We start from the raw sequence: 70142 nt of genomic DNA, 5'->3' as shown, positions 1-70142 counted from the left end.
AGTTTAAACCTCGGCCCCCCCAAGAGCTCTAGCAAACCTCCCCCCAAGGATACTGGTGCCCCTCAGGTTCAGGTGTAGACCATCCTGTTTATAGAGGTCCCACCTTCCCCAGAAAGAACCCCAGTTATCCAGATACCGGAATCCCTCCCTCCTGCATCATCCCTGTAGCCATGCATTTAACTGTTCTCTCTCCCTATTCCTCGACTCTCTATCACGTAGCACGGGTAACAAACCAGAGACAACAACTCTGTTTGTTCTAACTCTGAGCTTCCAACCTAGCTCCCTGAAAGCCTGCCTAACATCCTCAGCCCTCTTCCTACCTATGGCGTTGGCGCGCTTTTATAGAAAAAAAACATACCCAGTTAAGCTTGCACTACACCAGCTTCTGGGTCCTGGCTGCCCCTCTGGTCATCGTCACTTCCCCCTGCTGCTCCTGCTCTTTCTGTGAAGAGAAAAAAAACACCGCTGCCCGCTACCGGTAAATAATTTTAAAACAAACTGTCTTACCTTAGCTGTAGCCTTCCGGGTTCATTCAAACTCAGCTGCTGCTCGCACTCAAGGTTGGTTAGCTGTGGGAAATGCTGATTACAAGGATAGAATAGGGTAGGGAGTGTGGGTGGGATGCTGTTCAGAGGGTCAGTGTGGAATCAATGGGCTGAATAGTCTGCGTCCACACTGTGGGGGTTCCATGATTCTATGGCCTAAAAACTTGGAGAGATTCAATTTTGTCCTCCACCTAAGGCATTAATATATATTGTGAATATCTGGATCCAAGCACTGATTCCTACAGGACCCCAATGATCACTGGCTGACACATTCAATACTGGCCTGTTTATTCCTACTTTTTTTTCCCTTCTGTTCTTTATCCATGTCAGGACATTACCCCAATCCTATGCACGTTACTTTTGAAACTAATCTCTTTTATAGGACTTTATCGAAAACCTTCAGAGTAAACCATGTCCACTTGCTTCCCCTTATCACTTTATATCCTTGAAAAATTAGATTGGTCAAACACCATTTCCCTTTTGTACGTCCATGCTGACACTGTCCAATCCTGTCACTGCCACATGTTCTCCTATTCAATCATTTATAATGGACTCCCACTTTCTCCCTACTTCCAATTTCATGCGAACTGGTCTTTCATTCCATGTTTTCTCTTGATGATCTTTTTTAAAACGTGGTGCCATATCCAGTAACTCTGCAGAACCAGTCAGTTATATGTATCACAATCCTTTGATTTTCCAGCAAGGTTCCATATCAAGAGTCTTAGGCTGTTTTTGTTGGTGTTTAATGCTGCAAACATACAAACTGAAAATTGTGATTGTGGCAGAAAGAGAGAATGTCATGGCAGATGCTTTATCAAGAGCAAATATGGAGGAAACCAGATATCATGATCAAAATGAACTTGTTTTCACAGGTCAATAACTGGAGATGCATATTTGAAGTGAAAGGCATGAGATTTAGAGGGAATTTGAAGAAACCTTTTCATCCAGAGGCTGACAGGCTCTGGGAGGGTGGCTGTGACTGCCTGGGAGGGTGGTTAAGGCAAGGAACCTCACAACCATTCAATAGCCCTTGGATGAGCACTCAAAGCTATGGCCTAGTACAAGGAAGTAGAACTGGAGTAGGTAGTAACATGTTTGGTGGTACAGACGTGATGGGCTGAAGGGCATCTCTTAACTGTATGGTTCTATGAAAAGTCCTTATGCCTTCGAAGTAAATACGTTGTTACTGTCAAAGTAAAATCTGTATAAATTAAGTAAAAATAGGAACAATAGGAAATTATGATAGAAAATGAAAATGCCTCTTAGATATGTCTTTTCTTGTTTTGGAGGGAGGTGTTACGAAGGTTGATCATAAATTCTTGTTATTTGTGTAACTGCATTCTGAAATGGAAGTAACATGGATTTTACTTTTCAGTTCTGTCAAGATCTATGCTTTTCTTTTTAAGTGAGAAAGTAACTTTGCACATGCTAGAGCAAAGGTGTTATCAAACCGGAAAGGGTGCAAAAAGAATTTACAAGGATGTTACTGAGATTGGAAGGTGTGAGCTATAATGAGAGACTGGATAGGCTGGGACATTTTTCCCTGGAGCATAGGAAGCTGATGTTATAGGGTTTCATAAAATCATGAGGGGCATAGGTAAGGTGAACAGCCAAGGTCTTTTCCCAGGGTGGGGGGGGGAGTCCAAAACTTGAGGTATAGGTTTAAGGTGAGAAGGGAAAGATTTAAAAGAATTCCGAGGAGCAACGTTTTCACACGTGTTTATATAGAAAAGGCTGCCAAAGGAAGTGGTAGAGGCAGATTCAATTGCAACATTTAAAAGACCTTTGGACAGGTACATGATAGGAAAGGTTTCAACAGATATGGGTCAAACACAGGCAAACGGGACTAGTTAGTTTGAGGAAATCTGATCGGCACAGATAACTTGGAACAAAAGGGTCTGTTTCCATACGATACGTCTCTATAACTCTATTAAGTTCAAAACAGCATTTACAGGAAATCATATCATTTTAGCAAAATGATGAACATGCCAATGGGGAGATAATTGCTACAGTGTTTACTGACTTAACTTTTACAATCATTAGAGAGACAGCGAGAGAGAGATGCAGAGGAGTCAGGAGTAAGTTCATGCAGGGTGGGGAGACACATAATTGATGTGGTGATGTTATGAACAGTATCCGAGCAATCAGAGCTGGTGAGAAATCTAGGGCTGTTTATAAAGCAGTGAAATGAAAACTGACTAAGTAGAAGATTAGAAGGGTGCCAGAGAGGAAGACTTTTGTGAGGCTGTCAGAGATTTGAGTTTAAGGAAACCAATTAATGGAGTAGTGAGCTAGTTAGAGGTTTATTTGAAATGCCCTGGAGAGAGACATTAACTAAAGAATATAGCAAGTGGTGTTTGTATAAAGGAAGCTATTTATAGTCATAGGAGCAGAACAAGAAGCTTTAAGGTGGAGGTGGAGATGATTCATCACTGAGGTTTGAGTGGCTGTAGAGGGATTAGTTCTCACAGAATTCATACTATTTATAGGCTATTTGGCCCTACAAGTCCACACTGACACTCCAAAGACTATCCTACCCAGAACCATTCCCCTACCCTATTACTCTACATTCCTAATGCACCTAACCTACACATCCCTGAACACTATGGGCAATTTTAGCATGGCCAATTCACCTCACCTGCACATCTTTGGATTGTGGGAAGAAACCCACACAGATACAGGGAGAATGTACAAACTCCACACAGCCAGCCTTCTCACCTTAAACCTATACCTCAAGTTTTGGACTCCGCCACCCTGGGGAAAAGACCTTGGCTGTTCTCCTTATCTGTGCCCCTCAAGATTTTATGAAACTCTGTAAGGTCAGGCAGTCGCCCAAGGGTGGTATTGAACCCGGGTCCCTGCCACTAGGATGTGGCAGTGCTAAGGCCTGAGCCACCATATCACCCTATATTGCTGGAGGATAAAATGGATGTATCTTTTTTGCTGGTGTTTGTAATGAGACTTTTAGATTTTTTTAATGTCTCTTCTGATATTGGTTTGTGCTTTTCTTTTGAATAATGACTTATTACAACCTTCTTCTGGTAACAGTATTTTGAAAAAGAGTTAGCATTCTCCTCTCAAATAGTATAAATCCTGTTTTCACTTTATATTGATATTTCTTGTGAATTCTCCAAATGAGTGCAAGATGAAAAGTTTCAACATAAGGCCGTTGTTTTCAGCAATACTCACGTTTTGTATTACTAAACAACAATTAGTCTGTATAGATATTTTCTAATCAAGGTATTCAGAGATGTTGTTGCCTGTCTAGAGCGGATGTTACCTGAGGTTGACCTCCTAGCTCAGAGATAGGGACATTACTAGCTCAGAGAATATCATTGTTATTGATATTGATTTTATATATATAAATATATATATATATGTATATTCAGTGACTGGCCTCAGCAGTAAACAGAAAAACGTCTACCATGTTTCACTCTGAGATATGACTGGTCAGTATTTCCACCAGCTAATATGAAAAGTATTTAATAAACATTTTTTGAAAAATCTATACACAAACATTAACCACGCATTAACCCTCTCTTGACCCCATCAAAGGGCTCAATCAAGTTAATAAAACAAGGTTTGCTTTCAATACATCTGTGCTGGTGTTAATTTATTAACTCATATTTTTGCAAGATAGCATATGGGAATAGATTAGCAAATGATATTTTTACAAACTTATTTTGTAAATATATAAATACAATTAGAAGGCTGTTGTAGTACAGTAGTAATGTCCCTATCTCTGAACTAGGAGGTCAACCTCAGGTACCATCTGCTCGAGACATGCAACAACATCCCTGAATACCTTGATTAGAAAACATCTATACATACTAATAGTTGTTGAGTAATACAAAACTTGAGTATTGCTGAAAACAAAGGCCTTATGTTGAAACCTTTGCACTCATTTGGACAATTCACAAGAAATATCAATATATAAGTGAAAACAAGATTTATAGTATATGGGAAGAGTGCTGATTCTTTTACAGGTGGATTCTGATTGGTACAAGCACCATCTAATGGTAACTGAGTTAACTGGCTAGCTTTGTTTAAATTCTAAACCAGACAGATTGTCTCTGATTTATCGAGGAAGTACACCGAGAAATGAACTAGAGAATGGCTACCATCTCTTTTGTTGAGGTGAAACAGGCAAGTGTGTACAAGTTCCTGCAGTCTTCAAAGAGCCATGGATGTTAATCCATATAGTTTCCAGTACATTCAAGTGTGCCACACTGCAATCCAGACCTGATGATCCTAAATTAGTTAACAGCATAATTCTTTGCACACTCAGGGTTTGTAAGTGTGATTTTTGCCAATTCAAAACCTGAAGAGAGTTACTGTTGGACCATATTCTAGTTTGGGTACACTTATCTTTTTAGATAACTTTTATGTTTTATCTTTTGACATGCTGCTATTTGACCCAATCAGCCTCTGTGATTGTGGATTGACCTGGAAGAGGAGGAAGGTGGGTACACCTGTAGGAATGTCATGTGTTTATTTCACTTGAAGTGGATCAAGAATTCCTGCTGATAAACTGAATGGCTGTTTTAACATTGAGTTGATAAGCTTATCTTCAGATTAGATTAGTGTGTTGCTTATAGATAATTATGGCTTTTTTGCCATACTTCTGCAACAGTAAAATCATCACTCTTTTTATTCACTCGGTAATATCTATGGAGACAAATCTTTTTGTAATTAATTTCCATGTTATTGTAGTAATGTGATGTGAGGGAATGCTGCTTCTGGCATCATTTGTTCAATGTTCAATGTGCTCAGCCCATGACTAAAGATTCTGTATCAAGGTACATAACTACCAGGTAAGTTGTACATTGCATCATGGAACTGTTATTGCCAAAAATAACCAGAGTAACATTTTCACTATGGAAAAGAAACTGGTCTTTGCCATATAATTTGAAATCATCTTTACTGACAAAAAATTAATTATCTAGTGATCTGAATTCAGTGATTACTGAATAAAGTGAAAACTTAATACGGACTAATTCAGGATAACAGGTAAGCATTTTCTTTTTGAAGATCATGCTTGGTCCCCATAGTTTGCATTTCGGAACATAGGAACATAGCAATAGGAGTAGGCCATTCAGCCCCTCAAGTCGTGTCTGCCATTCTAATTATGGCTGATCATCGAGCTCAACTCTATATTCTCATACTGTTCTCATTTCTCTTGCTGTCATTAGTAACTAAAAGTCTTTCAATCTCTGAATTGACCTGACTTAATGTTACTTTTTTAAACTTTTTGTTAAGCAAAGCTATTAAGGGATATGAACGAACAGCAGGTATATGGAGTTAGGACATGGTCTCACTGAATAGTGGAACAGTCTCAAGGGGCTGAATTGCCTACTCTTGTTCCTATGTTCTTGAATCAGTCACTGAGCTTCAACTGCCCACTGGATTAATGAATTCAAAGCTTCACCACTCTGAGTGAGGAAGCTCCTCTACACCTCAGTCCTAAATGGCTAGTCTTTTATTCAAAGACTGTTTCCCTTGCTTCAAGAGCAGACAATGAGGGTAAATTTTTTTTGTGTCTACTCTGTCTAACTTGGTAAGAATTTTCTAAGTTTCCATGAGATCATCATTCATTCTTCTGAACTCGAGAGAATGCAGGCCCAGTCTCTCCTCACAGGACAATCTCACTATCCCAGGAATCAGTCTCATGAATCTCTGTGACTCGCCCTTTGTAGCAAATATGTATTTTCTTAGCCAAGGGGACTAGAACTGCATACAATACTCCAGGCTCAATCTCACCAGTGTTATTTATAGCTGAAACAAGACTTTCCTCATGCATTCATAAACCTCTTCTGATAAAACAAACATAACATTTACTTTCTTAATTAATTGCTAAGCCTGCATGCTAGCTTTCAGTGATTTATGGATAAGAACCCTGTGCACTTTCCAATCTCTTGTCATTTAAGAAATACTCTGCAACTTCATTCCTCTACAAAAATGGATAACCTCACAATAACGCACATTATATTCCATCTGACATCACTTGCCCAATCACCCAGCCTGTCTGAATCCCCTTCCAAGTTTCTTTGTATCCTCCTCACAGCTCACCTTCCTCCCAGGTTTTGTACTATATGCAAACTTGGAAATATTTCAAATGATCCCCGCTTTCAAATCATTGATATACACTGTGAACAGCTAAGGGCCAAGTACTAATCCTTGCAGAACCCCACTGGTCACAGCCTGTCAACCTGAGACCAAAACTCAACCCATGCTTGTATGGAATCCAGGGAGATAGTGAGGATAGTAATCAATCTGACACTGGTACAGTTGGGAAAATGAGTAAATCAAATAAACAGCGCAGGCAAGAACAAAGTAGAGAACGAAATAGGACTGATAAATTAAACTACATTTATTACAATGCAAGAGGCCTAACAGGTAAGGAAGATGGTTAGTAACATAGGACTGGGATATCATAGAAATTACAGAAATGTGGCTCAGGGATGGACAGGACTGGCATGGTAGTGATGCTATAAGAAGGATCAAAAGGGGACAAGAGAGGAGGGGGAGTAATGTTTTTGATTAGGGATAGCATTACAGCTGTATTTGGGGAAATATTCCTGGGAATATGTCCAGGGAAGTTATTTGGGTTAAACTGAGAAATAAGAAAAGGATAATCGCCTTATAGATCCCCCTATAGTCAATGGAAAATTGAGAAACAAATTTGTAAGGAGATCTCAGTTATCTGTAAGAATAATATGGTGGTTATGGTAGGGGATTTTAACTTTCCAAATATAGACTGGGACTGCCATAGTGTTAACAGCTTGGATGGAGAGGAATTTGTTAAGTGTAAAAGACAATTTTCTGATTCAGTATTTGGATGTACCTACTACAGAAGGTGCAAAACTTGACCTACTCTCAGGAAATAAGGCAGGGGAAGTGTCAATGGGTGACAATGACTATAATTCTATAGTCTAAAAAGTTAAAGTTCAAAATTGGAGAAAGGCCAATTTTAATGGTATAAGGAGAAACTTACAAAAATTGATTGGGAGCGGAAACTTACAAGTAAATGGAAAGCCTTCAAAAACTGAAATAGCAAGAGTCCAGAGACAGTATGTTCCTTTTAGAGGGAAAGGCAAAGCTGGTAGGTGTAGGGAATACTGGATGACTGGAGAAATTGAGGTTTTGTTCAAGAATAAGAAGGAAGCATATGGCAAGTATAAACAGCAGGGACTGAGTAATTCCCGAGAAGGGTATAAAAGCAGTACAAGTATAATTAAGAGGGAAATCAGGAGGGCAAAAGGGTTAAGGAGAATTCAAAGGGATTCTGTAAATGCATTTAAGGACAAAAGGGTAACTAGGGAGAGAATAGGGCCCCTTTAGATCAGTAAGGCCACTTATGTGTGGAACTGCAGGAGATGGGGGAGTTATTAAATGAGTATTTTGTACCAATGTTTACCGGGGAGAGGGATATGGAAGATACAGAACCTGGGGAAATAAATAGCTACATCTTGCAAGATGTGAGGGAATGCTGCTTCTGGCATCATTTGTTCAATATTCAATGTGCTCAGCCCATGACTAAAGATTCTGTATCAAGGTACATAACTACCAGGTAAGTTGTACATTGCATCATGGAACTGTTACTGCCAAAAATAACCAGAGTAACATTTTCACTATGGAAAAAAACTGGTCTTTGCCATATAATTTGAAATCATCTTTACTGACAAAAAAATAATTATCTAGTGATCTGAGTTCAGTGATTACTGAATAAAGTGAAAACTAAATACGGACTAATTCAGGATAACAGATGGGCATTTTCCTTTTGAAAATCATGCTTGGTCCCCATAGTTTGCATTTCGGAACATAGGAACATAGCAGTAGGATTAGCCCATTCAGTCATATTACAGAGGTGGTGGTACTGGATGTCTTAAAACACATAAAGATGGATATTTCCTGGGACCTGATCAGATGTACCCTCAAACCCTGTGGGAAGCTAAGGACATGATTGCTGAGCCCCTTACTGAGATATTTGTATCATCAATAGTCACAAGTATGATGCCAGAAGACTGGAAGTTGGCTAATGTGGTGTCATTATTCAAGAAGGGTGGCAAGGAAAAGCCGGAGAACTATAGATCAGTGAACCCGACATTGGTGGTGGGCAAGTTGTTGGAGGGAATCCAGAGGGTTTACATGTTTTTCGGAAAGACAAGGACTGATTAGGGATAGTCAGTATAGTTTTGTACATAAAAAATCATGTCTCTCAAACTTCATTGAGTTTTTTGAAGCAGTAACAAAGAGGATTGATGAGGGCAGAGTGGTGAACATTTTCTGTATGGACATCAGCAAGACGTTTGGCAACGTTCCTCATTGTAGACTGGTTAGCAAGGTTAGATCACATGGAATACAGGGAGAACTATCCATTTGTGCACAGAATTGGCTCAAAGGTAGAAGGCAGAGGCTGGTGGTGGAGTCCACTGCTTTTCATCATTTATATAAATGATTTGGATGTGAACTTAGGAGGTATAGTTAGTAAATTTGCAGAAAACACCAAAATTAGAGGTGTAGTGGACAGTGAAGAAGGTTACCTCAGATTACAATGGGATCTTGATCAGATGAATGGCAAATTGTGCTTAATTTAGATAAATATGAGGTGCTGCATTTTGGAAAGGAAAATCAGGAAGGACTTCTACACTTAATGGTAAAGTCCTGGGAGTGTTGCTAAATAAAGAGTGCAGGTTCATAGTTCTTTGAAAGTGGAGTCACAGGTAGATAGGATAGTGAAGAAGGTATTTGGTATGCTTGCCTTTATTGGTCAGTGCATTGAGTATAGGAGTCGGGAGGTCATGTTGCAGCTGTACAGGACATTGGTAAGGCCATTGTTGGAATATTGCGTGTGATTCAGGTCTCCCTGCTATGGGAAGTTTGCTGTGAACCTTGAAAGGGTTCAGAACAGATTTACAAGGTTGTTGCCAGGGTTGGAGGATTTGAGCTACAAGGAGAGGCTGAACAGGCTGGGGCTGTTTTCCCTGGAGCTTCGGAGGCTGAGGAGTGACCTTATAGAGCTTTATAAATCACGAGGGGCATGGATAGGATAAGTAGACAAGGTCTTTTCCCCGAGGTGAGCGAGTCCAAAACTAGCAGGCATAGGTCTAAAGTGAGAGGAGAAAGATTTAATGGAACCGAAGGGACAGCTTTTTGATGCAGAGCACGGTGAATATGAAATGAGCTGTCAGAGAAAGTGGTGGAGGCTGGTACGATTACAAAATATAAAAGGCATCTGGATGGGTATATGATTAGGAAGGGTTTAGAGGGATATGGGCCAAATGCTGGCAAAGGGGGTTATACTTATTTTGGGCATGTGGTCAGCATGGATAAGTTGGACCAAAGGATATACTTTTTGTGCTGTATATCTCTATGATTCTATGATTAAGACCAACAAATGTCAGACAGATCAAAGAGTATTTTTCACAGAGATGATGATCCTCCAGGTGCAGTCCATGGTTTTCTTGGTGTGTGCCCTGGGGAACAGATCATAGAGTACAGTGTCTTGTGTTATGGAGCTGCTGGGAAGAACTTCGACAAAAACCACTGCATCTTCCTCCTATGTGTAACAGCTTCATCTTGGCCACGGTTGCTTCGAGGGGAGTGTGTGGTGCTCGAGAGAGTCCAGACATACATGAAGGATCTCATAGGTAGTGTCCTTCTCACCCCCAGCCAAGCAACATCTTGCTGCTTGTTGCAACGTTCTGGTAATGAGGTATTCTGTCAAATAACGTTGACAGTCTGCTGAGAGAACAGCCGACAGGATTAACCCTCTCCTTTCCCTGCAGGGTCTCGAGGATGCTACATGCTGATCGCTTCCTGATGGATGTGTGTGCAAAGCCATTTTCTTTCACAAATTACTCCACAAAGGACAGATGACATGGAACAGTCCAACTACTTGGAGTATTCTGCGGCAATGAAGTCAGACCTATCCTTTGTAACACTGGGTACAGGTAGAACCTCAGGACGTAGTGACACTGTGCGTACTGAGGGTCAATGCAAGCTTGATGCAGCTGCACATAAAGGTGGCCATCAGGATGAGGGCAACAGAATGGGTACATTCTTCCCCCTTTTATCTCGAGCTTTATACAGAGAGTCACTTTGGCTTGGTTGACTGCAGCAGCACAAACTCAGGAAACGGGCCAGACCTGTGGCACACACAACCTTCACCGAGTGTATCTCACACCTGATGGCCAGGTGTTTACTCGCAATGGAGGACCAGCTTTACCTGACTCCAGATCTGATCAGGAAGCTTTCTGATTCCAACCCATTTTTGAGACTGCACTAACGAAGTTGGTATAGAGCAGTCGGATTGAATGATGGATTCTCTCGCCAAAACCCATTTTGAACAGTAATCCGGCAAAACCAAGAAACTCATTATTGACTTTTGGCAGGATGTTACTCATGCCCCCCTGCACATCAACAGCACAGAAGTAGAACTAGTGGAAAGTGTTAAGCTCTGGGAGTGGTTATCCATAGCTTTCTTGGATTCTTCACATGGACCCACTGGCTACAAAAGCCCAACAATGTCTCTTCTTCCTCAGGCAGCTGAGAAACTTTGGCATGACAGTGAATAACCTTGGCAAAAACAATGACTGCAGCTGCTGGAAACCAGATTCTGGATTAGTGGTGCTGGAAGAGCACAGCAGTTCAGGCAGCATCCGAGGAGCAGTAAAATCGAGGCTTCAGGCAAAAGCCCTTCATCAGGAATACCCTTGCCAATTTGTGCAGCTGCTCCATCGAGAGCATTCTGTCTGGATGTATCACTATCTGGTATAGCAACTGTACCATTCAAGATTGGAGACAGTTACAGAGAGTGGTGAACTCGGCCCAGACAATCACAAAGGCCAACCTCCCATCTACAGAATCCATCTACCAGGCCCGCTGTCAAGGAAAGGCCGGCAACATTCTCAAAGATCCATCCCACCCTGGCAATGTTTTTCTACAACCTCTACCATCGGGGAGAAGGTACAGAAGCCTGAACACACGCACCAGTCGGTTTCAAAACAGTTTCTGCCCAACTGTTGTTAGAATACTTAATGGACTCACAAACTCTTAACATTTGCCTGTACCTGTGTCTTTGTTTTGTATGCTACTTAACTCTGTGATCTGCCTGTATTGCTCACAAGACAAAGCTTTTCACTGTGCCTTGGTACACATGACAATAAATTCAATTCATGTCCCACACAAAAGCATGGGAGTTTTTTTATTAATTCAGGGGATGACAGCATTGCTGCCCAAGCCAGCACTTGTTGCCTGTCCCTAATTGTCCAGAGGGCAGTTAAGAGTCAACCACTTTGATGTGGGTTTGGAGTCACACGTAGGCCAGACCAGGTAAGGATGGCAGTTTCCTTCCCTAAAGGAAGGATTCCCACCTCGGGTGACTGTGTGGAATTTGCACATTCTCCCTGTGTCTGCATTGGTTTCCTCCAGGTGCTCCGGTTTCCTCCCACAATCCAAAGACGTGCATGTTAGGTGAATTGGTCATGCTAAATTGCTCATAGGATTAGGTGCATTAGTAATTGTAGGGTTGGGGAATGGGTCTGGATGGGTTACTCTTTGGATGGTTGGTGTGGGTTTGTTGGGCCAAATGGTCTGTTTCCATACTGTGGGGAATCTAATCTAATACACTTCCACCATGACCTGGTCCACCAAGTCCTACAGAGCCGAATACAACACAGCTGGTAAGCCGCCATTTCAGGGAGTGTGCCTTGCTGCCTGAACTGCTGTGCTCTTCCAGCACCACTAATCCAGTATTTGGTTTTCAGCATCTGCATTCATTGTTTTTACCTTCATGTCTCCCCTTGTCTGCTTCTCTAGATCTGCAGGTCTTGATGTGTCCTCTCACCTGCTCCTCCAGGTGCTGGAGACTGTCTGTCCCTGGGGTCCTCTGCAACAACATGGTGACATCATCAGAAGCAGGAGTTTCCACATTTATGCTATGAAGTTGAAGTTTTGTATTGAGTTCAAATATGGTGGCTCAATCATGTGGGGTGTCACAGGATGAAGTTAAGAAATTATAATTCCAGTCAGAAAAAGGAAATTGAGAGGGAATTGTGAAAACATGGCAAAGGGCGAGATTGAGTGGAGGACGGAGACAAAGTAAAGTAAGGGAGAGTTACTTGTATTCATCAGTACAGTTTGAGATCCTTAATATTTTAAAGGAAGGAAAGAAGATTTGAGTTAAAGACTTAAATGAGACAAAGGATGAAATTTACACAGCAGATCAGAGATCACTTTGAGATAGTCTGGAGGACTGCAATAGTAACTGACACCAAGGCTCAATCTTCCTTTGCCTGTCATTTTGGAGGCTGAAGGTCCTCCAATGTGAGCACCCCCTCGCCTTGGAGGACTGTAATTGAAGCTGGCATTGCCGCAGCCCTCAGATATTGTCTGTTGGGGGTGGTTGGAAAACCTCCAGAGTGCCCGCCCTCTACAATGGAGGACTATGATCGCAGCTGACACCACAGCTCTGTTTCTCTGCCTGTCGCATTGCGATGAAAAAGCAACGCTTTGGAAGTTAGTGCTTCCAAATAAATCTGTTGGACTATAACCTGCTGTTGTGTGATTTTTTAAAAAAATTGTCCACCCCAGTCCAACATAGGCTCCTCCAAACCATGTGGTGTTGTGGTCCTCCAGAGTTACCGTCCCCTGCTTAGGAGGACTGTAATCACAGCCCAGATCATCACAGCTCGCTCTTCATTTCTCATTTCACTTCAGCTCTGAAGAAGTCATCTAGACTTGGTTAAAAATCACACACCAGGTTATAGTCCAATAGGTTTATTTGGAAGCACTGGCTTTCAGAGTGCTGCTCCTTCATCAGGTGGTTGTGGAGAATAAGATCGTAGGACACAGAATTTATAGCAAAAGTTTACCGTGTGATGTAACTGAAATTATGTATTGAAAAAGACCCTGGACTGTTTGTTAAGTTTCTCATCTTTTAGAATGGGCATGTTGGTTTCAGTTCTTTCAAATGTAAATTCCAGAATTTTTTTTAAAGTTGCATTCTCAAGTGAACTTTAACAATCGGTGCCATGTTGGCTCAGATAATGCACGTAAGGTGTGAGGTGCCCTGTGTGAGGCTGTCTGTGCCCCAATGTTCAGATTGCTTCTAATCCAAAACATCTAATCTAAAAATGTGAACTAAATACATTGATCAGGACTTTAGATCCAATCCTTCATAGTTCCCATGCGCCATCATCCCACGTACTTCTCACGTCGGCAGTTTCTACTGTCTTCTGAAGGTACACAAAACCAACACACCAGGACGTCCCATCACATCAAGCATTGGGACCTTGTGTGAGAACTTCTCTGGCTATGTCAAAGGCATCTTAAAACCCATTGTACAGGAGACCCCCAGCTTCTGTTGTGACACCATAGATTTCTTGCAGAAACTCAGCACCCATGGACCAGTCGAACCGGGAAGATTTCTCATCACAATGGACATTTCAGCACTCTACAACAGCATTCCCCATAATGTCGGAATCGCGGCAACAGCCTCAGCATCAACACCAACAACTGCCAGTCTCTGAGCACCGTCCTACAACTCATTCGTTTTATCCTCAATCATAACATTTTCATCTTTGGCAACCAGTTCTTCATCCAGACACAAGGAACAACCATGGGGACCAAATTTGCACCTCAATATGCCAACAGGTTTGAACAAGACTTCTTCTCTGCACAGGACTTCCAATTCTGTGGATTGCTATATTGACATTTTCTTTTTCAGGGCTCATGGCGAGGAGTCACTGAAACAACTACACAGTGATATCAACAAGTACCATTCCACCACCAAACTCACCATTGACTATTCTTTAGTATCTGTCTCATTCTTGGACACATGTATCTCCATCAAAGATGAGCACTTCAGCACCTCACTCTACCGCAAACCCACGATAACCTCACAATACTACACTTCTCCAGCTTCCACCCGAAACATATTAAAACAGTCATCCTCTATGGACAAGCCCTATGCATACACAGGCTCTGTTCAGGTGAGGAGGAACGTGACGGGCACTTGGAAGTACTCAAGAATGCCCTTGTAAGAATGGTACATTGGTGAGACTGAGCAGAGTCTATGGCAACGGTCGAATGGACAGCGCACAACAATCAACAGACAGGAGTGTTCCCTCCCAGTTGGAGAACACTTCAGCAGTCCGGGACGTTCTACCTTGGACCTTCGGGTGACCACCCTCTAAAGCAGCATCGGGACAGGCAACCACGCAAGGTGGGCGAGCAAAGGCTGATAGCCAAGTTCGGTACTCATGGGGCTGGGCCTCAACCGAGACCTTGGTTCATGTCACACTACAGTTGACCCCACTGCACTACACCCACAGACATTCACTCACACTGCTGTAGACCCATAACTCACGCAGGCGCTCCCTCAAACATGAGCTCTCTCATCACTCACACATTCACTCCCACACACACACCCTCTCATAAACACTTATACCCCTTTCCATTCACTCACACACAGACACACACTCATACCCTTCCCCCTGCCCCACATACACACATAAGTTTGTGGGGTGAATCTGTACTTGCCGAATTTAGATTCTAATTTTTAGATTAGAATCAGTCTGACCATTGGAACACAGACAGCCTCACACAGAGCATCTCACACCTTAACTGCATTATCTGGGCTGACATGAAACCAATTGTTAAAAGTTCATGTGAGAATGTAACTTTAAAAAAAGTTCTGGATTTACATATGAAAGAACTGAAACCAGCATGCTGATTCTAAAAGATGAGAGGCTTAAACAATCCAGGTCTTTTCAATATATAATTTCAGTTATATCACACTGCGAACTTTGCTATAAATTCTGTGTCTTATGATCTTATTCTCCACAACCACCTGATGAAGGAGCGTTGCTCCGAAAGCTAGTGCTTCCAAATAAACCTGTTGGACTATAACCTGGTGTTGTGTGATTTTTATCTTTGCACACCCCAATCCAACACTCCCATCCAAATCACATCTGAACTGGAAACATTAGCTTGCTCCAAGCTTTTAGCATTTTTTGTTTAGAATGGCTCTTCATGCTGGGGACCTCCAATTGTGCGCCCCCTGGTTTTGGAGGACCATTATGTCAACAGGCGCCGTCGCTTTCTCCCGCTGCCTGTCCGTGTTGGGGTCCTCCAGCATGTGCGCCCCCCCCCGACTAGGAGGACTATAATGGCAGCTGGCGCCGCCGTTTTCCACCTTCGCATGTCGTGTTGCGGTCCTCCGGGGTGTGCGCCCCCTCCTTCGGAGGACTGTAATCGCCGCTGGCCGTTCTCCCTCCCTCCCTGACTTCACTTGTCCTTCATGCCATGACGTCAGAGACCGGAAGGTCAGAGGCTGTGAGCGGAAGTGGGTGCTGGAGTGTTCCGCCATTGTATGTGTGAGAGAGAGAGAGAGGGAGAATCACTGTGTCCTGGAGAGGAAGCCGGAGCAGCACCTCAGCAAACACCGGGGAGGGCGAGAGAAGCACACGGCGGAGATTAAACACACCGCGGCGCCGTCCACCACCTGCAGCTGGGCGTTTTATTTGTTTGAGCCGGTGTTGCCTCAGGCTGGTGCTGGGAGCGCGGGTTGAAGAGGATTCGGCCGATCCCGGAGGCCGAGCCCCTGCCGCCTGCCACCCACCCGCCCGCCTGCTCTTTGATGAAGAATGTCTGCTACCAGCGTGGATCAGGTGAGTGCCAGGCGGAGAGAGAGAGAGAGAGGGCCCGAGTCTGGACCACCGCCTCACAGGCCGTGACTCCTCTACCTCTCACCATTTCCTGCCGTTTACAATCTCATAACAAGGTGTGTGTGCGTGTGCTGTTTTTATGTTTTAAAAAGAAATAGAGTTGTTAATATTTAATTCCGATTTTCCATAAGGTACTGACGGGTGTTTTCTTCTTTTTTGTGTGTTTTTTTTTGTTTCCTTTTCTTTTGTATTTTTTGCTTTCTATTAAACACGGTACTACATCAGAGACCGAAAGGCCAGGGAAGTAAAGGTGAGTTGGTCCGTTACTCAATCTGTTTGATTTCACAGACTGAGTGCTTTGACATTTTTGTATATTTTTGTTTGCTTTGCTAGAGCGCGCTTAACTTGATTTTCCTAACATCAGCACCTTTTTATTTCATTTCTGAATTCATTACATCAAACTTTGAAAACTTTTAAATGTTTTCTGCCCTTATACCAAACTTAAGAACTCTTTCAGTATTCATATCGCAAGACATGATTTCAAGCTTGCCCCTACAGGGAAAACGAGCTTTCCACCTTTTACTTAATTGAATCAAGTATTAATTTATCTTGATTTTCTATGTATGAATGTGGTTACACAGCTGTTCAGGCTAAAGTTCATGGTGCTTTATCATTTGTTTACACTTTTAAGTCTGTAATTCTTTTTTTTTGTTGCAGATTCTTAGTTGAGGTTATTAAATGTTGATTTTGCTTTTAAAATTGATTTATTATCTTTTGTGCAATAGCTTGAAGCCTTGAATTGTTTCTAAATGCAGTAAAATTGTTATTTCAGTTAAACGTACAAAATTGACTTTTGAGCACATTTTCCTTTAAGTGCTTAATACACCTGGACAGTTCTGTTACATCTTTGATGCACTCAGCCAAGATTGTGTGGGTGTGTGTGTGTGTGTGTTTGAATGTAAACAATGTATGATTGGCATGAATGAGTTGGACTGAAGCATCTGTTTCTGTGCTGTACATTTCTATGATTATGACATAGTAATTAAATTTTAGATATTCAAAGAAGTTATTCAATTTATAAATTATTTGATTGAAGAACTGTATCTGAAGACTAAAGAAACAACTTTTGTTTTCTGTTTCAACTCTTGTGCTCTGTTTCAACTCCTGTGCTTTACTTGTTAACTATGCCATATAGAGCTGTATATAATCTACAGTGGAGGGGGTGGGCTGGGTGTTGGTAGGTGATCTGCTTTCCCCCCCCCCCTCATTGAAGGGAAGTTTTTGTAGCAGGACATCCAATTGTATCTGATTGGTTATCCTTGGTTTTGCATGTGTAGATTTTTAATATTGAATTAAAATGCAAGTTCATAATGGTGAAGAAAGGGTGATGGCATTTGGGACTCTTTGGGAACTAGGACAAGAAATTGTGTCCTCATAACCAAACAGATTGAAGAATTGTGAAATGAATTGTCAATCATTGCGCGAAGCATCAATTGGTGACCAAATTCAGAGAAAAGAGAGATTAGATTGAAACAAATGAGAGACAGGAATTTTTTTCAAGTCTCCAGCCACAACTAAAGTCTAATGGGTTGAGAGACTACATTTATGATGGTGATTCTGCGGCAAGTTGGTTCATAAGTTACGTGCGCGGACACAATTTTATCATTTAATACTTTTCAGAGGTCAGAGTTGGCAAGATGTGCTTTCATAAAAATAAGGTAAAAACATTGACTGCAGATGCTGAAAACCAGATTCTAGATTAGAGTGGTGCTGGAAAAGCACAGCAGTTCAGGCAGCATCCGAGGAGCAACAAAAATAATAATGGTTTGGCATAACTCGTACATCAATTTTGAATAATCAAGTTTAGTTACTGACTTTTTTTGTCTTGAGTCCATGAGTCATTTGCACATAAATGATAGTGAGCACCATTAGCCTCTTATTTTGACAGAACAATCTGAGCCATTATATTTGAAGCTGAAAGTGAGTTGGCAGTTTAATTCTTGTAGCATTGTAAAATGTTTATAATTTCTTCAGGAGAATCCATTGCTTTGTTTGTGTGCCCAAATTGTGTCATAACACGCACCTAACACACTCAATGTGCTCGCATGGTGTGATAACATACACTCTGCATATTATGCAGTAATACATGTCCGGTGCACAGTTGGTGTGCCCACATGTGATAGTAGACACCCACAACTCTGGTGTGTCCAGATTGCCTAATAGCACACTCCCAGTGGTCTTTTGGTATGCCTACGTTGTGCGATGAATAATGTGTAAGAATGTACCCAATTGTCTTTCCTTTTGTGCATACTTGGTGCATCCAGCTGATTGTATTATGTATTGGTCACTATTGGTGTGAACTCAAGTGGTTAAACTGTTGTGGTTTGATGAAAAGTTTGATTTCCAGCTGTAGAGAGGCCTGTTTTAAAAGTTCTAAGATTTTCCACCGTATGAATGGTATGCAGAAGTAATTTGTTTGATCACTGGCTGGCACTGACTCACTGGCCAATTGATCTGATGGAATGGGGGCAAAATCTGAAGTTCAGACCATTTTCTAGCAGTGCATATGTCTTTTGAGAAAATTGTTGAATCTTGGAATACTAATAACTGAGCATTGGATTTCCAATCTTAAACTGCAGATTTGAACTTTGTAGTTAGGTTAATTGTTCACCCTCTCAGACCTTGGCTGCATTGATAGTTGATGTCTACACAAACTGTTTGACAAATTTATTCATTTATCCACAAAATGGAAGTCAGCTGTGTGCCCAGCAGTATAACATGGAAATAGCATGTCTTGTGCAGTGTAATCCAGTGTGAAATTGCTAACTAGGCACAGGTACATTTAACCACGTGCACTACTGCAAAATATCTTTTACTCAAACAATGCAGATTAATGTGATTTATGTACAACTATTTACTTCTGCCATTCTGTAACCAAGCAAGCACTCAATCAAACAACATACTTGCATAGTTCTTGTCTCGTTGCTTACCAATAAATACCAAAAAAAAGAAGTTCACATATATGTCATACTTTGTGCCCTTAGCAGTTAAATGTATTATAGTGACTTTATTTATAATTTGGTTAGAGTAGAAATACAATGGACACATTGGGATTCCCAATTATTCACGTGGCTATAATAGCTTATGTTTTAACTCTTGTATTCAACAATTTGCATGCCTCTTCAAAAAGAAATATGAAGAAATAAAGGATTTCACTAAAACCTAAATGGCTACAACTGATTTGACACCTGCATTAAATTTATTACTAACAGCTACTTTATTGATATGTGAATCAATTTATTTTCAAATTAACTGGACCCTCTGAAACAAACATTTGCATATTAATAAAGTAATATTACAATATGTTTTTATGATTATACAGCAGCTTTTTTTAACTTGCCATAAAGATAATGGAATAGAAAATGTTGCATTTTTGTGTACTTCCTGTCCATCACCTTTAAATGTCATACTTTCTCATGCAAAATTCCTAAAATGAGAAAAGGTAAAAGTCCGTGGCTCTAGATTAATCAGTGTATGAATTTATCCCATGATTACCTTAGCTTTTGTGAGTATACTTAGATAGGTAATGACTTATCTATTATATGTTATAATATTCTTGTTCTTTCACCAAATCATTTGACTTTCATTTAGCATTGCACCAGGGACTCTTCAATTTTTAATAAAAACAATGCAACTGTATTGGAACCATCAGATAGTTACAGATGAGAAACCAATTTTTAAAAAAATAAATGCTAATTAATGCTGGGAACTTTTAACCAGGAACTGAAATTGGTCATTATAGAGTCATAGAGATATACTGCATGGAATTGCCTGATCCTAGAACATAAGAGCTGCAGTAGACCATTCAGCAAGATTTTCTACCTTTCAGCATCATTCCCAAATCCCTTAAATGCCTTAACACCAAACAAATTATGAACTTCTGTCTTGAATGTGTTAAATAAATGAGCATCCATAGCTGTCCAACAGACAATTCTAGAGGTTTGCCACTGTAGTGTTAAATTTCTCCTTGTCTCAATCCTAAATAACTGAACCCCTTATTCTGAGGCAGTGATCAGATCAGAGTTCAGGGGTATCACTTTCTATTTTGTTTCATGTTGATGTCATATTTTTATAAACTGCAGTGACTGTAGATAAACCTAGTTTTTCAATGTCTCTTCTGTCATCAAACTTCTATACGGACATCTCATATTAGAGCAAAAGTGCAGAGAAACACTATTCTGCATTCTGCTCTCTTACCCTGCTGTACTTACATAAGTTATGATTTTTCGGGTTAGCATTCAAAGCAATACATTTCACTGTTTTGGTATATGTGACAATGAAAAATCAAATTAATCAATCAAATCCTCATGAAGTAATGCCCCTCATCCCTGAAACCAGTCTTGTGACCTTTGGTTGCCCACACCTCTAGAGCAAGTAAAGGAAACTGCATGTAGTATTCTAGGTATGGTATCCCTGATATCCTTCATAACTAATAATGGTTTTTACACTTTTATAATCCATTTGTAACAAAAGCTAACTTACTATTTGTCTATCTAATTGTTTAATGCACCTGCATAATAACTAACTTCTATTCGTGTAGAAAGTCACCCGATTTCCTCTGAATTCAATGTGTCCCCAGTTCTCCCGCCATCCAAAACCTCTTTCACTACATAATTGGATAACTTGTACTTTGCACTGTGTTCCATCAATCATATTTTTGCCCACTCTTAAGACCTGAATTTGTGTGTAATTAATTGATCTTATTGCCTCAAATGCGATTACTAATACAGCAGAATTGATTGTCATCAACAATATAACAATTCAGTTCTTCAAAAAGACAACTTTAACTTGAATGAGTAATGTCTCTGAAAAGCCAATTATATACAAAAAAATTGCATGTGCATATGTTATATTTCATATTTCACTAAGAATATTAAATTGCTTACACTTTTAAAGTTTCGCATTGCAATTTACACAGTTCACTGAACAAATACTTAAAATCTGACCTGAGGCTTTGTTTACCCATGCAGTTAGATTTATTTTGGCATTAATATTGCACCTTAACCAGCATATATTATATATTTCATAGTGGAATGTTTATACAATTGTAAAACAATACATCATCCTAATTTAGTGAGGTTTTTTGGGACAATTTCTCATTTGGCATTATTGGAAGGGTGAATGTTTATTTTGGACTATTAATGATTTGAGCTTTGATATGTCATATAATTATGATAGATATCTTTTGTATCCATATTACTGTTCTAAATTATTTGAGATCACCCTTTGAGATAATACCTTTCTTTGAAGAAAGATCGTGATCTGCTGTGCAAATACATAATGTTCTAGTTCGGCGTACTATGTATGTTCATACAGTATGTTCTGAAACTACATTTATAAGTTCATTAGCATTTCATGAGACACCTGTCTTTTTTCTAACATTGAATCTGATGCATCCTGTTACGCTATCCAATGTGAAATAAACTTTAAAAGTTAGATTTTCAAAGGTGACTACGTTATTTAAGAGACATTTTCTAATGGAATGTTTTCCATTACAGTTCAGAACGGTTCGATGCATCAAAAAGACACAGTGAATGATGATGATTTTGAACCTTATTTAACCAGCCAGACGAATCAGGTAATTAACATTTAATCTTCAAAATTATCTTCAAAATTCATTAAATTTTGGGTTTGTGTACATTACTTGGTTAAAATTGTAAATGTATTCATAATGGAAAGCTTTTATTTCCATGAATTTGTTCATGGTATTATCAAATGTATATGTGAAATTGCTGTACTAAATGCAGTGGTAAAACTAATTTTTTTTAGAAATATTTTCTTGTGTGAAAGTTACAGTAGTGAATAACAATCCAGTCAAAGAACAATTTGAAGGCAAATAATGTGGAAATAGTTGGGCTAGGTGCATAGCGTTTCTGGAACCAGTGTCATCAGAAATCAGTCAGCGAGCATCTGTATTAAAACACCAACAAACTCTGCTGCCTTCATGGTATCTTGAAGTCTGTCTCTTGCACCACTCCCTTTACTTTTCAGTGTTGCTGCTGAAATTGGGCTTGTTGGAGACAGCACACGTATTTTTAGGTACTTGCTATAATTGGCAATTAAATCACTTCAATACCAAGACATTTGACAAGTTAACACTTGTGCGTTTGAGAATACATCAAAAGAAAGCAGTTCCAAAGCACAAGTAACAATCCTCTGTTGCAAATTCCTTTTAGTGCCCTAAAGATAAAATATCTTGGGTGACATGCTGGACAGCAGTCTGTTGAGTCACCATTCAGGAAGAAGACAGGGAATTTGACGTAAAGGTTGACCAGAAAATTTTAAAAAGTCTCTAAAAACACAAGCTAACAGCAGTTATTTTATTTCCAGATCTTCATTTTAAACTTTGTCTTTTTTTTGATAAGGAAACAGTTAACATTTGTAAAATACTTGTGGGCAGTCTGATTTGAAAACACTTTTAATTCATTGAACTATTAAGTGCAGTTCCCACCTTAATCAGTTAACAAACTAGCTAAAAACATTTGCATTTAGCCATGTTCTATCCTTTATTTTTAATTTTAGGCGTTATGATGAACTTCTGGAGCAGGTATGATTTGGTCCAGAAGTAGGGACACTTCCATTGTCAACAAGAGCCCACAGCAAAGTCCTGTGCAGAGATATTGAAAGAATTGCCCTACTTCTCTTATGGTGAGAGGGGATATTTACAGCCACCCAAGCTGCAGATAGGTTTGTTTCTCCATGTGCTAACACCTGTAACAATGCACAATTTCCTTGGTACTGTGCTGAAGTTGAGCTGATCATAATCTGAAATTCTGCAGCTAAGCTTAAAATCGTTCAGAACCTTGCAAATCTAAAAAAGATAATAATATTCAAGGGGAGATCCATAGTCTGTCAGCAGATGTGGTGCATATGCGTGTACTTGGATGAAGTGATAAATCTGTGCATATATTATTGTTTGGACTATGGAAGCCTCTGACACTTGCCCTTGCAGTACTGGTGCATTTTCCGGCTTCTATTATGCACTGCAGTTGCCAGCCACCACTTAAATGGGTTGCTTGCAATAAATTAAAACTGGGTGTGCTCTTGGTCAAATCTTTGCTGGTTCAAGCCCTGTGTTGACATCCCATATCTTCAATGTTCTTGATATGTTAATTGTAAATACTATCTCTAACCCAGATGATTGTAAAATATTTATAGCATTGTTATAACACTGCCAGTTCTGGAACCCTATCCTGGTTTGTTTTGTTTTCCTTGAATAAAAGGATCTGGTCATCTCAGTTGCATCACACAGGATTTGTTACATTTGCTAACATGAGAAATAGTCTTCTCACTTGACTAAGTGGAATAAGTTATGAATTTCTGTGGGAAACTCCTGTATGGTGTATTATAAATGCAATTTTGTCGCTCCCTCCCTCAATCGCACCTGCATGTGCTTGCACTCAGTGTCCCTTCATTGAATTGGCTGATTCCTCCCTGCATTTTTAATACTATACATTTGCAGGCATGAAAGACTTGTCATTGATTATTGTTAACTGGATAATATTGGTGATAGGGAGTGGGCAACTTAATGTAAGAGCCCTATTTAGAATCAGGTCAGGTTCAACTTTTGAATGTACAGTTTGTTCCTTATCTGTCCAGATATAGGCTTCTGCAGCTACCTTTAAATGTCCCTAAGGATTTATCATCAACCCTCCCTCCAGCAATATTATCTGAAAATGCACCATCAGTTTCAGAATGTACCCTGATAGCACCCAGGTCTACTTGTCACCACATATGACTCTGTCATCCTCTCCAACTTCAATTGTTAAGACTATCAATGCTGCTTAAACATAAATTTCTCTCTACTTTAATAGGAGGAAGATGGAAGCCATTTGTTTGCTTCCTGTTACAAACTATCCCTCTTTCTGGCAACTGTCTGAGATGAACCAGACTGATCACAACTTCGGTGTCCCATTTAGTCACAAGATGAACCTCTGATCACACAGCGACAATATCACTAAGAGTGTCTAATTTTACCTACTCTGTCTTTGTCCTTGTTTCCTGCTATTGACATCATCTTTCATGCCTTTGTTATCTACAAACAAAACTGTCCAATGGGTTGCTATCCAATTTCTCATGTTTTATTCTCTGTACTCTCTTTCATCTCAAACTTTGCCCTGTCTCTCACCAGGTAATGTTTTTTATCATTCATGTACTCTGTTCTACAAACTCTACATCTCTTTTAAAATTGGTATTCTTGTTTTTAGATCTGTCCGACTGTACTCTTCCTTACCTCTTTGATCACATCTAGTTCTATGACCCTGTGAGATACCTCCACTTATCCAATTCTGGCCAGTTGAGAATCCTTGATTTTAATTTCGCTGTCATTGCTGGTTGCGTTTTCAACTGCTGAGACTCTAAGCCCTGCAATTCCCTCCATAAAAGTCTGTCTCTCTCTAAGAAACTCATTTTCAAACTTTGCCTTAATATTTCCTTACATAGTTTACATTCAAATTTTATTTGGCAACACTCCTAGCAAAGCTTTGGGATGTTTTATTATATTTTACCATATATATATAAAATATACACAAGTTGTTTATAATCACTCATCTGCTGCTTTCCAATCATCAGTAAAGCATTTGAAATAATTATCGATAGTGCTTAGTCTGGCTTCTGCAAGAATCAGTAGCTTCTGAGTTCCAATTTAGTCTTGATTCCTGTATTGAAGAGGAGCTGAGTGCCAGTGTGCACATGAGCGCAACAATTTAGAATTGTTTCCTGGGTACTGTTGGAAATAACCCAGGAGAACAATCTAGAAAGGTAATGTTCAAACTTTAGGATTTGGACTTTTTTCCAGACTGCTTTGCCTCTGGACTTTCAATGAGGTCCAGCTGTGGCCTTTATTTGAAATAATGGAGCAGGTCTCCACTGGCCTTTTCAAAGTGAAGATGCTTGGCTTGCGTTTATGGGATTGTTTGAGCTGTCCAGTCAAAGGGATTTCCTGACTCTGACCATGGTGGCAGGTGGGTTCTCAAGCTATGCAGGTTGCTTCTGATCCTGGTATATACAGCTGACTAGGAGGGGTAAAACATGTAGAGGAAGTTCATTGCATTTGCTAGACTGCATTGAATGAAGAAAATGACATATTAGAACATTTAACAGCAAATCTACCAGTGGGACATGATCTATTTCAGAAATGTTTAAAGTAAATCACTGCAGTAAATGACTTCCACTTATACCACCACTAAATGACACACACTTAATCTAACTCAAATTTCAGATGGATTATAGGCAAAGCCTAATGCTCCTCTGATTAGTCATTAGCAGTATTATATTAATAAAGTCACAAACCATTTGTAAAATGTTATTGCAGAAATGATTAGTTTGATTATTACCGTTTCCAAATATTATTCTGAATTCAATGATTCTAGCATTAACATTCAGTATGAATGACTAACACTAAAGATACAAGCTTAAAACATCACTTCAATAAAACATCAGTGAACAAAGAACAAAGAAAATTTACAGCCCAGGAACAGGCCCTTCGGCCCTCCAAGCCTGAGCTGATCCAAATCCACTGTCTAAACCTGTCGCCCACTTCCTAAGCATCTGTATCCCTCTGCTCTCCACATACTCATGCATCTGTCCAGACACATCTTAAATGAATCTACCGTGCTTGCCTCTACCACCTCTGCTGGCAACACCCTCTGTGTGAAGTATTTAGCGCATGTATCCCCCTTAAACTTTCCACCTCTCACCTTGAAAGCGTGACCTCTTGTTATTGAATCCTTCACCCTAGGAAAAATCCACCCCCTCTATACCCTTCAGGATTTTGTAGACCTCAGTCAGGTCCCCCGCTCAATCTTTTTTCTAATGAAAACAAACCTAACCTACTCAACCTCTTTCCATACCAGGCAACATCCTCCTAAACCTTCTCTGCACACTCTCCAAAGCGTCCATATCCTTTTGGTAATGAGGCGACCAGAGCTGTACACAGTATTCTGAATGCAGCCAAACGAATGTCTTGTACAATTTTAACATGACTTGCCAGCTCTTGTACTTATTAGCCCGTCCAATGACGACAAGCATACCATATGCCGCCTTGACCACTCAATCCACCTGTGCAGTAACCTTCAGGGTACAATGGACCTGCACTCCCAGATCTCTCTGCCCATCAACTTTTCCCAAGGCTCTTCAAAGATTTTGCCTAAGTTTGAAATCAAATGCTTTTATCCTATGCAGACTGAGGTTGTGAGATCCCCTATCTGAAGCCTCCACCTGGGTTGTATATCTGCAGTGACGCAGCTACAGAGGACCTAACATTTGCTGTACTGTCAACATGTGATCATTCATGATGTAACATCAAACTCTCAGGCATATGTCCAACTACAGTTAACCCAAAAGATTAATTGGGTACTGTGATGATTAATGTCTGTTCAAGTGAAATTCTGAAGGGCAGTAAGCACCTATAAAACAATTTTTCTTGGAAGTCAAAGCTTTGAGAGAGAAAGCTATCAAGAAAACATGATTTTTTTCCTTTTTATCTATTTTGGTCTCTGCAGAAGGTTGCCTTCTGAGATGTGTTTCTACAGATGCTATAAGCACCCCACTAAAGGGGCTATCTTTGTATGAACCTTAAGTAAGAATCAGAGTTCATTGAAGGGGATCAGCAGCAAGCCCAATCCTGATCTCTCCCATTGTCTACAATTCTGCTTCCACTCAAGACCACAGTTTTGGGTTTACACACTCAAGTGTTTAGTAAGTTTTGCATAGTCTTTTTAACAAGTCATTAATCCAAAGTTACACATTTATGGGATAATTCCAAGGATTTAAAACTTAAGGTAATGTGAATTTATAAATATTTTATGGTGATTTAATTGTGACTTTGATATCAGTAGTAAAAGTGGAAGAATTTAAGATGTAAAAGAATATTGTCAAAGTTGGGTAATTGGAAGAGTGAACACATTTCATGAAATTTTGTGCAGCCTTTTGGGAAAAATGTGGCATTTTTCTCAGTGTGACTCATTAGGAATAGGGAGATAAATTTGCATGAGGTAATCTTTAAATTAGGATCGCTGGTGCTCATTATGACGAATATATCATTATGGTTATCAAACTTACAGAAGCCTTGGACTTCCTTTTGTAAGAAATTACACACTAAAGGAAATGTGATCTTTTATATAAGTGTGTTAATGCTGGAAGCACAGTGTTGGTCAAGTAGCATCGTTGGGCGGAAGAGTTAATCTTTCAAGTACCCTCTCCATAGATATTGTCCAAATTGCTGAGTGTTTCCAGCATTTTGTAATTTCAGATGGAGATCATGCAGAATTCCTGGAAACCACTCTTGAAAATTCCCCCTCTGCTCTTTTTAAGCAAAACTATAATTAAGTTCAGCAGCACCAGGTGGGGTACTGTATGAAACGGTTAACAAAACTTACAAAAAATGAGCAGGAAATATTAAGTTAATATTCTCCAGGGTGATGATATGTAAAACCACTGTGATGCCCACTGGTCTGTGAAAGCCTCTATTGTGCCAGTAACACCGCATACTCCTTCACAATGGGCAACTGATCACAGGAGCACAAAAGAGGGGCAGACCAATCAGCACTATAACCCCTTCAACAACCTGTTGCCTGGACCTATTAATTGCCACTTTGACCAGGTCTAGGAACCTAAAGTAAGGCCCTTCGACCTGCCACTGTCTCAGATCATCTGCTGTTGAAATCCTCATCTAATATTTTTATCACCTCCAGACTTGATACAAACATTCTCCTGGGCTCCTGTTCTCCATACGCCATAAACCGAAACTCATCAAAAATGCTGCTATGAGTTTCGACACGATGCCAAGCACAACTGGCCCATCACTTCTAGTGCTTGTAGACTAACATTGGCACCTGGTCCCCCAATACCTCATTTACAATTCTCATGTGAAAATGCTTTAGTAGGCATGACTCTTTCTATTTCTGTGCTCTCTTGTATTCTTAATACCTTCTGATAAACCTTTACATCAACTACATTCCCCATTCCTTGCATATAATTAGTGCCATGTTTGCAACCACTATGCCCTATCCTTGAATTTCTTTCCTGAACCTAACTTATTTTCTGTTTTTCAAATAGTTTTTAAAGCCTATTGACTCCATCTCATTTTATATCCAGGTACATATCTGTGAAGTTTCTTCGAATGGTTTTATACATTAAAGGCTTTATATGTGCAAGTTCTTTTTGTTCAAAAATTAATTAATTGAATCTTTGTAGTGCAGAAGAGGCCTTTTGGCCCATCTAGTCTGCATCAATCCTTCAAAAAGCATCTCACCCACCCCCTGCATTTCCTATGGCTAATCCATCTAGCCTGCACAACCCTAACTCTATGGGCAATTTAGCATGGCCAACCCACCAAACCTGAGCGTCCTTAAACTCTGGGAGGAAACCAGAGCACCCTGGAGGAAACCCAAGCAGGCATAGGGAGAATGAGCAAACTCCATGCAGTCACCTGAGGCCTGAATTGAGTTTGGGTCCCTGGCGCTGTGTGGCTGCGGTGCTAACCATTGAGCCACCATACTGATCCTGGTTGTTCAGAATGAAAATTACAGGTTTAATGATGTGTTTAGCTCTGCTTTGTCATTAAATATATGCATACGGGCACAATAGCTTACCCTGACAGATAGAAACATTCAAAATCTTTAGTTTCTATTGAAAAGTAAATAACATTTTTTAATTCGATAAATTTACATTTTGGAGCTAACGATAGCTACTTTTTGGAACACTGTACTACTTTTATTGACTGTACATCTGTTTCAGTTTTGTTTGGTACTTTGCAGAATCATAATTCTGATTCTTCTCTTCCTCTACGCTGGCCCTAATTGTAAGTGCCTAGCATGATATCATAGATGCCAAGAGATTGCCTAATCAGATAAGCAAGTACAGATGAGTAATTATCAAAAATGATTGGATTGCAATGGGTGACAGACTGGCTGTACGTATAATGCAAATCACATCTACTCTAAAATGATTAGAATGCTAACACTTGTTAAAGTTTAATTCTGGCTATTGCACAACAAAAAGAAGTCTGAGTCGGAAACCTTAAACTTTCTGCATACAACAATCTCAACTACTGTTTGGTATGATTAGGAGATGCCGGTGTTGGACTGGGGTGTACAAATTTAAAAATCACACAACACCAGGTTATAGTCCAACAGGTTTAATTGGAAGCACTAGCTTTTGGAGCACCACTTCTTCAGGTGGTTATGTTTGGTACAATTCATACTGTTTGGTATGAATTGAAGCCTCCCTTGTCCATTCCAGCTATTTTCTTTTCTCATTAGAATTGGTTTTATTTTAGCTAATTTCACTGAGATCTGTTGGCTCCATGTTAACAGGAAGTGATGCAACCCTTACTCATCCATGCATGATTGACCAGACTCTGCTTTGTCTTTGATCTGTAGAAGTTGGCAAAGCAAACTGTTTAATGAAGTAAAACTGATAGTTACTGTTTTCAAAAATAATAAAGAGCAGTTCTACAGTTCCTACAAAATTAAACAAAATTACCATGCTGATTTTTCAAGAAGCTAAGCATTTTTTCATGTATGCTGTTGAGACCTATATTTGATGTAACTTAGAATGTCGTCTAAAAGATTTAGGTAGGCATTGTTTTAAGTCCTCTAGCCCACTTAAATAGTATACATTTTCTGACTGTGTTGTTCCATTTTCATTTCCCAAAAGTCTCTGAAAAAACTTGTTTATTGGTGGATGAATCCTGCTCCTATTTTGTATATTTGAACCTAGGCTGAGATCTTTGGAAAAACTATGCTGAATTATGTTTCTTCATTCATTAGATGCTGTTGTACAACTAGAAATGCCCTAGTTTTGACTTGAAAATGAAGATCAGTTAATCAATTAAATTAATTTCAAATGAGCCCAATGGAATGTCATACTCGATGTAATTTCATAGTTGGATGGCACTTGCTACATAATCCTAACCGTGCATAGAGTTACACTAACAGCCAATTTTAAGATTAAGTACTTGCTTGCACTTGCTATCAGCTACGTATACTCACATGCAGAGAAAGACGCTTTTCTGTCGTGAGAAAGAATGTGTTTGGGCATTGTGCCTCCTTATTGTGGTTCTGTTCGCCGAGCTGGGAATTTGTCTTGCAAACGTTTCGTTCCCTGTCTAGGTGACATCCTCAGTGCTTGGGAGCCTCCTGTGAAGTGCCTCTGTGCTGTTTTCTCCGGTATTTATAGTGGCCTGTCTCTGCCGCTTCCGGTTGTCAGTTCGAGCTGTCCATTGCAGTGGCCGGTATATTGGGTCCAGGTCGATGTGTTTGTTGATAGAGTCTGTGGATGAGTGCCATGCCTCTAGGAATTCCCTGGCTATTCTCTGTTTGGCTTGCCCTATAATGGTAGTGTTGTCCCAGTCGAATTCATGTTGCTTGTCGTCTGTGTGTGTGGCTACTAAGGATAGCTGGTCGTGTTGTTTCGTGGTTAGTTGGTGTTCGTGTATACGGATCGTTAACTGTCTTCCTGTTTGTCCTATGTAGTGTTTTGTGCAGTCCTTGCATGGGATTTTGTACACGACATTAGTTTTGCTCATGTTGGGTATCAGGTCCTTTGTTCTGGTGAGTTGTTGTCTGAGCGTGGCTGTTTGGTTTGTGTGCTGTTATGAGTCCTAGTGGTCGCAGTAGTCTGGATGTCAGTTCATTCTGGCTGCCTCCTAGATTGTACCAAAGTGTAGGTGGTGATAGTTCCATAGTGGACTCTCGATGGCAAAGCCTTAAAGAATCAGTCAATGACAAAAACGAAATAGACTGGTTAAAAGCCATTATGTCAAGGTGTTAATTATCTGTTTTCCATACAGTAGGGTATTTAAGGTGGAGGCTAACTTAATTTAGTTTGGGACTGGTGAAGAATCTGTATGAACTAAGGCCCTGCAAAAAAGCTTTGTTGATACCTTTCTTCAGACCGAAACATGTTAAAATTAAATCTTAGTGTGAAGTGTTTCAAGCTCTGGCAGAATCTTATTTCTCATGGTTTCAGAGACTGCACAGTTCTGCAGGAAGTACTTCAAAAGCAGTTTCCTGGTCTTGAAATCTGACTTAAAATGTAAACTTTTTATATGTCAATGGGGAAAACAAAGGAGGAACAAATGGGGCAATGAGTAAAATTGCTGCCCTTTGCATTCTAATTTATGACTTTTCAGAATGTAGTGCTAAGCTACGTAGACCAAGAAAGCCCTTCGGTTTGTCTCTTGACTTCAGCTAATGCAGTAGTGAAAATGAAGAGTTACATCTAGCTCCTAAATTAGGAACACAGAGGAACCTTGATTATCCGGCATTTGATTATCTGAATATCAGATTTTCCGGCAAGATCGCAAGGTCCCAATGCTTGGCTGAACAATGTTCTAAGGTATTCGATTCACCAAACAAAGTACTCCCCACCCATATCCTTTGGATAATGGAGATTCCTCTGTAGATAAAATTAACCCGTGGTTCAGTTTTGAATGCAAGCCACTAATGGCTACTGGAAAATCTGCATCTGGGGATGTAACTTCTGATTGCTTCATTTTGATTGATGTTCATTGTCTTTATCTCTGAAGAATGGCTAGTTGGACACATTGAAACGTTTACTAAGGGTTTCCAAATACCTGCCGTGCAAAAAAATGCAGAGTTTAATTTCAATTTTCAGTTTTGGAAGTACAAACTTATGCTATTTGTAATTATACTAGAAATAAGGCAACTTAATTTTTGTTGTTAGGTTGGAGCAATTTTACTGAGTGAATTGAATTCCCAGGGTATCATTAAGTCTCAAAAATAAATGTTTGATGTATAGAATAACTGTTTCTTGCTTTTGTACTTTTTTTGAATTAACTATTGAAAGAGTTTAGGATTATAATATAAACCGAATATACAACTATAAAGTGAGTTGAGTCATATCATTGCTTTTCCTACAGCTGATAATTTAATATGGCCTGATAGTTGAACGTCTGCCAAATAATTGAGTGTTTTTATTGATGGCTTTGTATTAAATTTGCTGTGACAACAAACACTACTGAGATTGTTTAATGTGCATTCAAGTTGCTTAGCTTCTTGCCATTCACTTGAAAGCAAAGATTTCATTACCTTGGAAGTAAATTTGTGTTGTGTCTGAGTGAGAATAAATTAGTCTGCTCCATTGTGTAAAGAAGCTTTCCCACATGAAGGCAAAAGCTTTGAATTAAATTAATTTAATTTAATTTAAAATTAAACTCAACCTCTTAATTGGCGATTGGAGCTGCTTAACGTCAACCACTCTCACTTTGGAAGGCACAAGAGTTGCACCTTCTGACTTCAAAAGAAGTGCAGCATTTAATCACCTTAAGCTGTGTAGCCATGTTAAATTGTGTTGGCTCAGTGGTTAGTACTACTGCCTCACAGTGCCAGGGACCTGGGTTCAATTCCAGTCTCAGGAGTGTTCTGGCTTTCTCCCACAATGCAAAAATGTGCAGATTAGAAGATAGAATCCCTACAGTGTGGAAACAGTCTATGTGGCCCATCAAGTCCACACCAACCTCCAAAGAGCATTCCACCCACACCTGAGCCCCTATCCTATCCCTAAAGCTTGCACTTCCCGTGGCTAATCTACCTAGCTTGCACATCCCTGGAGATTATGGGTAATTTAGCATGGCCAATCCACCTAACCTGCACATTTTTGGACTGTGGGAGGAAACTAGAACACCGGAAGAAACCCACACAGACATGGAGAATGTGCAAACTCTGCAAAGCCAGTCACCTGGGCTGGAATCGAACTGGGGTCCCTGGTGCTGAGAGGCAGCAGTGCTAACCACTGAGCCACCGTGCCATCCAGGTTAGATGAATTAGTTAAGCTAAACTTTTCCCGAATGTGCAAGCTTGTTAGGTTAATGATGGTACATGTGGGGTTACATGGATAGGGTGGGTAGGGGGTGGGGTCAGTGCAAACCTGGTGGGCCAAATGTCCTCTATTTGCATTGTAAAAGTTCTATTTTGCATCTTTTAATTGCTTACATATTTCGAAAACTGTCTGCTGTGTTTTGCTTTACAGAACATGTGGTCTTAATAAGAAAGTACGTAGTCTTTGTCTGTATGTTTATAGCTTTAACTTTGCTTTATTTCTTGCAGAGCAACAGCTACCCACCAATGTCCGATCCTTACATGCCCAGTTATTATGCCCCTTCCATTGGATTTCCTTATTCACTTGGTGAAGCTCCCTGGTCAACAGGGGGAGATCCTCCAATGCCATACTTAACAACGTATGGACAGATGAGCAATGGTGAGCATCACTTTATACCAGACGGTGTATTTAGTCAGCCTGGGGCCTTGGGGAGTACCCCACCATTTTTGAATCAACATGGATTTAACTTTTTTCCTGGGAATGCAGACTTTTCTACTTGGGGAGCAAGTGGATCTCAAGGACAGTCAACCCAAAGTTCTGCATACAGTAACAGCTATGGATACCCACCTAGTTCTCTTGGAAGAGCCATAGCTGATGGACAGGCTGGATTTGGCAATGATTCTTTGAGCAAGGTGCCTGGCATAAATAGCATTGAACAAGGCATGACTGGACTGAAGATCGGAGGAGATATGACAACAGCTGTCACTAAAACTGTAGGTTCTGCTCTTAGTAGTACAGGTATGTGCAGTAGCATTGTTGCTAATAGCACCCCAGCAACGAGCACTTCAGCACCCAAGCCTACATCATGGGCTGCTATTGCGAGGAAACCAGCAAAGCCTCAGCCAAAATTAAAGCCTAAGACTAACATGGGACTAGGTGGACCTGCAGTACCACCACCGCCTATAAAACACAATATGAATATTGGAACTTGGGAAGACAAAGGCAATGTGCCCAAAGTCCCATCTGTACAGCAAGTTATGCCTCCTCCAGTTGTTGTTCAGCAGCATCAGCTTCCCCAGCAACCAATTGCTATTCAGACCCATCCAACAAATCAGCAACAACCACAGAATCCAGGACCTCAACCATCACAGTCTCAAGGTCAGCAGCAGCCACAAAATCGTTGGGTGGCTCCTCGCAATCGGGGAGCTAGCTTTAATCAGACCAGTGGAGCAAGTAGTGAGAGTTTTGTGTTGGGTATAGCGTCATTAAGCACTTCACCATCAGGAGGAGAAGTACATCCTGTATTGGAAAAATTAAAGGGCTTACATAATTACAACCCCAAAGATTTTGACTGGAGTCTGAAGACAGGTCGAGTATTTATAATTAAAAGCTACTCTGAGGACGATATACACCGTTCTATCAAATACTCTATTTGGTGCAGTACTGAACATGGTAATAAACGTTTGGATGCTGCTTTTCGCTCCTTGAATGGTAAAGGACCACTCTATTTACTCTTTAGTGTAAATGGGAGTGGACATTTTTGTGGAGTGGCTGAGATGAAGTCAGCAGTGGACTATAATGCTTTTGCTGGAGTTTGGTCACAAGATAAATGGAAGGGCAAGTTTGAAGTTAAGTGGATCTTTGTGAAAGATGTACCCAATAACCAGCTTCGGCATATTCGATTGGAAAACAATGATAACAAACCAGTTACCAATTCAAGGGACACACAGGAGGTGCCCCTGGAAAAAGCCAAGCAAGTGCTTAAAATAATTGCTACTTACAAGCATACCACTTCAATCTTTGATGACTTTGCACATTATGAAAAGCGTCAAGAGGAGGAGGAAGCCATACGTAGAGTAAGTATAAAATAAATGTTGAAATTGATGTTTAGTCTGCGGCTTTGTCAGCTTTGTATGAGTATTGTTGTTCAATTTCTTTGAATCTATTATTTAGCGCATGTGTATGTAGGGGATGAAATATATATCTATTTATCTCCCATAATCTCTCAATTTATAAACAACCTATCTAATAAATAATTGTCAATGCAAGTCAGAAATCTGTGTTGAACAATAAACTGTGTTTTTTTTTATTAGATTCCCTGCAGTGTTGAAACGGGCACTTTGGCCCAACAAGTCCACACCGACCCTCCATAGACTAACCCACCCAGACCCATTCCCTTCCTTTCCCTATCCTGGACTATTGCACCTAACACTCTGGACAATTTAGCATGGCCAATTCACCTGACCTGCATGTCTTTGGACTGTGGGAAGAAACCGGAGCACCCGGAGGAAACCCACACAGACACAAGGAGAATGTGCAAATTCCACACATAGTCTTCTGAGGTGGGAATCGAACCTGGGTCCCTGGTGCGGTCAGGCAGCAGTGCTAACCACTGTGCCGCCCTGATATTGCCGATTCTCAGATACAGATCTGAGACCTTTAGAACACCTGAGAATCCAGATTATGGTGTTTATCTTCAGAGTTAAACATTTCAGCATATTGTTTCAAATTTAACACTTAAAGATTTTATGTAGATGCCACCAATTTGAATGACCTTTAAGTGCAACTGGGTATTATTATTTCTAGAATCGGTTATATTTGCTTATTTGAGTAGTCATCAAAAGAAACAATTCCGAGGACTACTGAGCATATGGTTTTCCAGTCATCTCTAAATGGTATCACCTGGGAGATTTTAGTACATTGCTGCATTTAGCCTGAGGAATGGTATTTCTAATGTAAAATGTGTTTCTTTTAAATTGATCATTTGTGATACACGTATAATTTGTTGCACGCAATGAGTTTGCTGTGGCAACCACTCAGAATTGATAAATATTGTTGGCACTTTGGAACAGTGAAAGACAATAGAAATCATGGGAAATTTTACAGTTAGAGGAGCAAAATTCCTTTTTTGCAGTCATGATTGGATATGATATATAATGTAGCATTTCTTCTAGTGTTTTAGAGAAAGGACTAATGGAACAAGTAGAGGAAACATTAGTCAAAGTTTGTGAAGGTAATGTGATATTCTGGTGTTGACAGACACTGTACCTGGGAGAGGAAGCAGCGAGCAGAAAGAGTTAGTAGGAAGATTTTTGGGGTTGGTTGGCTTCAGACTGGCCAGCAGGTTTTTAATGTAAATATTGCATGTAAGGAATATATTACAGATTTATTATACATTTCAGAAGAAGTAATTTTCATTTACAACAATATACTTTCTAAGCAGCACATTAGGATTTCTAAAAGAAGGATAACTGTACTAAAAACATGGCTGGAATAGAAAAGTCACAGGTGCTGTGAGAAAGGAAATTAGACAGTATAAGAAGAGACTAGCAACTAAAATAAAACTGAATGCAAAGCCTTCTCAGGTATGCAAATGGAAATGTAGTAAGATTATGTACCAAAACAGGGATCCATACATGGGAAGCAGAGGACATGACTAAAATAGAATTTTGTGCTTGTCCTTAACAGGAAAAGAATGCTGCTGATGCATAGTGTGAGAAAAAGTAGGTGATAAATTGGATTGGCGAAAAGTTTTTTTGAGAGAGAATTAACGTGGTTAGCTGTAATAAAGGTTGTAGAGTCATCCAGACCGGATAGGATGCACCTAAGAATGTGGAGGAAAGTGGGGTGGAAATTGAGTGTTACAGTTCTTGTAGAGACCAATGACTTTTAATAAAGAGGTATGTGCTTCCCAGACACAAGTTGAAAAGAATCGCATGGCTAGTCCGAGGATGGGTGTGTTGTCCCAGTCAAAGTGGTGTCCTTCCTGATCCTTCCTAGCCACAAAACGACATGACCCTCTCTCACTAGTATCCTTATGTACAGAGAAGGAAGGACACCACTTCGACTGGGATGACACATTCATCCTAAGACAAGCCAAACGCAGACGCATGAGAATTCCTAGAAGCGTGGCATTCCAACCGGAACGCTATCAAGAAACACATTTGACTTGGATCCCATTTACCACCCCCGAGAGAAAGAACAAGAAATGACATCACCACAAGGTATGACATCACCAATCCAAGGAACCTCAAACATAAAAATAGAAAGCAGGAAACACCAGCAGTGCTGCATCCAGAGGCTCACTGAAGATGTTACCTATTATGGTGATGAAACGTCTGAAAATGAGCCTTCCAGTTCAAACAAACCTACCTCCAGAAATTGTTTCACAAACTTGATTGAATTTTTTTGAAGAAGTAACAAAGAGCACTGAGGGCAAAGCAGTGGACGTGATCGATGTGGGCTTCAGTAAGGCGTTCAACAAGGTTCCTCATGGGAGACTGGTTAGACCTCATGGAATACAGGGAGAATGAGCTACTTGGATACAGAACTGGCTTGAAGGTAGAAGGCAGAATGTGGTGGTGGAGGGTTGTTTTTCAGACTGGAGGCCTGTGACTAGTGGAGTGCCACCAGGATTGGTGCTGGGTCGACTACTTTTCATCATTTATATATAAATTATTTGGATGTGAACATAGCTGGTATAGTTAGTAAGTTTGCAGATGACACCAAAATTGGCGGTATTGTGGACAGTGAAGAAGGTTACCTCTGATTACTATGGGCCAACGGACTGAGCAGTGGCAGATGGAATTTATTTTAGATAAATGCAAGGTGCTGCATTTTGGGAAAGCAAATCTTAGCAGGACTTATACACTTAATGGTAAGGTCCTGGGGAGTGTTACTGAATAAAGAAACCTTGGAGTGCAGGTTCATAGCTCCTTGAAAGTGGAGTCGTAGATAGATAGGATCGTAAAGAAGGCGTCCTTCATAGGTCAGAGCATTGAGCATAGGAGTTGGGAGGTCATGTTGTGGCTGTACAGGACATTGGTTGGGCCATTTTTGGAATTTTGTGTGCAGTTCTGGTCTCTTTCCTATCTGAAGGATGTTATGAAACTGGAAAGGGTTCAGAAGAGATTTACAAGGATATTTCCAGGGTTGGAGGATTTGAGCTGTAGGGGGTGTCTGAACATGCTGGGGCTGTTTTCCCTGGAGCATCAGAGGCTGAGGGGTGACCTTCTAGAGGTTTATAAATTCATGAGGGGCATGGATACGATAAATAGGCAAAGTCTTTTCCCTGGGGTGGGGAGTCCAGAACTAGAAGGCATAGGTTCAGGATGAGAGGGGAAAGATATAAAAGAGACCAAAGGGGCAATCTTTTCACGCAGTGTGTGATGCATATATGGAATGAGCTGCCAGAGGAAGTGGTGGAGGCTGGTATAAATACAATATTTTAAAAGGCATATGGATGGGTATATGAATCGGAATGGTTTGGAGGGATATTTGCCAAGTGCTTGCTAATAACAGGAGATTAATTTCTGATATCTGGTCAGCACAGACAAGTTGGACCAACAGGTCTGTTTCCATGATGTATGACACTCTAATCAACTTGTAAGTCCTCTGAGCTTCAAATTTCCAAAGCCTTTCCTCATTTAGAAAGTACTTAGTACCTCTATTCTTCTGACCAAAGTGCATAACATTTTCCTGCATTGTGTTCCATCTGCTACTTTGACCACTTTTCTAGCCTGTCAAACGTTCTTCTACCATCTCCTCATGTTCTCAACATACCTATCCTTCCAACTATCTTTGTGCCACCTGCAAACGTAGCAATAGTGCCCTTAGTCCGTTTGCGCAGATCGTTTTTTTTAGATTAGATTCCCTGCAGTATGGAAACAGGCCCTTCGGCCCAACAAGTCCACACTAACTGGTAAGCAACCTTCCACCCCTCCCATTCTCCACCCTTATATTTACTTCTGACTTGGCAATTTAGCATGGCCAATTCATCTGACCTGCACATGCTTAGATTGTGGGAGGAAACTGGAGACCCAGAGGAAACCCTCACAGGGCGAATGTGCAAGCTCCACTCAGATGGTCGCCTGATGCTGTGTCTCTGGCATTGAGAGGTAGCGGTGCTAACCACTGAGTCACTGTGCTGCAACGATGTTTAATGTGAACAGTTGTAGTTTGAACACTGACCCTGACGGAACTCCATTTGTTGCTGGCTACCTTCCTGAAAGAAATCCCTTTATCCCCACTCTCTGCCTTGTGACAGTCAGTCAGTCCTCTGTCCATGCCAGTGCTTTGCCCGTAACACGTTGGCTCTTATTTAATAACCTCCTGTTTGGCACCTTGTCACAAGAACTTCTGGATATCCAAATAGATCATGTTACGGGCTTTCTGTTGTCTACCCTTCTTGTCACCACCTCAAAGAATTCCAACGAATTTGTCAGACATAACTTCTTGATGAAACCATGCCAACACACAGCTTACCCCATGCACTACCAAGTATTTTGCAAACCATCCTTAATGGAGTTGAAAATCTTACCAACGACTGAATTCAGGCTATCCTGCCTATAATTCCCAATCTTCTGCTTCCCTCCCTTCTTAAACAGTGTTATATTAGCCATTTTCCAGTGCTTTGGCACCCCCCCCCCCGACTCCAGTGATTCCTAAAGGAGCACCACAAATGCTTCCACAATCTCCTCAGCTATCTCTCCACTGGACGTTCTGGTCTTCTCCTGCAGCTCAAAAATGTGCAGGTTAGGTGGATTCGCCATGCTAAATGGCCAGTGTCCGGGGCATGTGCGACTAGGTGGGTTGATAGAACATAGAACAAACAGAACTGTGCAGCACAGTACAGGCCCTTTGGCCCTTGTGTGATGCCGGCCTTTTATCCTGCTCTAAGATCAGACTAACCGACATACCTTTCCTGTACTATCTTCCAAGAGTCGCTTAAATGTTCTTTATGTATCTGACTCAACTGCCACTGGTGGCAGTGCTTTCCACGCACCCACCACTCCCTGTGTAAAGAAACTATCTCTGACATCTCCCCTAAACTTTCCCCAAATTACCTTAAAATTATGCCACCTCGTGATAGACATTTCCACCATGGGCAAAAGTCTCTGGCTATCCACTCTATCTATGGTTCTCATCATCTTTGGGGCGGCACGGTGGCTCAGTGGTTCGCACTGCTGCCCCATAGCGCCAGGGACCCGGGTTCAATTTCTGCTTCGGGCCCCTGTCTCTGTGGAGTTTGCACATTCTCCCCTTGTCATCTTGGGTTTCCTCTGGGTGTCCTGGTTCCTCCCATGGTCCAAAGGTGTGCAGGTCAGATGAATTGGCCATGCTAAATTGCCCATAGTGTTAGGTGCATTAGTCAGGGGTAAATATATGGTAGGGGAATGGGCCTGGTTGGATTACTTGTTGGAGGATCATTGTGGACTTGTTGGGCCAAATGGCCTATTTCCAATCTAAGAAAACATCTTGTACACCTATGTCAAGTCACCTCTCATCCTTCATTGCTCCAAAGGAAAAAGCCCTAGCTCACTCAACCTTTCTTCATAAGACATGCCCTCCAGTCTAGGCAGCATCCTGATAAATCTCCTCTGCACACTTACTATATTGTCATCTCGTTGCCCCCCCACCCCCACCCCACCTCACCCCCCAGTCAAAGCAAAACACTCAGAGACAGAGTAGTTTTACCTCCTTCATCTTTACTCCGGGCCCTGGAGGGAGAGAGAATGATTGCATGTGTGCCCAGAGACATGGGTTCTCGGTCTTCTCTGGAACAGCATTTTCTCAATTAACTATATATAGTCATTTTAAGGGAGGAGCATCCAGATAAGGCAACATACATATTGATGGAGTGACCATTACAATCAGCGAGTGTGAAAAGTAAAGGTTAAGCCATCTGCTGTTAGACGATGAATAACTGACTTCACATAATGAATACTTTTCCCTTTGTTAACTGACATCGCATTTTGTTAAATGGCTGTACATAATGACTGCTTTTCCACCTTGTTAACCCATTACCCTTGCCTGCAGCATCCCATTGTTAACTGTAAGTTGTTATCTGATCTGAGTCATGCTCAGCTGAACCTCTTGTTTCACAAATCTCAGAGCTTAACTATTTCCCTGCCTGCTTATACTCTATACATCTAAAGCTTCCACATCTTTCCTATAATGAGGCGACCAGAACTGAACACTGTTCCAAGTGTAGTCTCACCAAGGCTTTATGGAGCTGCAGCATAACCTCACAGCTCTTCAACTCCATTCCCCTGCTAGTGAAAGCCAACACAGTATACTAAATGCTACCTCATCTTGTTAAATGGCTCTTCATAATGACTGCTTTTCTACCTTATTAACCCATTATCCTTGCTTGCAGCACCCCGTTGTCGCTCCAGTGTATAGAGGTTGAGTGTATTGAGGTCATAAATATGGTTTCAAGGTTGCAAGAGTGTACCAGCAGGCAGGAAGGTGGGTTTGAAGTGTGTCGACTTCAAACGGCAGGAGCATCCAGAATAAGGTGGTGAACTTTCAGCACAGGTTGATAGCTGGGACTTCAATGTTGCAGCCATTTCAGAGACCTGGTTTAGCAGGGGCAGAAATGGTTGTTGTAGGGTCCAGCATTTAGATGTTTCAGGAAGAAGAGGGAAGGTGGTAAAAGAGGAGGAGATGTGGCATTGTTAGTCAAATACAGTATTATGGTGGCAGAGAGGACATTTGATGGGAACATATCTGCTGAGGTTAGAAACAAGCAAGGAGAGGTCATGCTGTTGGGAGATTTCTACAGGTCTTTGAAAAGTTCCAGAGATGTAAAGAATTGTGAAGATGATTCTGGATAGAGCAGGGTAGATGCTATGGGGGACTTTAACTTTCCAAATATTACTAGAAATGCTATAATTCAAGTACTTTAAATGGGTCAGTTTTTGTCCAGTGTGTGCAGGGTGGTTTCCTGACACCGTATGTAGACAGGCAAGCAAGGGGCGAAGCCACATTGGATTTGGGACTGGGTAATGAACCTGCCCAGGTGTTAGATTTGGAGGTAGATGAGTACTTTTGTGATAGTGACCACAGTGCAGTTATGTTTACTTTAGTGATGAAAAGGGATAGGTGTATACCGCAGGGCAAGAGATTTTGCTGGGAAAAGGCCATTATGATGCAATTACGCAAGATTTAGGATGCATAGGATAGGGAAGGAAACTGCAAGGATGAGCATAATTGAAATGTGGAGCTTATTCACGGAACAGCTACTGTGTGTCCTTGATAAGTATGTGCCTGTCAGGTGGGGAGGTAGTGGTTGAGTGAGGGAGTGTGGTTTACTAAAGAAGTTGAATCTCTTGTCAAGAGGAAGGAGGCGGCTTATGTAAAGATGAGACATGAAGACTCAGTTAAGGCCCGACAAAGTTGCAAGTTAGCCAGGAAGGACCTAAAGAGAGAGCTAAGAAGAGACACGACAAGTCTTTGGCAGGTACGATCAAGGAAAACTCTAAAGCTTTCTACAGGTATGTCAGGAATAAAAGAATTACTAGGGTAAGATTAGACTCTGTTAAGGACAGCAGTGGGAGGTTCTGGTGGAATTTGAGGTCATAGGAGAGATGCTAAATCAATATTTTTCATCAGTATTCACACAGGAAAAAGACAACATTGTCGAGGAGAATAGTGAGATACTGGCTATTAGATGAGACAGGATTAAAGTTCATAAGGAGGACTTCTGGGAAGTGTGAAAAGAGATAAGTCCCATGGGCTGGTAGAGATTTATCCTAGGATTCTCTGGGAAGCTAGAGAGGTGATTGCAGAGCCTGTGGCTTTGATCTTTGTCATCATTGTCTCCAGTAATAGTGCCAGAAGACTGGATGATAACAAATATACCCTTGTTCAAGAAGGGGAATAGAGACAACCCTGGTAATTATCTGCCAGTAAGCCATCCTTCGCTTGTGGGTAAAGTGTCGGAAAGGATAATGAGAGAGGATTTATAATCATTTAGAAAGGAATATTTGATTAGGAATAATTTATTTAGGGATAGTTAACACTATTTTGTGAGGGGTAGGTCAAGCCTTGCAAATCTTATTGAGTTCTTTGCGAAGGTGGCCAAACAGGTGGATGAGGGTAAAGCTAATGTGGTGTATATGGATTTCAGTGAGGCGTTTGATAAGGTTCCCCACGGTAGGTTATTGCACAAAATATGGAGCCATGGGGTTGAGGGTAATTTAGTGGTTTGGATTAGAAATTATCTCGCTGAAAGAAGACAGAGGGTGATGGTTGATGGGAAATGTTCATCCTGGAGTTCAGTTACTAGTGGTGTATACAAGGATCTGTTTTGGGTTCATTGCTGTTTGTCACTTCTATAAATGACCTGGATGAGGGCATGAAAGGATGGGATAGTAAATTTGTGGCTGACCCTAGCGTTGGTAGGGTTGTGGACATTGTGGGAGGATGTTGCAGGTTACAGAGGGACATAGATAAGCTTCAGAGCTAGGCTGAGAAGTGGCAAATGGAGTTTAATGCGGAAATGTGTGAGGTGATTCATTTTGGAAGGAGCAACAGGAATACAGAGTACTGGGCTCATGGTAAGATGCTTGGTCGTATAGATGAGCAGAGAGATCTGGCATCCATGTGCATAGATCCGTGACAGTTGCCAGCCAGGTTGATAGTGTTGTTAAGAAGGGGACATCTGTTAGCTTTTATTGGAAGAGGGATTGAGTTTTGAAGCCGTGAAATCATGCTGCAACTGTACAAAACTCTGGTGTGGCCGCACTTGGAGTATTGCGTACAGTTCTGGTCGCCGCATTTTAGGAAGGATGTGGAAGCATTGGAAAGGGTTCAGAAGAGATATGCAGATGTTGCCTGATATGGAGGGAAGGTCTTATGAGGAAAGGCTGAAGGACTTGAGGCTGCTTTCGTTAGAGAAGAAGGTTGAGAGGTGACTTATAGAGATGTTCAAGATGATCAGAGGATTAGATAGGGTGGACAGTTGAGAGTCTTTTTTCTCTGGTGTTGGCTAGCATGAGGAGACATAACTTTAAATTGAGGGATGATAGATATAGGACAGATGTCCGAGGTAAATTCTTTACTCAGAGTATTAGGGGCATAGAATGCCCTGCCTGCAACTGTTATTGACTCACCAACTTTTAGGGCATTTAAATGGTCATTGGATAGGCATATGTTCGAGAATGGAATAGTGTAGGTTAGATGGGCTTCAGGTTGGTTTCACAGGTCGGCGCAACATTGAAGGCCGAAAAGCCTGTAATTGCACTGTAATGTTCTATGTTCTGTCAACTATCCTATCCACTTGGGTGGCAACTTTGAGGGTTCTATGGGTGTGGACCCTAAGATCCCTCTGTTCCTCCACACTACCAAGAATCCTGCCTTTAACGTTTACATTTAAATTCGACCTTCGAAAGTGAATCACTTCACACTTTTCCAGGTTGAACTCCATCTGTCACTTATCAGCCCAGTTCTGCATCCTGTCAATGTCCCGTTGCAACCTACAGTAGCCCTCCATATTATCCACAACTCCTCCAACCTTTGTGTCATTGGCAAGCTTCCTGACCCATCCTTCACTTACTCATCCAAATCATTTATAAAAATCACAAAGAGCTGAGGTCCCAGAACTGATCCCTGCGAAACACCAAGCTCCAGGGTGATTACTTTACTCAACCACCACCCTCGGTCATGTATAGACCAGCCAATTCTGTATCCAGACAGCCAGCTTTCCTTGTATCCCATGCCTCCTTACTTTCTGAATGAGCCTACTATTTGATGTACACCACATCCAATGCTCTACCTTCAATGTGTTTGGTCAAATCCTCAAAGAATTCAGTAAGGTTTGTGAGGTATGACCTGCCCCACCTCAAAACCATGCTATCTCTAATCGAACTATAGTTTTCCAAGTATCAGAAATCCTGTGTCTCAGAATCCTCTCCAATACTTTGCCCACCACAGATGTAATATTGACTGGTCTGTAATTCTCAGGGTATCCCTATTCCCTTTCTTGAACAAGAAAATAACATTTGCCACCCTCCAATAATTTGGCACTACTCCAGTGGACAATGAGGATGTGTTGGGGCTAGGTGGGGCAGTGGGTGGGTTGCTTTTTGGACAGTCTACAGATTTCATGGGCCATATGGCTCTGCCTGTACTGTAGGGATGTTTTGGTAACCCTGGGGTTTAGCTTGTCCTCATTTCATCATCTCTCCCACTCTTGCTTTTTCAGTTACTGTCTGCTGCTTTTTAAAAGCGTTCCACTTGTCTTCGCTACATTGTATGTTTTGTTTTGTCCTTTGCTTTTCTGCACTCCCTGACTTCACTTGTCAGCCATGGTTGGCCCATCCTCCTTTCAATGTTTCTTCTAAAGTGAGAGGGGAAAGACTTGAGACATGTAAGGGGCAACTTGTCACACAGAGGGTGGTGCATCTCTGAGCGGCACGGTGGCACAGTGGTTAGCACTGCTGCCTCACAGCGCCAGAGACTCTGATTCAATTCCCGCCTCAGGCGACTGACTGTGTGGAGTTTGCACATTCTCCCCGTGTCTGCGTGGGTTTCCTCCGGGTGCTCCGGTTTCCTCCCACAGTCCAAAATGTGCAGGTTAGGTAAATTGGCCATGCTAAATTGCCTGTAGTGTTAGGTGATGGGGTAAATGTAGGGGAATGGGTCTGGGTGGGTGCGCTTCAGCGGGTCGGTGTGGACTTGTTGGGCTGAAGGGCTTGTTTCCACACTGTAAGTAATCTAATCAAATCTATGGAATGAGCTGCCAGAGAAGGTGATGGACGCTAGTACGATTACAACATTTAAAAGGATCTAGATGGGTTCATGAACAGGAACGGTTCAGAGGAGTATGGGTCAAATGCCAGCAAATGGGACGAGATTAATTTAAGATATCTGGACAACATGGACGACCTCAACCGAGCTGTGCTGCACATCTCTGACTGTATGACATTGCTGCTGCACCACCTTCCATTCTAGGCTATCCTTCCAAACAACTCTGACCAGCTCCATCCTTATCTTTGTAGTTACCTTTACTCAATTGTAATACTGTTTTATCTGATTCCAGCTTCTCCATCTCAAACTGCAGGGTGAATTCTATCAGGTTACGGTCACTGCTCCCCCCAGGGGCTCCTTCACCTTAAACTGCCTAATCAGGTCTGCCTCATTACACATTATAGAGTCAGAGAGATGTACAGTAAGGAAACAGACCCTTCGGTCCAACCCGTCCATGCCGATCAGATATCCCAACCTAATCTAGTCCCACCTGCCAGCACCCGGCCCATATCCCTCCAAACCCTTTCCATTCATATACCCATCCAGAGGCCTTTTAAATATTGCAATTGTACCAGCCTCCACCCCTTCCTCTGGCAGCTCCTTCCATACATGTACCACCCTCTGAGTGGAAAAAGTTGCCCTTTAGGTCTCTTTTATATCTTTCCCCTCTCATCCTAACCCTATGCCCTCTAGTTCTGGACTCTCCCACCCCAGGGAAAATATCTTGTCTATTTATCCTATCCATGCTCCTCATGATTTTATAAACCTCTATAAGGTCATCTTTCAGCCTCTGATGCTCCAGGGAAAACAGCCCCAGCCTGTTCAGCCTCTCCCTGTAGCACAAATCCTCCAACCCTGGCAACATGCTTGTAAATCTTTTCTGAACCCTTTCAAGTTTCACAACATCTTTCCGACAGGAAGGAGAATAGAATTTCATGCAGTATTCCAGCAGTGGTCTAACCAATGTCCTGTACAGCCACAACACAACCTCCCAACTCCTATGCTCAATACTCTGACCAATAAAGAAAAGCATACCAAATGCCGCCTTCACTATCCTACCTACCTGTGGCTCTACTTTCAAGGAGCTATGAACCTGCACTCCAAGGTCTCTTTGTTCAGCAACACTCCCTAGGACCTTACCATTAAGTGTACAAGTCCTGCTAAGATTTTCTTTCCCAAAATGCAGCACATCACATTTATCTAAATTAAACTGCATCTGTCACTTCTCAGCCCATTGGCCCATCTGATCAAGATCCTGTTGTAATCTGAGGTAACCTTCTTTGCTGTCCACTACACCTCCAATTTTGGTGTCATTTGCAAACTTACTAACTGTACCTCTTATGCTCACATTCAAATCATTTATATAAATGATGAAAATAACAGACCCAGCACCGATCCTTGTGGCACTCCACTGGTCACAGGCCTCCAGTCTGAAAAACAACCCTCCACCACCATCAGTCTTCTACCTTTGAACCAGTTCTATATCCAAATGGTGAGTTCTCCTGTATTGCATGAGATCTAACCTTGCTAACCAACCTCCCATGGGGAACCTAATCCAGAATTGCCTGTTCACAAGTGGGCTACACAAGTTGTTCCATCTGTCAGACATTCCACAAATTCCTTTTCTTGGGATCTGTTACCAATCTGATTTTTCCAGTCCACCTACATATTGGAGTCTCCGTGATTATTGTAATACTGCCTTTCTTGCATACCTTTTTTAATCTCCTGATTTATTTTCTTCCCGACATACTGACTACTGCTAGGAGGCCTGTAATTAACTCACACTAGGGCGTCTTTCCTTTGCATTTCCTGAAATCTACCTACACTGGTTCTCCGCCTTCCAACTCTGTCACTTGCTATTGATTTAATTTCATTTCTTACTAACAAAGCAACTCTTCCCATCTGTATATCTTTGGATATTTAATTCCTAGCCTTAATCCCTTTGTAGCCATGTCTCTGTGATTCCCATAGCGTTGTTCCTGCCAATTTCAATCTGTGTTGGAAACTTGCTTGTTTCCTATACTGCTTGCATTTAAGTACAATACCCTCAGTCCTGCGTCGACTGCACCTCTTCTCATTATTATCCCCTTATCTTTGATAAGGTGCCACACGGGAGGCTGCTGAGCAAGGTGAGGGCCCATGGTGTTCGAGGTGAGCTACTGGTATGGATTGAGGATTGGCTGTCTGACAGAAGGCAGAGAGTTGGGATAAAAGGTTCTTTTTCGGAATGGCAACCGGTGCCAAGCGGTGTCCCACAGGGTTCAGTGCTGGGGCCACAGCTGTTCACATTATATATTAATGATCTGGATGAAGGGACTGGGGGCATTCTAGCGAAGTTTGCCGATGATATGAAGATAGGTGAACAGGCAGGTAGTACTGAGGAAGTGAGGAGGCTGCAGAAGGATCTAGACAGTTTGGAAGAGTGGTCCAGGAAATGGCTGATGGGATTCAATGTGAGCAAATGCGAGGTCTTGCACTTTGGGAAAAAGAATACAAGCATGGACTACTTTCTAAACGGTGAGAAAATTCGTAAAGCCAAAGTACAGAGGGATCTGGGAGTGCTAGTCGAGGATTCTCTAAAGGTAAACATGCAGGTTGAGTCTGTGATTAAGAAAGCGAATGCAATGTTGTCAATTATCTCAAGAGGGTTGGAATATAAAGCACTGTTGTGCTACTGAGACTTTATAAAGCTCTGATTAGGCCCCATTTGGAGTACTGTGTCCAGTTTTGGTCCCCACACCTCAGGAAGGACATACTGGCACTGGAGCATGTCCAGCGGAGATTCACATGGATGATCCCTGGAATGGTAGGTCTAACATATGAGGAACGGCTGAGGATCTTGGGACTGTATTCATTGGAGTTTAATACATGGCTTGGAGAGGGTGGAAATTGTTTCCGTTAGGTGAGGAGACTAGGACCCGTGGACACAGCCTTAGAATTAGAGGGGGTAAATTCAGAACAGAAATGCAGAGACATTTCTTCAGCCAGAGAGTGGTGGGCCTGTGGAATTCATTGCTGCAGAGTACAGTGGAGGCTGGGACGCTAAATGTCTTCAAGGCAGAAATTGATAAATTCTTGATGTCACAAGGAATTAAGGGCTACGGGGTGAATGCGGGGAAGTGGAGTTGAAATGCCCATCAGCCATGATTGAATGGCGGAGTGGACTTGATGGGCCGAATGGCCTTCCTTCCGCTCCTATGTCTTATGGTCTTATCTCCTGTCGAGCGTGTGGTGCTGGAAAAACATGGCAGGTCAAGCAGCATCCAAGGAGCAGGAGAATCAATGTGTCGGGCATAAGCCCTTCATCAGGAATGGTGATGAAGGGCTTATGCCCGAAACGTAGATTCCCCTGCTCCTCGGCTGTTGCCTGACTTCCTGTGTTTTTCCAACACCACGTACTCTACTCTGATACTCCAACACCTGCAATCCTCACTTTCTCCCTTATCTGCTGTCTCTGAAGCTAGATTCCTGACCATTCCATACTCTGTCCTATTGCTTGTTTTGGAAATATTAATAACCTCGGAGCTCTTCCCATTCCCCCATCCCGTACAGTTTCATGCAGCTGTATTACCCGTCTCCACACCTCTCCTTAGTTCAGAGCTCCATCCACAACCCTAGTTAAGTGATTCACCAGGATTCTGGTTCTTGGTGGGATGCATAACACAAGATAGACTTTTTCCTCTGTTATTCCAGCAGCAGCTATTTTAATTTCCCTTTTTGTGTCTGAGTCAGAATGCAGAAAGTCCAGGATGCCCCTCTTGTGTCAAGGTATGAAAATGGTCCCTTGATTTTTAATAGGTTTCATCTCACCTCCTTACCCATGACAACCAAATCATATGATCTCAGCAGTGTTTATTATGATTCTAGATTTGTGGTACTGGAAGAGCACAGCAGCTCAGGCAGCATCCAAGTAGCTTCGAAATCGACGTTTCGGGCAAAAGCCCTTCATCAGGAATAAAGGCAGTGAGCCTGAAGCGTGGAGAGATAAGCTAGACGAGGGTGGGGGTGGGGAGAAAGTAGCATAGAGTACAGTGGGGGAGGGGATGAAGGTGATAGGTCAAGGAGGAGAGGGTGGAGTGGATAGGTGGAAAAGGAGATAGGCAGGTAGGACAAGTCTGGACGAGTCATGGGGACAGTTACTGAGCTGGAAGTTTAGAACTAGGGTGAGGTGGGGGAAGGGGAAATGAGGAAACTGTTGAAGTCCACATTGATGCCCTGGGGTTGAAGTGTTCCGAGGCGGAAGATGAGGCGTTCTTCCTCCAGGCGTCTGGTGGTGAGGGAGCGGCGGTGAATGAGGCCCAGGACCTCCATGTCCTCGGCAGAGTGGGAGAGGGGAGTTGAAATGTTGGGCCACGGGGCGGTGTGGTTGATTGGTGCGGTTGTCTCGGAGATGTTCCCTAAAGCGCTCTGCTAGGAGGCGCCCAGTCTCCCCAATGTAGAGGAGACCACATCGGGAGCAACGGATACAATAAATGATATTAGTGGATGTGCAAGTAAAACTTTGGATGTGGAAGGCTCCTTTAGGACCTTGGATAGAGGTGAGGGAGGAGGTGTGGGCGCAGGTTTTACAGTTCCTGCGGTGGCAGGGGAAAGTGCCAGGATTGGAGGGTGGGTTGTAGGGGGGCATGGACCTTACCAGGATGTCACGGAGGGAACGGTCTTTGCGGAAGGCGGAAAGGAGTGGGGAGGGAAATATATCCCTGGTGGTGGGGTCTTTTTTAGAGGTGGCGGAAATGTCGGTGGATGATTTGGTTTATGTGAACGTTGGTAGGGTGGAAGATGAGCACCAGGGGTGTTCTGTCCTTGTTACGGTTGGAGGGGTGGGGTCTGAGGGCAGAGGTGCGGGATGTGGACGAGATGCGTTGGAGGGCATCTTTAACCACGTGGGAAGGGAAATTGCGGTCTCTAAAGAAGGAGGCCATCTGGTGTGTTCTGTGGTGGAACTGGTCCTCCTGGGAGCAGATACGGCGGAGGCGGAGAAATTGAGAACACGGGATGGCATTTTTGCAAGAGGTTGGGTGGGAAGAGGTGTAATAGTATTTATTATGAACCCTCCACCCCCTAGTCCCAGGGCTTTCTGTTTGTCCTCTTAAAGAAGACTGTTTAATATGTAACTGTCTCATGAAATCTTATATTTGAAAAGGGAAATACTGAACACAACCTTTGGATTCTGTTTGGTTATAAGGTCATGGCAGAGGATTGGAGAATTATAAAATGTTATGTCCTGTTTTTTTTAAAAAAGAACTGGAGAAACTACTGTCCAGTCAGTTTTAGGATTAGTTCTGGGAGTGCTTTTAGAAATGATAATGGAAAATAGAATTAAGTCACTTGGAAAGTAGCATTGATTTGTTTAAAAGCAAATCATTTTTAATTTGATTGTATTTTCTGAGGTAATGAAGTGTTGATATATGCATGGAGCTACCAAAGACGTTTGATAAAGTGTTGTGTAATAGGCTAGCCAGCTAGGTTTGAACAAATGGAGTAAAAGAACGTAGCAAGGTTGGCACAAAGTCGGCTGAATAATATGAATCAAGGAGAAATGGTGACCATTTGGTTTTTGGCTTGGAGGAAGGTCTTCAGCAGAGTATCTCGAGACTCTGTACTAGGTCACTGTTTTCCCTGATTCTGTATTATTACTCGGATCCAAATGTATGAGATGCACTGAGAGTTTGCAGGTGCACAAACTTGCTAGCGTTATGAACTGTGAGTAGGATAATGAAAGTAGTGGAATGCACAGACACTTGGCAAATCATTTTAATTCCAAGTGTTCAGTAATACATCACAATAAGAATAATAAAACAAAGTATTCCAAAAGAAGTATAAACTTGACAGTTCATAAATTAGAGAAATTGACAGACCCCAGTTTGAGAGAATGGTTAAAATATATGGGATTTGTTGGCTTTCTAAAGAGGTGGAGAGTAGGAAAACAGAGGTTAATTTCAGTTTCAAGTGGAGTATTGTGTCCAATCCTGTATTGCTTTTGAGGAGGGATGTGGACAGTTAAGAAGGCTCAGAAAATGTTTGAGAATACCTCTAGGGATGACGAGCTTAACATTATTTGGATAGATTTGAGAAACTGGGCAGCAATAAAAAGTTGCATGGAGATTGCTAGAAATGTTAAATTGAGTCATATGGATAGAGGGAAGCTGTTCCCATGATGGAAAGTTCAAGAGCCAGAGGGCACTGATGTAACTTGATTGGGAAATAAATCAACTTCAACATGGGGAATTTTTTTTAATGCATTGAGTGGTTAGGATTTGAGATTCTATGCATAGGTGTGTTAGAAGCAGATTGCAGAGGATACAGGACTAGCTAAGTTACAAGCATGCACACAAACTGTTGAGTGGCCTCTTTCTGTGTTGTAACCAAACTAAAATTCTTTGAATTAACTCCAGGATTTTAAGTAGCAGAGACCTTTGTAGCTTGTTATATTTTTGCTTTCCAGTTCGATGTCTGATATCCTCATTCTGGGTAGCCTGCAAGTGTAATTGTTTTTCCGAATGGTTCAGGAATTAAAGTCTGAGGTAGTAGATTTCATGTATCCTAATCCAATAAACCTGATTACTGTTGGCTCAATTATTTTTCTTCCACTTTGTGGTATATTGGTTAATAATTCAATATGGAGGAGAAAGTGAGGACTGCAGATGCTGGAGATCAGAGCTGAAAATGTGTTGCTGAAAAGCGCAGCAGGTCAGGCAGCATCTAAGGAACAGGAGAATCGACGTTTAGGCATAAGCCCTTCAGGAAGAAGGGTTTATGCCCGAAATGTCGATTCTCCTGTTCCTTGGATGCTGCCTGACCTGCGCTTTTCCAGCAACACATTTTCAGCTAATAACTCAATAAGGCAATTGAATGATCAAGAGCATTGCTGCTTTGAACATTTGGAGTAAACTAAAAGATCATAGGTGTTACGACTTCATTGGGTAGATTTGTTGCTATTTTTGCAGTAATTCAAGCACTTTATGCCAATGCTATTTGTCGTCATTATCTTATTTGTGTTGTCACCTTTTTTCCTGCATTTATTGCTCATTCTTCTATCCTGCCGACTTCTTGAATCTCAAGTTCAGTTCCTGGCTATCAGTCTTGTTCAGGTGGAGGTTTTTTAAACTCCATTTTCTGTTAACGTTTAACCCCGTTGTAATCTTATTATCAGTGCCCAGGTAGCTATCAGAAATAATGAATTTGCATTTACTGTCACTACACTTCAGACTTTATTGATGCTAGTCGCTCCCTTAAACAATCTGAACATCTTAATGACATGTTCCTAGTATGTTATATGATTAATTGCATCAACCTAGTATAATAGTGATCATCTTAAGGCAGGTCATCCACCCGTTTCATTATACCTTGTGATTTTGTACTTTACATTTCCGTTCTTTGTAGGAGTCTCCTATTTTCAATTTATACCATTCTCAGTATATCCTCTACAGGTCATTCTGCTATGAAATGCATTTTGTCATTGCGAATTGGCTATGATGCGCTTGTGGGTGTTGTTTAGGTAACACAAACTTTCTGCTGAACAGGTATAGAGATTTTCTATTAGTGATCTTCCACAGCATGATTTTCTATAGCGGTTTTCCATTGCACCATTTTCTATAGCGAAGTCGCAGAGCAACACACAACTGTCACATAATAGCAGAATGACTTTTACATAAAATAAAGACAAATGCAATGCGGCCATTTACCACCCCATCAGTCTACTGTCAGTCATCAGTAAAGTGATGGATGTGTCATCAGCAGTGGCTATCAAGCGTCATCTGCTCAGTGATGCCCAGTTTGGGTTCTGCCAGGTCAATTCAGCTCCTGACTCATCATAGTCTTGGTTTGATCATGGACAAAGAGCTGAATTCCTGAGGTGAGGTGTGTCACAGCCCTTGACATCAAGGCTGCATTCGAAGGAGTGTGGCTTCAAGGAGCCCTAGCAAAGCTGGTATCAGGGAGAAAACTCTCCAGTGCTTAGAGTCATACCTGACACGTAGGAAGATGGTCATGATTGTTGCAGGTAAGTCATCTCAGCTCCAGGACATCTCTGCAGGAGTCCCTCAGGGTAGTCTTCTAGGCCCAATCTTCAGCTGCTTCATCCATGACCTTCCCTCCATCTTAAGGTCAGAAGTGGAGATGTTCACTGATTACAAAATGTTCAGCAACATTCGTGACTCCTGAGATATTGAAGCAATTCATGTCCAAATGCAACAAGATCTGGACAATATCCAGGCTTGGGATGACAACTGGCAAATAACATTCACGTCACACAAATGCCAGGCTATGACCATCACCAACAAGAGGCAATCTAACCACCACTCCTTGACATTCAGTGGTGTTACCTTCACTGAATCCCCCATTATCAACATCCTGGGTGTTATCACTGATCTGAAAGTCAACTGCACTCACTGCATAAAAGCAGTGGCTACAAGAGCAGGTCAGAGGCTTGGAATACTGCAGCGAGTAACTCACCACCTGACTCCCCAAAACCTGTCCAGCATCTATAAGGCACAAGACAGGGCTGTGATGGACTACTCCCACTTGCCTAGATGATTGCATTCCCAGCAACACTCCAAAAGCTTGACACCATTCAGGCCAAGCAGCGTGTTTGATGGACATTGCATCCACTACCACTGACACTTGGTGGCAACAGGGTGTACTATCTACAAGATGCACTTCAGAAATTTACCAAAGATCCTCAGACAGCACTTTCCAAACCCACGACCACTTCCATCTGGAAGGCCAAGGGAAGCAGATATATTGGAATACCACCATCCCCTCCAAGCCATTCACCAGCCTGACCTGGAAATATATTGCTGTTCCTACACTGTCACTGGGTCAAAATCCTGGAACTCCCTCCATAGTGGCATTGCGAGTCAACCCACAGCAGGTGGTCTGCAGCAGTTCAACAAGGCAGCTCACTCCCACCTTCTCAAGGGGCTACTAGGGATGTCAATAAATGCTGGGCCCAGCCAGCAATGCTAGCATCCCACAAATGAATGAATTAAAAAAAAAGTCACCTTGGTCTCCATCACTCCATTATTCCTTCAGTTTACTAAGTTTAGCTTCCTTCAGCAAGTTTATATGTCTTAGATTGTGGCTAATCTATATTTGGGGCCTCTTCTTGTAACTTCACTGAAAGTCGATTGTTACCTGAAACTGAATCAAATCAATTACGAAATCTAAAAGCATCTGTGGTAGATGTGCCCTTGCTTTATAATGCCCCTGTAGAGTATCTTGAGGTGTTTCATAATTTTAAAGACATAATTTATTCCTGAAAAATGAAAATGCTATAAATGGGCAGCAACCCACTTAAAACAGCCATGTTCACTAAGTCTTTTTAACCTGTGTTTATATGGTTGAGGCTTACTTTCTGTGAACACTATTTGCATGATTTGCTGTAAGTATTTTATTAAATCGTTTCCATGCTCTTTATCAGTAAACCAAACCTGACAAAAGTTTTAGATGGAGCATATGCTGGGCCAACTATTAACTCTCCACATTCTTCAGTTTTGCATGATATTCTTAGAACATTGTTACCTTTTGTTTTTGAATTTTTTTTTAGCTCAACACTGGGTACTAATTTACCTACAGTAGTCAAAAGTGGCTTTATGTTATTAGGCCTAAAAAATGGTGGCAGTGTTCTGGCCATTTCCAAAAGAATCCTGCATGGAGAACTGTGGTATTTCATTGAATTAAGCTATTCGAAACTATTCTGGATTTATCCATCTTATGGCAGTATGAATTATATTTTGCGGCTTATATGGCAGTTCTTGTCATTGGAAATGGAAGTTTTGTTAAAATAACTGATGCCACAAACCCACATCTAACACCTGTGTTTCTTGCTGTTTTTACAGGAACGGAATAGAAGCAAATAGTAACTGAAAGGACATGCTGTACCAGAGTTACAACACTAAAGACACAAATCTTGGAAATTTGCTAGTATCTTCCAGGAGCCATGGTTATTGGAACTTTACTGCTCAAGGCGACCTCTTTTAAACACTTGAACACAAGAATGGTTTTCCCTGTTAGTTCTCATTGCTGCATTTGCCCTTATATCGTTGTCTCACAAAACACATTTGAGCGCTATATTTCAAGCACTTTCTGCCTTCCTAAAGCTTTTTATCAATAACTGTCTTTATAAACTCAACCTCTCTGTTGAAATCCAGAAATTGAGTGAATGTGAGAAACCAATTAATATTTTGGATTTGTTTAATACTAACAATTAATGAGTGTAGTTTGGTCAATGATCTGAGATTTCACAATGCTTAGCTCTTCAACATACTATTTTTCTGTTGTAAGTTTCATTTCTAAATTAATTTTAGCTCTGCAGAAACCATTTGGATATCATGTAATTTTTAGTTTAAACTAATCTAGTATATTGCCTATGTGAAAATTATTGTAGTAAATAAAGTGAATAAATGGAATTAATATTTTGCCAAATGTGAAACAAACCAGAAGTTATGCAAAATTCTTCCCCAAATTATTCTTGGTTCTGAAATATAATTTTAAAAAATTTATGTGCAGCCAGTTAAATGCAATGCTTTCTTTATTGTACTATGTATTACATAGTGTTTCAGAAAAGTGCATTTGTCTATGGAGAAGATGCTAGATGTTTGATACAAACATTGATGACACTGTCCTAAGTAAATGTACCTCAGTTTGATTTAACTTTTTAGACTTCTGTAATGTCTTTTAAATACAACTTCCTACCTTTTGAATGTTTGCCTTTCTGGCAGATTATTATCATGGAAGTGGAAAATTTTCTCCTCTAGGTGATTCACTAGCTTAATAAATCCAATACTTGTTTAGCAAGTGTTATGGTATGAGTTAATTTGCAATGTTTCGCATTTTCATACTACTTTACAGAAAATCAACCAACTTAGGAGACACTGAACCCATAGACTCCTGTTTACGTAAACCACTATATTGACACTCTGACATAATTGCCTTAATTTATAATATGTATGTTCAGTAGGTATCAATAGCCTAATTAATAGAAAATTGACTTTTTATAAGCACAGAGCTTAAAATTACTGTTTGTATTTTAAAGGCTATTTAACTTATTTTAGCACACTATTTTTCAATGTATTTAAATTTGGCAGTATCCTAATGTGATCTTGTAGTTGTGTGTTTATAATGTCCAGGATCATTTAAATCTACCACATTAAAGGAGCAGTGCATATTTAGAATTTATCATCCCCAGGTAGTTGCATTGTGTACATGAAGTCTAAGTAACAAATGGCTTATTTGCTTTTTAGTCCTGCGTATATTAAAATTAAATGAACTAGTATAAAGACAATTGAGTGTAAATTTGCATTGATATGTATAACTTCTATGCATTTATTTTATGGAGTTCCCTGATTGCAGTCTCATAGTTGTGATTTTTGTTTTCTCTCACAATTCAACACTCGTACTGATATCAGTTAGTACTGTACTGGCCTTTGGATCTACTACTTGGTCTTCTGGCAACAATAGATTTTTTTCTAAATTAGTATAATTTCCCTCCTATTTCGTAGATCACTTGTCCTAATTGATAGACTGCAAGTGTTTGGGACAAAGTGTAAATTCCTGAAAGCTTTCATGAGCTTTTTGAAGCTCTTTTATTACCTATAAAAATTGCATGCACTTTTGTCTCTCGCTCTGTATGTTGCATGGATCTTTTCCTGATCTCTATAAAGTAATTATCCATATAGCTGTCTTTAAATGATTGACAGCAAAATAATATTCACCTGGGAGCTTTAGCATTGCAATTTGTTTCCGTGTTTTCAAAATGCAGTGTACTTTGGTCGAGTTAATTTAACTTGAATGCTGATCTACTTCAATCCAATTTTTTAAACTGTAGGCCTGTGAAAGAAAGTTGAAGTAGAATGCAGAGTAAGAAGTATATCATGATTAAATGAAATAAAGGTATTGCATGAATAGGGAAAAAAATTCTTTGATTTGGAAAACAGTAGCATTTTTATCTGATTTATTGTATAACAGTGTCAAATTTGGAGGTCTTCCTGCATCCTGATGGGCCTCGTTATGCTAATAAACTTCTGGTATAACTTGATTTGTTCAGTGAAAGTAATTTAGGAACAGATTTACAAAACTGAACTCATTATTCAGGCCATTATCCAGGAAACAGTATTGCAATCAAATATAAATCGCATAATGTTTAAAAGATCTATTTCTGATATTTCTTATACAAAACTTGATTAATAGCTGGCCTCCTATTGTTCTACTTTTAAAAATATGCTGTTTTCTGTTTGCATTAATAAGCCATAATTTACATGTTACTCCATTTACTTTATCTTCCCACTCATCATTGGTCACTTTCCATTTTCTATCTCAAATTTTGAATTGCTGTTTCATGTTTAATTAAAGATCAAAAGATCAAATTGTCTTGCCTCATTAATTTGAGTACTTAATGTTTTCACTTGCGTGGGGCTATTTTTGTACTGTGCTAATTAGATTGCATGATTTTTTGTCAATGTAATCTATATTTTTGTATGCAGTGATCAGTTTTGCATATGAATATTTCATCTGAATATCTTAATTTTGAGGTAAACGTGGGCAGTTCAGAATTACCACAATTCTCTTGAGTACATAGTCAAGCAGTCCATTTTATTCCTTGCATAGCTTAGTGTGTGAAATTCGGAAACCAAAATTACAATGACAGTATTCAAAGGTGTATGGCAAAGGAAGTAGGCTGAATTTACCAGTCCCAAGAAAGAAATTTGACAACTTTTTTTTGAAAAGAATGATTGATCAATACAAAATGTGTTTGTCTCTTCACACATGCTGTTAAGTCTTCATTTCAGCAACTTGCTCTTATGTAGTACCTTTCTTGGAGTATAAAATGTACCAAGTCTTTTGCAAGCATAAAATTGAGCAAGATTTGTGGCTTGAGTTGTTGTTAAAGCTGGTGACCAAAAACTTGGTCAAAAAGGTAGCTTTTAAGGAACATTTTGACAGGGGATATCGGTAAAGGGACAACGTCCCAGCGCTAAAGGCTTAGACAGCAGAAAGCATAACCATCAATCGTGGGTTCTAAGAACAAAAGACCTGCATTGGAAGTATGCATACTTCTCAGAGGGCTGTAGGGCTGGTGGAAGGCAAAGAAATAGGAAGAAATGTGAACAGAGATTTGGAAACAAGCAGGAGAATTTAAAAATAAAGCATTGCTTGTGAAAAAATGGTGAAGGATAAATAGGACTTGGTTGCAAGTTCATGGACAGGATGCATTGTTTTCAGTGCAAATTATTTATGGAATGTGGAAGATGACCTCATTGGAGTCCATCAGTCTGAGTTTTAACTTCTGGTCTTAAAAATAAAATGGCACAATATTGGATTTATTCTGTGAATGCACATGGATTCAGAAATAATAATTCTGATTTTGCTGATTTTTATTAAAAGCCAAATTGTTTGTTGTGACAAATTCAATTTAATATGGTTCTAAATTTTGCTGTTCTAGGTAATTCTGCGAGTCACCAAACAAATTTGAATTCATCCAAATCACTTGCAGATCCATCAAGAACATGTTTAATTCTTCAGTTGCTTCACATTTATACAAAAGGTATTTCTAATGAACGGTGAAGAGTTAAATCATACAAAATTGTTCTCCCGTATTAAATGCAGGGGTCCTCTGTCGGGATGTAAAGGACCATTTTAATTCTTGCATTTGAGTCCGAAAAGGCGAGTACAGTTTATTCAGTTTTGTAAGACTTAATGATTCTTGTTTTTTTTAAACATAATCAGATATAGCTACTGAATAAAGATCTGGTTTTTGTTCATGTTTGTTGATCGCACTGTTTTGGTTCATACATAGAAGATTGTCATCTGCATATGGTAGCAATGCGTTATTATGCCACCAGAAATCTATCCCAATATCTAACAGGAACAGAGGTGATGCCAGGAACTGAGTGTTTTGAATCACTTAAATATTATGCATCATCTTATCCAAAAAAGTGGCAGGACAAATCATTAAAGCATGTGGGAGTCTGGACTTTGGAAAGAGCCGCACAGTGTACAAAAATCAACAAGTTACTGGTAAATCTATATCAAATACTAGGACAGTCCCAGTTGGAGTAACATCCCCACTTCAGCAAGGATGTTCATGCCTTCTTACAGGGTGTAGAAGAGATTTTGTTGAATAATTGTATGGCTAAGTAATTAGTTGTGTAAAGATACTGGCGAAACTCATTCTTAAAGCTAAGAGGAAATATAATGGGAGATGTTCAAAATTGTGAAGGATTTGAGTAGTATAAGTAGAGAACATGTTCAAGTGACACCAGGGCTAGTCACCAGAGAGCACAGATTTAAAGTGATCACTAAAAAGAAGAGGTGACTGAAGTATTACTTTGTGAGGTGGTCAGGCTGTGGATACAGATTCAATTGTCTTCAAAGGGTAATTGAATAGTTTAAGGGAAAAAAACTCAGTATAGAGGGAAAGGGTGATTGGGGAATGATCTGAACGTGCTATTTTAGTGCTACACTGTTCTGACAGTCTGACTCATGGTTCAAAAGGTAGCAAAGCTTTTGGAAAATCTGAAATGAAAAATTAAAGGAAGGGTTAAGTGTTCATTGGTCTTTGGAACAGTGTTCAACTTTATTAACTATCAATATTTTCTTAACAATTATGCAATACCATAGGAGATCTTTGTAACAAGTGGTAAGAATGTGTGTTAAGATATAAAATCTTTGGCACAAAAACAAATGCTGGAAAAGCTCAGCAGGTCTGGCAGCATCTTTGGAGAGAAATCAGAGTTAATATTTGGTTCGAGTGACTCTCAACTCAATTTCTGTTTTTCTGCCTGATTTACTGCATTCTTAGGTTTATACAATTTTTGGCATTGACTTGCACACATTTTGCATAATGTTTATAGTGTGATTTGCCAAATTGGTCCTTCAAGTAATTGAATGGACTGTCCCTTTCAGAACACTTTCCTTATTCCTACATCAACTTTCAGACCGGTGATCATTCCAGTGCTATTCTGAAATGAAATTTAGCACTGAACGTCAGTGCAATCTACAAGTCAGGAATTCTGCTATCAATGTTCTAGTTAATTCTTCTTGAATCTGATCCTTAAAGTGCTCTTCAGTTTCTTCAACATTCTGAACAATTTGTCTTGTCTGTATATCATGTGTACTGCAATCCATTGTTTTCCATTGAACTGCTACTGTGTTGTCATCTCTGGTCCTTTCCATTTCTTAACCTAGATCTCAGTGCACTTTTTTATATGTGACAGCAGCTGTGACTAATGCGCGCTAAGCTGCCTTAGTCCTCTTCCCTGAATTGTTCTTGTGGTAAATTTTCTCAGCCACCATCTCCTGTGCAGTGTCTCAAATCATGGTGTGCCTTTCCCTGTGACTTGCAGCAATCCAACCCATAATCACTGATTATTACCGTACCAGGCTTGCTTAAAACTTATTTTTCTTTCTGATAATATTTTACATTTTGCCACGTTTCCTGTTCAGATGGTAATGGTGGAGCTTTCATTCCAGATTCTACATGGTCAGTTTCTTAATCTTCCATTCTTACTTTCAATTGGATTTTCTGTCTTGGAGCGCTTTGGTTTCTTAAATTCTTACCATTTTACTATCAAGTCTTTAATCTTGTGTATTTTTACAGCAATTGGCTGCTCGTTTAAAAGGTGCTAATGGTGGTAGCCCGTCATTTCATTTTATTCAAACTAGGGTTTCCTCTTGAAGTTTTCTTTGCCATCTGTCTTAATTGGTTTAAAAGGAAGATGAAAGCTTGTGCTCATTCTGAGTGGGGACTTGTGAGGAAGTAGTTAATGAGATTATTCTTAAATCTGTTAATGTTAGACTGCTATTGATTATACTGTGGTAATAGTTACCTTTAACCTTTTCCTGATGAAAACCGATAAAGCTACTCTAACTGTTGTGGCAGGAGTGTTGTTAGTCATCAGCAATGACTTCCATGTAATAATGGCTTATGCATTTTTTTTAGTATGTATTGAGTCAACAATACATACTAAACGGTATGTACATACTAAACGGTGTGTACATACTAAACGGTGGCACAGTGGTTAGCACTGCTGCCTCACAGCGCCGGAGACCCGGGTTCAATTCCCGCCTCAGGCGACTGACTGTGTGGAGTTTGCACGTTCTCCCCGTGTCTGCGTGGGTTTCCTCCGGGTGCTCCGGTTTCCTCCCACAGTCCAAAGATGTGCAGGTCAGGTGAATTGGCCATGCTAAATTGCCCGTAGTGTTAGGTAAGGGGTCGATGTCGATGTAGATGTAGGGGTATGGGTGGGTACGCTTCGGCGGGGCGGTGTGGACTTGTTGGGCCGAAGGGCCTGTTTCCACACTGTAAGTAATCTAATCTAATCTAATCTAATATCGTTCTTTTGTGACTGTTGTATTCAATGACAAGCAGGTAATGCAACCAGGCTCATAGACCTGGGATTGATCGGTCTATACACTTTAAGTTGCTTGAAATGGGTGTGTACTTCCAACTGAGAAAGTGGAAACTCCATGCCAGCTAGCTCCTTAATGATTCTTATACTCCTGTTACTCTGCTTTAATGAACAACGGGATGACAGGTGGCCTCATTCTCTGATCCTGGCTGGGAGGGGGTAGTCTACAGCCAGTATGTTTAAGATTATGCTGTATCTACAGCTGTCCAAATAATATAAGTGCCAGTAGTTTCCATGGTTATCATATGGGTTTCCTGGCAACCAGTTTTCTTATTTAGATAAGGGTTACCCCAACCTGAGAGTTACAACTAAAGGGCATGTGACCATTTTCTGAAATCTTCCCTTGTTTGCAAGCATTAACAGCAAGAGTCAGTCCATACACCTTACCTCCACATTGTTCTTTGACTGAAATGCTACTTCAAATCCTATCGTAATTTGTGACTAATATCACGATAAGAACTGATGATCTGGTGATCCACACTCTTGCTATTTGTGTGTATTCTCTGTGAATTGCCTGCTGTGTCTTCTATTTTACATTAACGATGCTTCAAGACTGCTTCATATTTTGTAAAACGCCAAAACTCAAAAGAAATCTGGCGGAAACAAAGCATTCTTGCCATCTTGCTCCTTCAGTTACCCCTATCAACATGATAGTATCTCATCAAGGCAATGTCAAGTTTCCTATCAATGATGGTGGCACGTTAATCAGGTCTGTCATGGTGTGGTTATCCATGGGATGCACCCTTTTGTGTATGGAGAGAAAGGAATATGGCATTGTGAGAAAGGATCATTTATGACCATGCTGAATGACAGTGCAGGCTTCAAGGGTCTACTTCTAGTTTTTATGGGGAGGCTGACATTTCACATTCCAAATATAATTTTGATGAGTGGAGGAAGCTTTTATTTTGTAGTATGGGATTACCATTACTCATGGCTACACATTCTTAGCAGAGAGATTTCTTAGCCTTTTGTCCTTCTACCGTGATTGGAGACCACTCCATGGTGATGATCTATTAGCGTATTCTTTGTGATTACGTACAGACAGGAATATAACCTGTAGCCAGGAACAGACCAGCTAGAAAACCAATTGAGCCAACACCTAGATTCGGACTAAGGTAACCGAAGTCTTGTGATGATTGCAGCGGTGGGACAAGGTCAGTAGACTGACCAAAGATACTTTAAATATTGCAAAAGGTTGAGTTAGAATTTAGGTTTTATAGTCTAGTCAGTTTAGTCCCGAGCAGAGAATATAGCCTTGATATTGAGATATGTCTCGGAAATGCCCAGCTACCAGCGAAAACCAAGTGCTGGAGAAATTTAGCAAGTCTGGCAGCATCTGTGGAAAAAGACTTTCATGTGTGCAGTTTTTGAACTCTGGCCATTTGCAGCAACTAACCATATCTCAAAGCTGTCCTGATCCCCAGATCCCTTGCATTTTCTCCATCCTACAACTTAACAAGAAATATCTTCTCTTCCATTCATATTTGAAGGAAGTGTTCTGAAGAAAGGTGTGGTTAACTCTCTTAACCAAGTCCAGAGATTTGGCCAGTGTCAGTTACCTGGTCAGGGGAAATGCAGCCCAGGCAGTCAATTGTTAGCACTCAGCAAGCATATTTGTTAGCTAAAAATGTAATAGTCTTATTTAACTGTTACCAGTCTTTACTATTGATGGAAAGATTCAATCTCATTCTGTAAACTCAAACCTGATAACGTATGCCTTAGTGTGTTAATTATAGTGTCCAATGTAGCTTTAGTTTCATTATTCCATGTTTTTATTCTGAAGATGAATGAAGTCAGATACTCTTTGCAGCTTATCTGAATAACTTTATTTAGATTACATTGTTAAGGATTGAGATGAGATATTTCTTTACTCAGAAGGATTGTGAATCTATCAAATTCTCAGCATCAGTGTGTTGTGGGACTGCTCAATAAATTGAAGCAGGATAGTCAGGCTTTGAGCATCTCAGGCAATTGGGGTATGGGGATCTGAAGATCAGCTGTGGTCAAATTAAATACAAACCTACAAAAAAAACATTCCTGATGAAGGGTTTATGCCTGAAACGTTGATTCTCCTCCTCAGATGCTGCCTGACCTGTTGTGCTTTTCCAGCACCACATTATTGACTACAAAAAGGGGTGAATGCAGATTTCTCCAGCTTTCTCATTTCCCCTCTTTCTCCCCCCCCCCCCCCCCCCCCACCCCCCACCTTTTCTCAGTCCCAACCCTCAGATTCAGCACCGCCTTCTTGACCAGCAATCATCTTCCTGACCTCTCCGCCCCTACCCCCTCTCTGGTCTATCACCCTCACCTTAATCTCCTTCCACCTATCCTATTCCCAACGCCCCTCCCTCAAGTTCCTTCCTTTTATCTTAGCCTGCTTGGCACATCCTCCTCATTTCTGAAGAAGGGCTTATGCCCGAAACTTCGATTTTCCTGCTCCTTTGCTGCCTGACCTGCTGCGCTTTTCCAGCAACACATTTTAAAGCTCTGATCTCCAGTATCTGCAGTCCTCACTTTCTTCTACAAAAAGATTAGGAATGATAACCAGAAACTGTGGTTAGATTCTGTCTTTTTGGGGATGGTAATTGCTTGACACTTGTGTGGTGTGGCAGTTACTTTCCGTGTCAGCCCAAGCCTGGATATTGTCTAGGTCTCGTTGCATTTGGGCCCACACTGTTTCAGTATCTGAGGAGTCGCGAATGGTGCTGAACATTGCACAATCATGCACGTGGCTCTAATCTGCAGCATCTAGTTGATTTTAAGCTCATTGCAAACTCTCTTCCAAGGATGCTTACTTTGAAAAGGTTCTCCTCTCTCTATAAAGATTTCAGTGAGTCTGTCTCACTGCACTCCCCAGATCATCTCTTCTGCCCTGAAGCTGTTCAGCCACGTTCTGAAGCGGACTCGCTACCACACCCACATCTCCTTCCTAAGTGCCTGCCTACAGAATCGACTGATCTTGCATGAACTCCGGACCGCATTCAGACCAACACAATTTGGACCTGAACTGGACAACCAGTGCAGATTACAAGTGCAAAACTTCCTGAAACGGTTGTCCTTCCGGATCCTCCGCTCCACACTCTCAGCCATGCGCTGGCACCTAATCTCTCTCCAGTCAGCCCTGCCTCAGCTCAGGGCCACACTCTCTCAGAACTGCAAAGGACCCCTGCTGTATTACATTTTCAGAAGAATTCACACACTTAACAAATGCTTTTTCTACACCATATTGGACATCAAAAACTGTAAGTGCAACACACTTTCTATTGTCAGTATTCCTCGAACGTTCCAGAAGTTTCCCCCGGCCTCCGGAACTGCTCGGCTGCCATCAGCCACGATACCGTACCAGCATCATCACCACGGCGATCGATGGTGTCATCTCCGTCCCCACTGCCTGACAGCCTGCAACCATGGCTGACCATGTCACCTCTGTGACCGCTGGACAGACAACTGCTGCTGTGACCGTCACGAGATCCACTGCTGCGGAGACCAACACCATGGCCCAACCGGAACAATACTTCTGTCCCCTTCTGCCACAGCCACGACTGCTCCCAATGTCATCACCGGCGTCACGCATTCGGGCACCCCCTCCGACATGCAGGGTGAGCATCACATCGGTAAATGATGCCATCCCTGGTCCGTCCACTGCTGTGTCCACTCCAGGTACAGTCTTCGCTCCCACTCCCAGCTCTAGCCCTCGGTCCTGGAGGCGCCATGAGCAGTCATGGCTGCAGGCTGCTGGGTGGCAGGGACAGATGACATCAATCGTCACGGTGATGACAGCTGGCACAGTCTTGTATTCTGGAGGACTGGGGATGCTTCTGGAATGGTTGAGGAATGCCAGTTATTGAGGTGGGTACATGAAAGTTTGTTGCACTTACTAGTTTTGATGTCCGATATGATTAGAAAATGCATTTAAGTGTGAATTTTTCTGAGGATGTAATACAGCAGCCCTCGAAGTCTTGGCTCCCAGCCCTTCCCCTCACTGAGGCCGAATGATCAATCCTCAGTAAAGGCTTTACCTTCATCCCCCTCTGTTTCTGGATCAATGAATTTAACACGTGTTGTGCGGTCAAACACTTCATCTAAGCTTGCTTTGTCCATCAGGACTCCCGCCCACTTTCTGAGGACCCCTTCACACACCTCCAATACATGCCATCCACCTGCACACCCCATGCCAGTCTGTTACTCCCCCGCGACCTCTTTATTTCCAACTGCCGCCGAGACATTGACCGCCTCAACCTATCCACACCCCTCACCCACTCCAACCCCTCACCCTCACAATGCGCAGCCCTCCAGTCCCTCTGCTCCAATACCAATCTCATCATCAAACCACTGGACAAGGAGGGTGCAGTGGTAGTTTGGCGCACTGACCTCTACACCGCTGAAGCCAGATGCCAATTCTTAAGACACCACCTTCTACTGCTCCCCCAACCATGACCCCCCCAACCATGACCCACCCACCCCATTGCCAAACCACCATCTCCCAGACCATATGCAACCTCATCACCTCAGGGGATCTCTCACCCACAGCTTCTAACCTCATAGTTCGGGAACCCTGCACCGCCCGATGCTACCTCCTATCCAAGATCCACAAGCCTGACAACCCCAGCTGACCTATCATCTCCACATACCTTGGTACTGTCCCATTCCCCCCTGGTCCAGGAACTCCCCACATATATTTGGCACACTACCCATGTCCTCCACCTCCATTTCCCTGGCCCTTAATGCTTCATCTTCACCATGAACATCCAATCCCTATACACTTCCATCCACCATTACCGGTGCCTCCAAGCTCTCTTGTTTCTTCCTCTCCCAATGTCCCCACCGTACCCTTCCACCAGCACACTTATTTATTTGGTTGAACTAGTCCTCACCCTCAACAATTTCTCCTTTGAATCCTCCAGACGAAAGGGATAGCCATGGGCACCCATATGGACCCCAACTATGCCTGTCTCTATCGACTATGTAGAACAGTCCGTCTTCCGTAGTTACATCGGCACCACTCCCCACCTCTTCCTCCGCTGCATTGATGACTGTATCAGCGCCACCTTGTGCTCCCACAAGGAGGTGAACAGTTCATCATCTTCAACACATTCCACCCTGACCTAAAATTCACCTGGACAATCTCTGACATCTCCCTCCCCTTCCCTGGACCTCTCCATCTCCATCAACGGTGACCGACTCAGCACTGACATTTTCTACAAACCGACCGACTCCCACAATTACCTGGATTGCACCTCCTCCCACCCTGCCTCCCATAAAAATGCTATCCTTTGTTCCCAATTCTTTCACCTCCGCTGCATCAGCTCCCAAGAGGGCCAGTTCCACCACAGCACACCAGATGGTCTCCTTTAAAGACCACAATTTCCCCTCTCATGTGGTTGTTGATGCCCTCCAGCACATCTTATCCACTTCCTGCACCTCTGCCCTCGACCCCCACCCCTCCAACTGCAACAAGGACAGAACCCCCCCCCCCCGGTCCTCTCCTTCCATCCCACCAACCTCTGTATACATCACATCATCCTCTGCCATTTCCGCCAGCTACAAATGGACCCCATTTCCTTCCCCACCCCTATCCGCTTTCTGTAAAGACTGTTCCCTCCGTGACTACCTGGTCAGGTCCATGCCTGCCAACATCCCACCCTCCCCTCCTGGCACCTTCCCCTGCCACCGGAGGAATTGCAAAACCTGTGGCCACGCCTCCCCCCCTCACCTTCGTCCAAGGCCCCAAAGGAGCTTTCCACATCCATCAAAGTTTCACCTGCACTTCCACACGTTATTTAATGTATCCATTGCTCCCGATGCGGTCTCCTCTACACTGGGAAGACAGGATGCCTACTCTCAGAACACTTCAGAGAACACCTCTGGGACACCCACACCAGTCAACCTCACTGCCCTCTGGCCCAACACTTCAACTTCCCCCTCCCACTCCGACAAGGACATGCAGGTCCTGGGCCGCCTCCACTGCCACTCCCTCACCATCAGACATCAGGAGGAAGAATGTCTCATCTTCCACCTCGAGACCCTCCAACCCCATGCCATCAATGTGGACTTCACCAGTTTCCTCATTTCCCCTCCCCCCACCTTATCCCAGTTCCAGCTTCCAACTCTGCACCATCCTCATGACTTGTCCTACCTGCTAATCTTCCTTCCTACCTATCTGCTCCACCCTCTTCTCTGACCTATCACCTTTCCCCCCACCTCCATTGACCTATCGCACTCTCAGCTACCTCCCCCACCCCCTCCCATTTATCTCTCCACCCCCAAGACTCCCAGCCTCATTCCTGATGAAGGTCTTTTGCCCAAAACATCAATTCTCCTGCTCCTTGGATGCTGCCTGACCTGCTGTGCTTTTCCAGCACCACACTCTCGACCCATTGTGTGATCATCGGTGAACATCCCCACCTCTGACTTTGTGATGGAGGGAAAGTCATTGATGAAATAGCTGAAAATGGTTGGGCCTAGGGTGCTACCCTGGGAACTCTTGCAAGAATGCCCTGGAGCTGGGATGACTTGTTTTATCTCTGTTAATCCTCATTGCCATTTTCCTGCCTTTCCCCATACCCCTTTATCAGACTTGACCATTCTTAATGATGCAGCCTGAACAGCTCTTTCCAGTAAGGGGTTCCACAGATTCACTACTCTTAGAGAAAAAAAATCTCCTCTCTATTAAATGGATGAACCTTTACTCTGTGATTATTCCCTCTATTCCTAAAGGCTCCCTCAAGGGGAAACAGCTTCTCTGCTTCCTCCCTTCCTCCACGTTTTAACTTAGTATTCATTTAGTGTGTTATTTGCTTCTCCCAACATTTTGTGTATCCTCATTATTACTATTTGATATTCTCTGCTGAGTTATATTAAACTTTTGCCAACAGTACTAACAGAATACCCACAAGGAACTCAATCCTGGCTTGTCCAGTTCTAACTGGTCTGGCTTGTACAGGTGCCATATCTCCCGTGGCTTGTCCCGAAGTTGCAAAAATCTGAAGTCCTCTCCTACATCATTGTTCCGGCTGCTCGAACATCTATCTTAATTTCTTATTTTGTACTCACTTGTATAAGGCGTGGGTTACTACCTTAGACCTCTGCCTGTAATTTTCTACCTAGCTGTGTAAATTCTGATTTCAGGACTGCATCCCTACTTCTCTTGTTAGTATCCATATGGACAATGGTTTCTGGCTGTTTTCCCTTTCCCAGATAAATGACCTGCTGCCATTCTGTCACATCACAGTCCCCAGCAGCCAGGAGATTACAAACCATCCAAGAATCACGTTGATGGATACTGAAACACACGTCTATTTCCCCAGTTAAAGAGTATCTCATCAGTACTTCCCATCTGCTGCTCTTCCACCCCTCCAGAACATCGAGGCTACCAATGGTGCCATGGGTTTCATTGTTGATGCATTTATTCAAGAATTATCCACCTCGCTGCTGTCAGATTGGAAAATCAGTCAGTGATCAGGCAGTTTGGGGACTCCTGCACTTATCTGCCTATTTTTCTTCGACTGCTTAATGGTCACCTATTCTTTATTTGCTTGCTCGCCCCTGACCTGCAGTGTTACCAACTCCCTGAACGTGCTAACTGCATAGTTCTCTGTATCATAGATGTGCCGAAGTGACTCTGGTCACTGGTCAATCTAGGAAACGCGGAGCTGAAGCCTATCCAGCTAAGAACATTGCCACAACGCTCATTTAGTTGATGAGAAGTGTCCACAATTCTCCAAAAGCCACAGATGGACATTCCACTTGGCTGAGCTGCCATGCTCTGCATTAACTTATCTTTGTTATTTTGCTTACTGTCCCTTTCATTATTTTGACTCAATTTAGCATTAAACTTGTAATGTCAACTTAAAAACTGGAGATTGATAGAAAATAGAAATTCTTCACCCTTTACAAACTAACCATCAATTATTTCTTTCCCTGTGCTAGTTTAGAAATTTGTTTTTCAAAATTTTTGGAGTTGAAACCATCTCTAACAGCAATCTAGATTATTGTGGTGCTGGAAACATACCGTGCCTAACAGCAGCCTTTAGTGCTACAGCTGCAATGGCACAAAGATACCACGGGAGGGAACCAAGTTGACACACTGCAACTAAAATTAAAAAGGTGAAAGTGAGTATTGCAGATGCTGGAAATCA

General features: G+C 41.5%; 1 protein-coding gene across 2 annotated transcripts; it reads left to right on the top strand.

Annotated features, from left to right (window-relative positions):
* Positions 1–15884: 15884 nt before the first annotated feature.
* ythdf3 (YTH N6-methyladenosine RNA binding protein F3) lies at positions 15885–56388 on the top strand. Of its 2 annotated transcripts, XM_072571541.1 has the most exons (5): positions 15885–16219; positions 16502–16526; positions 21775–21854; positions 33349–34917; positions 55435–56388. In XM_072571541.1, the coding sequence occupies exons 1-5, from the start codon at positions 16196–16198 to the stop codon at positions 55453–55455; spliced, it is 1719 nt and encodes a 572-aa protein (XP_072427642.1). In that variant the 5' UTR covers positions 15885–16195; the 3' UTR covers positions 55456–56388. The 2 variants fall into 2 exon arrangements, with proteins under 2 accessions (XP_072427642.1, XP_072427643.1); XM_072571542.1 differs by lacking the exon at positions 16502–16526.
* Positions 56389–70142: the final 13754 nt, after the last annotated feature.

Source organism: Chiloscyllium punctatum, chromosome 5 (assembly GCF_047496795.1).
Source record: "Chiloscyllium punctatum isolate Juve2018m chromosome 5, sChiPun1.3, whole genome shotgun sequence".
NCBI classification, from domain to species: domain Eukaryota; kingdom Metazoa; phylum Chordata; class Chondrichthyes; order Orectolobiformes; family Hemiscylliidae; genus Chiloscyllium; species Chiloscyllium punctatum.
This window is presented reverse-complemented; position numbering and strand designations above follow the sequence as displayed.

Bases quoted from the DNA above. Each gene is read 5' to 3' on its own strand.
- ythdf3 (XM_072571541.1), top strand. From the start codon at position 16,196: ATGTCTGCTACCAGCGTGGATCAG. The intron at 16,527-21,774 runs GTGAGTTGGTCC...TTTCCATTACAG, and splicing joins GAAAGGCCAGGGAAGTAAAG to TTCAGAACGGTTCGATGCAT. The intron at 21,855-33,348 runs GTAATTAACATT...TATTTCTTGCAG, and splicing joins TAACCAGCCAGACGAATCAG to AGCAACAGCTACCCACCAAT.